Source organism: Quercus lobata, chromosome 5, assembly GCF_001633185.2.
Source record: "Quercus lobata isolate SW786 chromosome 5, ValleyOak3.0 Primary Assembly, whole genome shotgun sequence".
Taxonomy (NCBI): domain Eukaryota; kingdom Viridiplantae; phylum Streptophyta; class Magnoliopsida; order Fagales; family Fagaceae; genus Quercus; species Quercus lobata.
Window position 1 is genome coordinate 82696151 of NC_044908.1, and position 72089 is coordinate 82768239.

At 33.9% G+C, this 72089-nt stretch overlaps 2 protein-coding genes and 1 non-coding gene across 3 annotated transcripts; all 3 read right to left on the reverse strand.

Moving 5' to 3' along the window:
• Window positions 1–12708: 12708 nt before the first annotated feature.
• LOC115988404 (LOB domain-containing protein 24-like) lies at window positions 12709–14634 on the reverse strand. The gene is made up of 2 exons (XM_031111955.1): window positions 14479–14634; window positions 12709–13383 (listed from the first exon to the last, which is right to left on the reverse strand). Exons 1-2 carry the CDS (start codon window positions 14632–14634, stop codon window positions 13027–13029), a joined length of 513 nt encoding a protein of 170 aa, XP_030967815.1. The 3' UTR covers window positions 12709–13026.
• A 3301-nt stretch (window positions 14635–17935) lies between these two features.
• On the reverse strand, window positions 17936–18007 carry TRNAK-UUU. Its single transcript has one exon. It is a non-coding gene; the product is annotated as a tRNA-Lys (tRNA).
• A 35773-nt stretch (window positions 18008–53780) lies between these two features.
• Window positions 53781–54959, reverse strand: LOC115991302. The gene is made up of 2 exons (XM_031115010.1): window positions 54440–54959; window positions 53781–54334 (listed from the first exon to the last, which is right to left on the reverse strand). The coding sequence occupies exons 1-2, from the start codon at window positions 54957–54959 to the stop codon at window positions 53781–53783; spliced, it is 1074 nt and encodes a 357-aa protein (XP_030970870.1).
• Between the last annotated feature and the right edge of the window lie 17130 nt (window positions 54960–72089).

A 72089-nucleotide genomic window follows, 5' to 3' on the forward strand; every position in this document is an offset into this window, starting at 1 on the left:
TTTGTGTCTGATAATTTCCTTTGTTCATTCCATGTAGGTTGTCCGCTGGGGGCGTTCTATCTATGCAAATATTCAAAAATTCATCCAGTTCCAGCTTACAGTTAATGGTGCAGCTCTTACAATTAATGTTGTAGCAGTAGTGTCCTCTGGTGAAGTTCCTTTAAATGCAGTGCAGGTTTCGCTTCTCTCTCTCTCTCTCTCTCTCTCTCTCTCCAGAAGATGGGCGAATTTAAAATAATTTGTTATGACCTTGTTTTGTAGTAGACCTTATGTCACATATGTTGGAACGTTCTCAAATTTGATACATGTGGGTAGGACTAAGAATCATGCAATAGAAGGTCCAAAATATCCACAATTGTCAATATTTTGGGTGTGGGCTTTTAAGAAAATGTTTCTCATGAATTATTTTCTATAAACTGACAAAACATTCATGAATTTTCTACTACTGCATTATTGGTGCATAATCATGGGGTTTTAACGCTCAATCGGTCCCTTCATTGGGAAAAATTATCTTATGAGATTGTGTTATAAGACATTCCTCTCACAACATATGTGGGTCAGAGAGATGTCTTATGAGACCATCTCATGAGATACCTTCTCCTTCATTACTGCATTTTCTCTACTCTAAGATGATTTCTTAATCTTATTGCATTGATGTAAAAGGGATGGAACAGTTGACATTTTAAATTTATTTTAAATTTGTTTATGTTACCCAAACCCTTCCTAGATGAAGGCAAATGTTTCTGGATCTTTCTAGGTAAAACTGATAAAGTTTTGTGAAAATTATTTGAGCATCAAGAATTTTTTTTCTTCTCTGGGAGAAGTTTTGAACCATCACTCAAATATTTGAAAAGATCAGGACTCAGTATTTTGTGGGTTGTCTATGCCATCAAGGCATTGGATTAATTATTTGCTAGCAGTTGGGAAATTTTAGGAATATAGCATTTAACTGTCCCTTATTGTTAGTGAATGTGAAGTTGATGTTTATGTCTTCTTGGTACAGATTCTATGGGTTAACCTTATCATGGACACTCTTGGAGCACTTGCTTTGGCTACAGAACCACCAACAGACCACTCTACGCATAGAACACCAGTTGGCCGAAGGTTTGCACCACTGATCCCTGTTGATTAAGCAGTATCATATTTGCATTCAATGCTCTTCAAGTTTTGTAGTATGCTTTCACTCAATGGTACACTTTATGGCCATTAGCTTTATTTTTTATAGATGTAGGTTGCTCTTATACCCATCAAGGTGAACCTAGTGGCTGAAGGCTTGGGATGAGCTGTAAACCCAGACATCTTGGGTTCAATCCCCACTAAGAGTACTCTTGGATTACTTGATACACGGTTCTATTGGGTGGGGTCGTGTATCCGTGGTTTACTCTTCAAGGGTGGATCCAAAGGGTTTTGCCTTGGTGAGGTTCCATGTCATCAAAAAAGAAAAAGAAAAATGTAGGATGCTCTTATTGCGTCTTGTTTGTTGTTGTTTATACTCTATTAAATACTATGTATTGATACTTTTCGGGGCTCAACTCACCTCCCATTCTCTCCATTTTGTGGTCCAAAATATGCATATTATCATAGCTTGGTAAGTAGAGAAGCACATCTTCTTTCTTGACCAAATATGTTAGGCTCCAGTTCTTTCAAATTTCCCCATGAAAATATTGTACCCATTGATCCTCTACAACCTTTTTGAACCTAAAAAACTCTCATATTGACCAAAATGTTTCTTCCCTTTACAGTAGTGCCATTTTCTACTTCAAAATTTTCTTTGTCAAACCCTTGTTCTGTTAGGTCTAAAAGAGCAATATGCTCTATAATCTCTATTACTCTTTACAATTCCTTCCATTTTGGGTTAATGGAAGCCATTATTAGACATTGTCTATGTTGAATCTCTTCCTCCTGGTTGCAGAAATAATGCTTGACTAACTTTTGGGAAATTGAAAATTGGTTATTTTGGGTGCAATTTACAAACCAATGAACCACAACATGCTTTAGTTTTTTTTTTAATTGTTTTTTTAGGGTTGGGGGGGGGGGGGGGGGGGCAGTGGAGGTCATGTGAAGTGCATGAGGGGTGGACAATGTGGAGGGGCATGAGAAAGAGAGGGTTATGCAGAGTAGTCAGCATGCAGTACGTTCTTGTGGCAGCAGAGATGGTGATTGGGTTGGAGGAGGTGGGAGAGACCAAGTTTAAAGAGAAAGGGAAGCTCAAAATTAATTTTCATTTTCTAATTTGAATAGTTGTTATTTTGTACTATGGGTGGGAGAGAATGAGGATAAAGTGAAAAAGAGTGAGCCAAGCTCTATGTTTCTTACAAATATTTTCAATTATTGTGATTTCTTTTGCCATCTTGGTTTATATTATGTTTGTTTTGAACTATGTGATAATCGAAGGTCATACTCAGTACACAAACCTCCCATTTTGCGGGCTCTAAAAGCAGTCATGATAAGTAGTCTTATCTCCAATTTATTGGAGAGGTTAATTCTTGGAATCAAACCTACGACTTATCACTTGACAAGACCATTCCTCTAAATTCAGTTTCAGTTGGTACCTAGAGGAAAAAGGAAGTTATAGTTGATTTTTCTTTAGGAATGTGTTATGACCTAGGTGTTGGATAAATTATTTGAATTTAGTTTAGTAATGGAATAAGGCTTCTTAGATAGATCAGTATTGTTATTTACTTGTATTCAAATTAATTCCTATGTTTTAAGATTGTTCCTATATTTAAGAATTAGTTCCTATGTTGTACGATTTGTTGATGAGGTTATATCATCTTAGCTATTTATGTACGTTAAATGCATTAATGATAATTAAACAGAAAATTAACTCAAAAAGTCTATTCTCTCTCAAGTTCAAAAGATTAGTCATCTCAAATTAACTATTTGCATATTCAATAAACTATCCCAGTTCACAACAGAAAGACATTGTAGTCGAATCATCCTGCAAAATGTTTGGCTTTACAAATAGCCAAGAAGGGTTCCTCTCCAACGAGAGGGGTGATGAGTAGCTATCTATATAAAAGCTTTGAAAGCCTCATTCTGTTTTTATTTATTTTTTTACTTTGCTTTTCTTGACCCATTTTAAGTAATGCTTATTTTTCATCATTCCCTGCTTAATGTTCTTCCCTTTTATGTTTGTCCATTTTTTAGCTTCACATATCAATAATATATTCAATATTAAGGGTTGTGTGTGTGATTGAATCACTTTTTGACTGATATGATATGACTTGGATTTATGATCTCATGTCTGTTCTCTTATAGCTCTAGGAATTAGGATTATAAAAAGTACATATTTTAAATCCTTAAATATTACTTTATCTATTTTACCATTTTATTTTACAATTAACTAAATATCTTTCTATTTTATATACAAATCAATAAAATAATATAAATTATACAACTAATTAATATAAAAAAATTTATTACTCTCTTCTCTCCCATCTCTCTGTTCTACCCTGGAACTCTTGACCCACTGCTACACGCCAACATCACCCACAAGTAGAAAAAGTCTGGGAGGTTTTAACATATGAAAAAAGAAGAAATATTACAAGAGATCCATACCAGAAATTTATTAAATTTTCTTCTACTTTAATTTTTTCTTTCTTTCTTTCTTTTATGACGAAATGCGTAATGTATCAGACTCCAGTATACACTGATGTCATTGAGTTTCTATTACAAATCAAGTTTCTGGAATTCTATTACCAAGATTACAGTGGTTTGCCTCATCAAAGTTATTCTCTTTCAAAAAACAAACAGCTATATTTGAGAAGACAAAATTGAACAACTGAACCACAAAAAAAAAAAAAAAAAAAAACCCAACTGAACCACAACCACGCCATCACCGTGCTGCCTGATCCGGCCAACCAACAGCCATCCAAACACAAGAAGAGAGGAGAGAACAGAGGAGATAGAGAGCAGAAAGAAGGAGTCAGAGAAATAGGAGAGAGGGACAGAGAAAGAGAGAGTACCGAGATTGTTGAGAGAGAGAGAAAGATGATTTTTTTATTAAAATAATATATATATATTTTCCATCCCACGCTACAGTGGGTTCTATATTTGAGAATCAACTGTTTACGGGTTGTAAAAAAATATGGATTCCCACTCCGTATGCGAGGGATATTTAACTTCTTGGTGGCTAAAATAGCAACCGGAGTATTTTTATACCCCTAATGCTAATGCTCTTAGGGAGCCTCTTATAACAAATATAATGTGGAGGAACTTCCTCATAAGGTACCTCTTCTGTTCGAAGTAGTTTTTGTTGCTTGTTGGAATGTATAATTAAAGCAAATGGGCATCTAGCTTTATGGATTGTTGCCATATTATTCATAAACTTGTTTTTGCAGGCTGTTTATCAATTAGCTGTCCTCTGCCAAGTAAGTAGGCGATTTAATGAAGCTAGTAAATACCAACTTTATGAGTCTGCTTTTAAGTAAAACCATCAGCTTCAATATTTGTCATTTCAATTTCATAAGAGATTATACTTATCAAAATAAAAAAAAGTCATAAGAGATTAGGATAAAATAGGATATGCATCATATTGGTTATGGTTTCGTGTGTGAGAAATGCCAGTTGAAGCTTGAAACACCCATTACCATTGAATAAAAAATCTTCAAATAACTTTAAGCTGATTTTCACTGTCTCTTTTAAAAAAAAAGATTTTAGGAGTAGGTGTTTCATTTATTTCAATTCCTACAGAACATTAGATTTGTTTGAACATGGCCAATGAACTTCACCTAGAATGGTACTTCTTCTTTCCATATTAATAGGATGAAGGGTGAGGTGGGTTCAAGATCCATGGGTGCATGTGTAACTTACCAATAAAAAAATAAAAAAAAGAACTTCTAGACCAAGAATTGAGTTCTGGAATCACATAGAATTCATACTACAATTGAATGGCCGATCTTTATAACTAGAATTTTTTAAGAAAATAATTTTGAACTTGAAAAATGACCCAAAAATTAGGGTAGGAAAATAGAAAGTTGTCAGCCAGTCTAATTACTGAGTAAACAAAGAAAAATGTTCATCGCAAATTAGTGTCGAGTTCCATCTGAAATATTATAGTACTATTGATTGTTAAATATGGGTTTCAATGATGTGAAGAAAACTAAACTTTCCCTATGCCAAAGTGTGCAGTTTCAGTGAACCAATGAGTTTCAATGCTCGTAAACCAGATGAAATAAATGTCTTCAGTGCAGTAACCAAAAACCGCCTTTCCATGTCAATAGTTGGAATTACCTTCGTACTTCAGCTGATTAGCCATTACGATTGTTTAACATGCTTTTATTTTTTGTACATGCATGTCTACTAGGTATTAATAATGCTAGTCCTTACTATTTTGTAGATACTCATCATGGAATTCCTTGGAAAATTTACATCAACAGTGAAAAGATTTGTATAATGGATTGAAATTATTTGAACTGTCTTTAACCTTTGGTATTATTTTGCGAGATTGAGCCATTGATATACTCAGAAAAGCATTGCAAAACCTGCACTTAATTTGACTAAAATTTAATAAAAATTAGGCATAAATGCACTTTTGGTCCCTATATTTTAGGTCAATTTCTATTTTGGTCTCTACTTATTTATTTTACCGCTTTTAGTCTCTAAAATGAAAAACACATTTCATTTTGGTCCCTAACGTCATCTTACTAACGGAAATTGCTAATATAGCAAATGGAGTGTACTGTTGGCATAGTAAATGCTGACGTGACCATTAAAATATTATTAAAAAAATTATTTGGTATTTAAAATATGCCACTTTAGCATTTTAATTTAAAATTAAAAAAAAAAATTTCTAATTTATCAATTTTAATATAAATTGAAAAAAAAAAATTGCTTTTTGAATTTTAAAGATGGAGATTTTTTTGAGTAACTTTCTCAATTTCTATTAAACTTTCTTGGCAACCAAACACAACATAAAAGTCAAATCTTAAAAACTCAAACAAAATCTCCAAGCTCTCTCTCTATGAAAATCTCAAGCTCTCTCTCCAAGCTATCCCTCTCTACAAAAAGTCTCCAAGCACAGGGTGAAGGTGGAGGTGACTGAAAGTGGGTTTCGGGTGAAGGTGGGTTTCAACTAAAGGTGGGTTTTGGCTAAAGGGATTAATTGAAGGCAAGCTCTCTCTCTCTTTCTAAATCCATGGTTGAAATCCCAACTCTCTCTCTCTCTTTCTAAATTCATGGCCAAAAATCCAACTTTCTCTCTCTCTAGCCCTTGGCCAAAAACCCAACTCTCTTTCTCTCTCTCTCTCTCGACCTTGGCCGAAAACCTAGCTCTCTCTCTAATTGTTGAAAAAAACTAGCTTTAGGTCCGAAAAATATGGGTTTGTGTTTGGAGCCGAAAATTCTGGGTTTGAATTTTGTCTTTGTGTAATTGTTGTATGTCTTTGGGTTTTATCTCTATGTAATTATTGAAAAGAACTGGGTTAAGTTTTAGGTTTTGGTTTCAAAATTCTGTCTATGTAATTGTGGGCATGTCTTTGTGTTTATGGGTTATGATTTTTGTTGATTTGGGTTTTCACCTTGTTCAAATCTGGGTTGGTAAGGAGGGTTAAGGTTCAGTCAAGGGGTTTTTCTGACAGAAAGAGTAAAGTGTGTTGGGTTAATGGTTTTGTGGGTATTTTGTTCAAATTTGGGTGAGAGTTGTGTTTGTTGTTGTTGGTATGCATGAGGGATTGAGTTGGGTTTGTTAGAATTTGTGGGTATTTTGTACATGATTGTATTGATTAAATTTACGGATTTAAATCTATTTTTTCTTTTGGATAATTTGGTTTATGTATATATGTGGATTGATTTTGTTTTGTATGATGTTCATTTATGATTTTTTTTGGGGTTTGATTTTCTTGTGTTCTTGTGTTTGATTTTCTATGTTTGTGCTCGTGTGTTCTTGATGAAGAGGATGTCAAATTTGAATTCATGTGTTGTTGATTTTTAATTTTGTTTTTCCTTTTTTTTTTTGTTAAAATTGATAAATTAATTTTTAAAATTCTAAGTTAATGTGGATTTGACGTGGCATTTATTAATTGCCAAATAATTTTTTATTATTTTAATGGTCACGTCAGTATTTATTATTTCAGTACTTTATTCTGTTTGCCACGTATGATATTTCCGTTACGTAAATAATGATAGGAACTAAAGTGGAATGCATTTGGGTTCTAAAAGCGATAAAATAAAAAAGTAAGGACCAAAATAGAAATAGGAGCAAAATATAAGGGGCCAAAAGTGCATTTACGCTTACAAATTAATCAAATTCTGGTTTTGTTTCAATTTGAATGGCTTTGCTGCCAAAATTAAATGAAAAATGAACCATCTGTACATAGGCAGCCTTTGAAATTTGACCAGGGTGGTAGCGTTACTTCATCATCAAGAAATGATTGTAAGATTCCACATTCCAATGTGCATTGAAAACCCTGGCAGCACTCACAATTTCGATGAACGTTATAAATATAAATGTCTTGGTAGCATGGGACCTATTCGAGGCAGTTATTTATTAAAATGAAAAATGTTTCATATTTTTTTGGTGTGAAAAATGCAAGTCAACAGAAACAATGGAATTTCTCAAAAAAAGAAAAAAAAAGAAAAAAAAAAAAAAAGAAACAATGGAAAACATGTTCTACATTCAACAGAAAAGTAGAACTAAATGAATAGGAATTTGTTTTCCATTTTTAATGTGCTTTTAAACAACAGAATATGTTTTCCCTAATGTTACATTGTAAGCCGATATCATAAATAATTGAGATAGTCTAAGAATACAATTGTTTAGCTACAATTTTTTTACAATTCTAAAGTTGTTAAATGTGAGTGATAAGGAAAAATTGTGGGTCAATGTGAAAATGATTATTCATCACTCATAGTTGATCACATCATTAAGTTATAGCATATGGCATGGCTTAAAAAGAATTGCGGATAAATTTCCGATTTTGGTCAAACTAGTCACTTAATTATACACTCTACAAATTTACAAATCATAAAGGGAAATTATATTATATCATATTAAACTATACTACTTATTACACCTTGCACCTTAAACTTTAGATTTTCATCCAAGTTAATGCATGACAAACTTGATGTTAGGGTGCAAAGTATAACAAAGATCATAGATTAGGGTGCAAAACGTGCATTCGAAAAGTTTAGGATGTAAAGAATAATCTAGGGTGTAATTTAGGACAGTAAAGTTTTATTTTTCCTATTATTTGTAATATTAAAATACTCTTGTGGAAATAAACTAAAATAAAATAATTTGCAAAAAAAAAAAAAAAAAAAAAGAGGAAAAGAACCACTTGTTGTTGTCGTTACTTGTTACTCACTCTAAAGGAAAGGGACCGCTTGTTCTAGGGGAACAAAACTTTGAATGGGGCTCCAATATTATGGAGTATTTTTTATTTTCTTTTGAAATCACATAAACCTTCCCTGATTTTTTTTTTTTTTTTAATTTTTTTTTTTGATAATTTGATAGATAGGAGAGGGGGGGATTCAAACTCGAAATGTCTTTGTTAGAAAAACTAGGAGATACTAACTAGCTAGTTGAAGCAAAGCTCTTGGCAATCTTTATTATCAATAGTCTTAGAAAATTCAAATACCAGTTTGAATACTAGGATCTTCATAATTTTATTAACTCTATGTAAAACTTAAACTCTCTAACTATATCTTATTTATTTATTCTCTTTTATCTATAAGGAAAGGGGATTTAAACCAAAAATATCAGCCATCACTTGAGCACCCTCTTTTGTATTACTAGTCTCACACTTTCTTTTTCAAAATGAGTTCATCATTACCTCTCCTCCAATCATAATTTAGGTCATTGTTTTCAATCACATCTTTTTCACTTGTATCATCCTCCTCATCGACATCTATACAAACAACATCCCACCATAATTTTATTCACATTTGTTCATTCCCCTAAAACCCTTCTTGAAGTGAAAGAGGCAAAGAAAGTGAAAGAGAAGTGAAATATTTTCGGTTTGAGATTATCGCCAGTTTTCAGTAGGTGTGTGTGAGAGAGAACAGAGAGAGGTGGTTTGGTGGGAAGATTTTAGCTTCTTAGATGTACAATATAGGTGAGGAAGAGAGAGAGAAAGAGATCACAAATAATTGTGAGAAGAATTGAAAGTGAGAAACCAAAGTAAAATGAAATGAACCAAAAAGAATGGCTAAATAGAGAATTTGCTGCAGGATGTCAGCCCCTTACTAGATCCAGACTACCAGTACAAGATGAGATGAGAATAAATATGTACAATCCAAATGTGACTTCTTTTATAAAAATGTGTAGATTATCTTTGTTAAACCAAGAAATTAAGTGACTTTTTTATGAAAATGTGTTTCTTAGAGTTAAAGCTCTTTTCTTGCTTGATGAGCCACAAGAATGGACAATTTTGATTTAACGGCACATCACATAATGATATATATGGTTGTATTTGTTTCCATTGGTCAAATGTCATTTTGTTTTTTGATGCTTGTTTCATGTTCAAAGTGTATTGATATAAAATACTTGTTTGTTAAAAAAAAAAAGTGATTGAGGCACATATATTGGAGTCCAAATCTTCTATCCCACACTTTCTGCTCCATTATATACTCCACAAATAAAAATATGCCACATGTCTATCTAATTTATTAAATGCTAGATGGACATGTGGCATGTTTTTATTTGTGGAGTATATAGTGAAGCAGAAAGTATGAGATAGAAGATTTGGACTTCATATATTGAGCCAATTTTCACAGAAAAGCATTATTAAATTTGTGCAATCAAATTCATTAATATAGCTATATTAAATTTAATTCAAAAAATGTTAAGGATACTATAAATTTTATTGAAATTGCTTTTAGAATAGATAATTTGATGTGAGTATTGAAATTGATTGTGTAAAATAAAAAGAGACATCACCAACACCATTGGATCTGTGTGTTTTAATACACAAATGGATGTTGCTTTTCTAGGTTATTTGTTGTTTGTATAAGAAGGGTGTGTTTAGTGTTGTGTTTGGTTACCAAGAAAGCTCACAAAGAGAAAAGAAAATGAATTAGAGATTAATTTGTTTTAGATGTATTGTGTGATTGGTTAGCAAGAAAGTGAAAAAACCAAATGAATGAAAAAAATCCAGACAATCATTTTTATTTTTTTAGTTTAAATGAGGAATATTTTTTTTTTTTGTTTTGTAATTTTTAATTTTTAATTCTAATTTTTTTAATGAGTTAATGGTAGGAACAAAAAACGTAGAGACATATAGTAATTTTTGTCAATAAAAAAATAGAGTCTTATATGATTATATAGATAAATTTTTTTGCACAAGGGTGAAAAAAAGAAGAAGTAAAATTGATTGTGGACACGCAGCATCCAGAAAGATTGAGTGTCATTACTCATTACTCATTAATATTGTACAAAATGAAATAAAGTCCAAATTTAATTCCTTTTTTTTTTTGTTATTCCATCTAGCGTTCAATTGTTTTGATAACATATCTTTATGATTTAGATTTTATTTAATCACAGTCTTGGACTGATTTGTTGTCAAAAAACTATTGAAAAAGAGTTTGATATAATTTTCACGTGGCTTACTAATCATTGTGCACATTTTTTTTTAGAAGAAATCATAGTGCACATGATATGTGATTTGATATTAATGTAGTCATATTTATATTTTTTTACCTATAAAAAAAATATAAAAACGAGAACATAAAATATAAGAAGAATTATTTAAATATAATGATGTAATTTTTTTTTTAGCTTACATAATATATATATTCATGGGAAATTCATTGGTTTAAAGTTCGGTGAATTTCAATGATACACTAGGCAACTCAGCACTGCAATAGCATTGTTGCCAATGCCATCTGAACCTTGGTTTGAGAAAATTGCTCCTTCAAAATTCGCTTGATAGAGAGTACAAAGGAAAGAATTATGAAGACAATGAACTGTAAATATAATTGATATAAACTAAAAAGGAAAGAAAAGATATTATCTTATTTAGAAAAGAAAAATTATTAATACTATTATTAGAGTGATTTCTAATTTGAAAAGGAAGTTTTATTCTAAAAAGTGTATCTCTTGTTCAACCATTAGAAATTTTAGTAGTTGAACTAATTTGAACTCACATAATTAGTAATTGAATACAACCTATAACACCCCAAGTTAAAATAAAAAAAAAAAAAAGAAAAAAGGTCAGGTTTTCACCCACCCATGGGCCCCACCTACCCCTTAATTCCCACCCACACAAATCTCACAAAATATCTCTCCTTTCCCTTGGCCGGCCATGCCCCTCTTTCTCTTCTCTTTTCTTTCTTTTCAAAAGAACACAAACATGCCCCTCTTTCTCTTCTCTTTTCTTTCTTTTCAAAAGAACACAAACACACTTATATCTCCCTCTCTTACATTTCCACTAGTGCATCACTCCACCACCTCCACACTTATTTTTCTGGCGAGTTTTAAGAAAAAAAAAAAAAAAAAAAAAAAAAAAAAAAAAAAAAAAAAAACTCTCCATCAAAACCTCTTAAACTCCTACATCTCATCTTGTTTAAGGTAAGAGCTCTTATACTTTTTGTGGGTTTTCATATTTTGCTAGAGGTTCTTGTAATATAAGTTTTGGAAGTGGTATTCTTGTGATTATGTTTATGGGTTTTGTTTTAGTGGACCTATTGTGGACGTGTTTGGGTTTATGTTTATGGGTTTTGATTTGTTGGACCTATTTGGGTGAATGGTTGTGGATTTTGTACAACGGTAGCCATTTGAGATTTACCCATGGTAAAGATTTGAGGGTTTTGACTTTCTAATGTGAAACAGTTGATGAATCTAATTTTTATTATTTATTTGGAGATAGTGGAGGATTTACATTTGGGGTTTGTGATGGTGGATATTGTTATATATGTTGTTTCATGGGTCTCTTGAAAATGGTATGCATAAATGGTGGAAAAAATTCATAAAGTGCTAGGATCACTTATGGTAAAGGAGAAGCTTTGAATGACATGATTATAAATTGGAGTCAAAGCCTTGTAAATGAAATTGTTGAGAAACTTTGGAAGTGAAATACATTATTTGTGAGGTTAAGTACTTAGGCTTGCCTAATTAATTTCTTATCTAGCGATTTATAATTCATTGCTAGATACAATGTCAAGTCTTATGCTTATCATGATTGGTTTGTTTGGTATTTTTTAGGTTCTAGTTAATCTCCTTTTGGAGCTTTGGAACTAGGCTTTTTGCAAGTTGCAAGGTAAGCAACTTTTTAATGAGATTTTTGGAAAATAACCATGTCGTATAAAATATTGTTTTTGGGTTATACACATTTTTGGAAATTGTTTATGGAAACTATATTTTCTTAGAAAGCTTTATGTTGCAACTTTAATGTATGTGATTATTCGTGAAAATGGCATCATATTTGGTAATGCGTATGGGGAATGCATGATTTGTTAGTATGAAAAAGATAAGCATCTTTTATAAAATTCTTGGGAATGAATTTTATGGATGTATTATATTATTTGCAAATTCTAAAGATGATTTATCTTAGCTTGTATTATTTGGGAAATTTATGCAAAATATTTATGACAAGAAATGGTTTTGAGGACTTTGAGAATATTGTGGATATTTGGTTATTGAAATATTTTATGACACTACTTTGAAGTGAATTGTGTGTTTCTAAAACATAAACTTGTGAGCTTTTGATGTCATTTCACCATTGTGCCATGATATTAGTGATTACCTTGTTTGTGTGACGACTCGTCTGTGTGACGACCTTGTCATGTGGCCTTGGGTGAGGTTTCTGGTTTTGAAATGGTATTGGATATTTTAATGGCTCACAATGGATAATATGTAGTTTCATAGTTACTTTGGGAAGCTTGGTGCTACAATATGTCTATCATTTTTGTCATGATGTTAAGGAAATTTATTTTCAAATACCTCAAAAGCTAAGAAGAAAACAAATAATACAAATGAGAGAGTTCAAGTGATTAATTACTACCACCTCAATGATATAATATACGAATATCTAAATTGTTTGTAGTATTCTTAACATCACTCGTCGATAAACTAAATTTATAATTTGCTCAAAATTCAAAGCCACAAAAAGTATTGGAATAGTTGTAGTCTTCAAATAGCTGTTGATTAACGTTGGGGAAAGGATCTTGTTGACTTGAACTGAACGATGAGGGCCAATCTTCACCTTCTTGGGCAATAGCATTAATCATTTGCAGCTGCTGCATTTGTTGTTGCTGTAGTTGTTGTTGTGCATTATGAAAGGCTATTTCACTCTTTGTCTTCACTAGCTCAGACTGAGCCTCAATTATTTGTTCTTGGAGTTGAGAGATTATCCCAACAGTTCCATAGACTGGGTCTTCGACACGTGAACTTGCTTCGAAAGACATGCAATCCGCTGCCACAGCTCGTAAATGCAGTGGAAGTTGCTGCAATGCCAAATGATGAAAAAAAATTGAAACCAGCTTTCTTGTTTTGTTTTGTTTTTTGTTTTTGGGTAAATAAGCTAGAGAGATGAACAGCTATAAGGGACTAAATTTTGAAGTAAAATATATAAGTAGCTTTGTTAAAAATGCACTACTAATCAATTTCAAAGTAAAATAATTTTGGGATTCTTTTTTGTCAAATGAAAATCATTAATTACTCAGGGAATTTAATTTGACAAAGAATCTATTTCAAGTGATGGTGCTCTCATACTTTGTTGTGACAGGTATTAAAATTACACTTGTTAAAAGGTTGACAAAGAGTATATATATGGAAAATGTCAAACGGCTGCATGAATAATAAAAAAGAAAAAATTCCATTAGGAGTAGAGTCAAATATTATTATTATTTTGATAAAAGAGTCAAATATTAAATTAATTGCTCAAATAACTTAATTCCAAAATAATAATGAAGATTTGGTTAAAAATGGAAATTGAGATGAATTTAAACATATATTTTTGATCTAGTCCACTTCATTAGGTAGTAATATTCACTTATTCAAAACACTTACAAAATTTTTGTCAAGTGTTGTTTCAAGAAAATTTAGGAGGAAATGGTATTAAACAAATTTGATATTAACATAAAATGATGAACTCAAACCTTACAATGATAGGGAAAAAGAGGAAAGTAAAACATGTTCAACATTCATATTGATTATAGAAATGATTGTTTTACTTATGTGTATGTGTTGAAAGAATCCATTAAGAAACATCTTAAGGATATCATTAACACCATCTATGTGATTATTTCTATAAGATAGAAAGCTTTTCAGTCAATGATAAACAGGCTGAAATATTAATCCCTCCTCTATATATGCATATGAAATAATATGTATATAACACCTTTGTATTAGAGAGAGAGTTTTAACTTATGACGTCCGCTCCTGATGATAACTCTTTATTATCAGATCAAGACACCAATCAGTTTTTGGTATATGCTGAGCTAACTGGAACCCACCCTTTGTATTAACTAATTGATAAATGAAAAATGTATTACTAGTAACATGTATGTATATATGTATTTATTTATATTTGGTCATACCTCTAGCATTTTGGTAGTGTTGCTAGCACCAAAGATTTTGTGAACACAAGCGAATCTTTGTGGATTGGTGGGAGGAAAATATGGTGCAAGAACACAATCTTTAGGGCATCTCCTTCTCAAAGATTTGCAAGCTGCACATCTAGTTGAATGGGACATTGTCAGATTTTCGAGAATCTACTCAAAGATTTTCTTTCAAAACTTCTAATTATTCTCAAGAAGAGATTTGGTTTCTATGTATTTATATAATGGTGACATGTTTATATAATGGTGAAATCCAGAGATATATATATTCTTATGGTTTTTTCTTGGGAAGCTACCAACGGCTACTTTTTTTCTAAAATAGCTTCCACAAATAAGGAAACTACGTGACGCTTTAGATTTCTTCTTTATCAAAGAAAAAAAAGAAAAAAAAGAAAAGAAAAGGAAAGGTGGCCGGTGACCAGTAAAAAAAAATTATAATAAATTACAGAACCAATAAAAGAACACTACTCCAAAAAGAAAAAAAATTATATTCCACATAATTTCCTTATGAAACAAAAGGTAAAAGAAGAATAAAATAGTTTTTCTTAAAGAAGGCCGGCGCAATACAATTTGAGGTCTTATACGAAAACCTTAAATGGGCATTTGTGTATTTCAATATTGCTTAAAATTAAATTTATTTATTATCCATCAATTTAGTATGAGTTTGGATACTGTTTTATTTTGTTAAAAACTAAAAGCTGAAAATAATAAAAAAATAATTTTCAGATTACTATTCACACCAAAAATACTGTTCATTTGCTTATTTGCACTATTCATGTTGCATGAATAGTGCAAATTTCAACTACTTAATAAATGAATTGACGTTTGAAATGTGTTTTAGAAATTGGTGACACATTATTTTGTAAGCTCTATATAGTAAAATTTGCAATTTCCTTAACAGTACTTATTTTTTAAAAGTGGAGGGGGGAAATTGAAAATCACTTATTGGCCCCCACATTATGGGGGCATTTCTCTCATGGCCGGAGCTAGAGGGGGCGAGGGCCAAGGGGCTTGCCCTCGAGCCTTCTCTTAAAATTTCATTGTAATGTGCCATGAGGGTCTAGCAGCCCATGTTTTTAAAAGATGTGTTTTTATAACAATGCTGTAGATAAATATGCTTATGCTTATTTTTCAAAGGAATGATGCATATTTTATGTGAAGTTCACTAAAGTAAATGACTCTGACACATGAAAAAGAAAGGTAAAAAAAAGGTCATCTCAAACACCAAACCACATCACCTTTTCATCCATTTCATTATTGATATAATTAGCTTTTGTCTTGTCTCAGTTTTTTCACCTTTTTAACTATTTATTTTCTTTTTTATCATTATTTTCACAAATTTCATTATTCTTGATACTTTTCCGAGTACTTTATTATTAAGTGATATTACAAATTTTACTATTTATGTCTAATAAATTGGCATGCTATCAATCACAAAAATTAATTTCAAACATTTATTCATTATATTGATTAATTAACACTAATCACATTTTTATCACATTAGTTTGTAAGCTTTTTGTTGTAAATTTTTGTAGCTATGGATTGGTTATTTTTGTATAGTTATTTTAATGATATGAAATATATTCATATTTTCTTACAACTATTTAATTTATTTGTTATTATAATCGATTAATAGTTTTTAAGATTAATTTCATTTTTAATATTGTCTTTTAATTTTGCTCCCCGGACTAAAATTCTGGTTTTAACACTGATTTTCTCTAAGAGGTGAGGTGATTATATATATATATATATATATATATATATATATATATATATATAAACCCTTCACATGAAGGTGAACCCCACTTTTATGAAACCTCCCTCATGTGAGGAAGTGAATACTTGCAAGAAATACATGATAAATTTTATCATAGTAAGGGGGCCCTAGATCATAGCCTAGGCCTACGCAACTTTATTTTGCATGTGGCGGCTGATTGTGTGCATTCTTAAGCTAAAATAAAAGAAGGGCTGCGGGGCTGATCAATTGGCTTTATACAGGTGAAGAGATTTTTGAACAAAAATCATTCAGTCAAACACTTCATGTGCATGGCGACCACTTCTTGGCCGTACTTTACATCTAATTTTGTCATATCCTATCTATCTTTATCACTTTAAGTAAAGTATATAATATAAATGATTGCTTTGTTGAAACTTAAGTAGTTTAATCTTTTATTGCATCTTTACTTAATTAATGAGCATTACAAGTTAACTTCTTTTAAAAAATTAAAAAAATTGGGTGCATGATCTTTTATTAAAAGTATATATCACAATTTAACTTAAAAAAAAAAAAAAAAAAAATTCGGGTGCCTGATGTTTTAGTTCAAAATACATTGATTTAGTTGGTTATAGTTAACTCAATTGCTAATTTCGGCATATCTATTCTTTTCACTTTAAGAAAAGTATATAAATAACTACTTTGTTGAGTGATCTAATCTTTCATCATGCTTACTTAATGAGAATTATAAATTAACTCTGTTTTTGGGGGGTACTTGATCTTCTAGTTCAAATTACATAAAGTTTGGTTGGTTCAAGTTAACTCAAGTTACTCAATTGCTAAAGTATTTTGGCGTCAGATAAGAGATATGTGTTTAAATATCGCTTATGCCAAAAAGAAAGTAATTCATATCTTGATCTGACAGTGAAACATGATTATGGAGTAAATCATTATAGATTTTCAATCCTAGCTACCTAATTTATCCATAAATATATATATATATAATTTTTTTTTTTAAATAAAAACTTTTACTTTACAAATTTATGTGACTACAAATCGTTCATGTTCGAACTATGTTTGGGTCTTACTTAGAACATTAATTAGGAAAAATAATTAAAATGATTGTGTTTTATAACATGGTTGAGATGCATTTTGAGATTCATTGTATTATTGTTTTATGTGAAAATAAAAATATGGGCGTGTCTCATCTTATGAACAATTTATTGTTTATTAACTTAATTTTCAAAACTTTTTAATGGTTTACACTTTAGAAACAAACTTTTAAGAGGTTAAGTTTTATTCTCAAAACTTAAGAGGGTTTTGTGGTTTACGGGGAAATTCTGTTCCTCAATACTTAGCTAGAAAAAAAAAAAATAAAAGAAAAGAAAAAGAGACCAATAGGAAAAATTGCTGCTGTCTCTAGGTCTTATATTTAGTTGTGCCCACTGAACTGAACCGTTGAAATGGAATAGTGAAAAGACTAAAGCTTTATTCTTGCCATTGAATATTTTGTTTTTGTTTTGACTACTCTTTTTGATGGTGATGCATAGACAATATTTGGATAGGTAGGTGTGAAGGACGAAGGGATTGTTGCTAATTTGCAATGCAAGAAACATTATTAATTTTTACATAGCCAATTGATTATTTATTATAGAATACTAATTTTAAATTTTAAAAACCAAAAAGAAATTACTATATCCAAAAGAAAAGATAGAGAGGAAACGCCGTCTGTGGGGATCGAACCCACGACCACGTGGTTAAAAGCCACGCGCTCTACCACTGAGCTAAGACGGCTTTTTTTCTCTTAGTACTCTATGAATTGGATTGCACTGTTGTTTGTTTGCTGAATGAATTGAATTGCACTTATAAACTCACTTCCCGTCTCTATGATCACTCACAAGTCACAAGTAGATTTAGTAGTTTCATGATCCTTTGTGTATTATCAATATGCATCACTCCTCCATGGTGGTTCTAAAAATTTTAGTTTTTAATAACTCAAAAAGTTATTTTATCTATTTTAACATCACGCTTTACAATACACCTAACATCAATGATTATTTTTTTTACCACTTCATTTAAATATTATTTCTTTATTCTTTTTTTATTATTCATATATGTCTCTTTCTATCTCTTCCTCTGTTTCTCTCTCTCCTTTGAAGTTATACCAACTAGCAAGCCAAGAACAACCATCCACAACCACCATGCACAACCCACTGCTAGCAAATCCAACCACCATAAACTCACCAACCATACCACAACCACAACCACACTACCACCAACCACCACATCACAACCCAACAACACAAATCAGCCAAAAACCACCACACAAACCACATGGCATGACCCACCCACCACACACCTTCCACAAGTCGATCAATGACCCACCACCACCACAACAACCCACAACCCAATCAACACCGATGAACCCAATCCACCAATGAACCCATTGGCAAAATTTGCTGAAGAAAAGATGGAGCAAACCCATTGAGATCCAAGAAAAAGAGTGTGAGAGGATTAGTTTCAGTTGAGAGAAAAGAGGGAGGCATTGGCGTGAGAGGAAAAAAAAAAAAAAAAAAAAAAAAAAGAGAGAAGAAGAGACCCTCACACAGCAGAGAAAAAAGAGAGGGGAGAGAGAAAAAATAGAAACTTTTTTATAATGAGAAATGGAGACAGAAATGTAGTAAAGTAATATATATATATATATATATATATATTATCCCTTCTTGCCACAATTTGTTGGTGTGAGTGTGTGTTCCAAATACTTTTATTATTATTTATTTTCTAGCTGTTGATAATTTATGAGTAAAATAGTCGTTGGGCAATAATGGATAATATAGTTGTTGGGGTTTTATGGGTTATTAGTAACCAATAACAATAGACCATTATTGTTATGACTCATGAATAGCCAAAATTATATCCATCATCACACCCTTTCTTATAAGTCATATTTTACTACTTTATATTTAACTATACACAATTCTATTATATTTCTCTTCTACATATTTTTCTACAATTTATTTATTTTTTTCTAAGGAAAGATAATAGAGGGTTGTTCTTGAACCTTCATGAGTGAAAGTGCATCTATCACGAAAGTTGATGCTATATTCTAATCTTGGGAGGTTGTTTGGCCTAGAGAACTAATCGTATTGAGTTTTACTCCGAGTGGAACAAATCAACCTTTAAGAACAATGTTTTCACTGCATTATTCTATAGCATTGTAAGATTGTTCTAAACTATCTTTATTTTATATTCTTACTAATTATTTAGGATTTTTTTTTAATCAAAATTTGTTTATTCACTAAAATATTTCCAACACAATGAACTTCTTGTCTTCGCATTTCACTGTAGCAAGTTGTGCAAAAAAAATTTTGACTTTGGGCACTATTGATTTTGGGCATTTTTTGGAGTTTGAAGTGCTAAAAATAGCTTTATAATTTTTTTAAAAATAGTATTGGAATTGTTAAAACTGTCAATAGACCATTTTTAACAACCCAAACACCAAAATGGGTCAACATTTTTATATTATATTATATTATAATAGGGGGAGGATTCCTCTGCCAATGAGTTAGTGACAATAGGGTAACTAGGTGAGAACAAAGAATGAGAATGCATAAGAAAAAGAAAAAGAAAAAGGTATCTCTTAAAACATGTGTAATCCTATATGTTGTGAGAAAGATGATTAATGGCATTGGATTAAGTTTGTCAAGTGAGATTTTCTTATGCCCAACATGTGCCGAAGAACCCAAGTGTCAACAAAAAAAAATAAAAAATCAAACACTTCACGTAACCTCATAAAATGATATTCAATGTCATTCGACTAAGTTTGTCAAGTGAGATTTTCTTATGCCCAACACGTGCCAAGAACACAAGTTTCACAAAAAATCAAAAACTTCACATGACCACCACTCACGCTTTGTTTATAAAGGAGTAAAATCATTGAGCATACCTAATATTCACACCAGGACATGTCGTGACATTACTGGTTAAAGTGAGTCAGTTGGGTAAGATCAACACTTTTTAAAAAGAAGGAAATACACCTTTAGACCATTAACCCCACTTTTAAACGTGCATGGAATTTTGATTGGTTTGTTTTTCCAAATTATTGTTTAATGTGTTCACATCACGCAGAATGATAACAAAATAGTTCATCAGCAATTTATATTCGGGGTTCAAAAATTTTTCCTTCACAATGTTCACGTGAGCTGAACAGAAGAAGTTTTCATAAAAGGATAATTTTACCATTTTTTAAGCAATGGCGGCTGCAGGAACTTTTTTTCAGTGTTGGAATTAAAAAAACTTAAATTGTGGGTTTGGGTGTTTGGCAACAGATACGGCTATTTGTGAGCTTTTTTGTGGTTGTTGGATGGTGTTTGTGGGTGTACGTGGGTAGAAATTGGTTGTATTATTTTAATGTATTGTAAGATTGTTTACCTATATCTATACTACTATTTAAGGGGTTTTCCCTGTTTGGATTCCTTATTTTTTTATGCCTAAAATACCATCATCATACCCACTTACAAGTTTTCAACTAACGGGGATAAATATGTAAATTAAAACTCTTACACTTTAAGACCCACAAACTCACGTACGCTTTGCAGTTTCTATCTCACTTTCTATCTCTCATTCTTCTTCAGATTGAAGACATTTAGTTTAGCTCTACATCCTTCTTTCTTTTTCTTTAGATTAAAGACATTTATTGTCATAGGCTTCAACAAATTTTCAGGTTCTATCTTTTGCAAGTTCCTTTTTGTTTTCTTTTCTTTTGTTTATGATTGACTTTTTTTGAGTTATACTTTTTTTTATTTTTTATGTGTATCACGTTAACTTTTTTTTTAAATGTAATTTTGAAATGAATGGTTCCTTCATATACTCTACCACTATACTTCTTAATGAATTGTCATTTCATGTTGTAGGTATTGTGATCTAAAGATAAGACTGCTTTATGCTACAAAAGAAGCATTCAAAATCATTTGTGAATAGTTAAACAGTATGACTTCCCTTACCTCCTTTAGTAGCCTTTGTTTACATTTTATTTAAAAATTTGGAATTGAAATAAAAATAGTTGCCACAATATGATGTGCATGAAATATATACAATAAAGTACTCACATATCTACATATTTAGCCTTACTTTTATGTTATTTTGTGACTGATTATATAATATCTTTGTGTTGTAGGTAACAAGGGCTTTACATGCAAAGTGGGGCTAGGCCAATTGATTCAAGCCAACTTACATCCAGCCAGGCATGAATTCAAGAAAAGACCAACCCAATTAAATTTAAGTCCAATTGGAGTAAGGAATCAAACGAAATTTGCACCAAATCCAAGTCCAATTCGGATTAGGATTCCAGACTGCATATCAGTTAGTATTTTTAGCATAACTTTCGACTCAGATGTCCAACCCAGATGATTCAAGTTGGGCTGGAACGTTAACTTAAAGGGCCACAACTTTGTAGTATAGCAAAAGTCCAAATTCTGATGTTAAATGGGCCAAAACTGTCGGTTAAATGAAGCCTAAAAATCTGGGATTTTCTCCAAACGGGAATTCAACTTGTAATAGGATTCCTTGACCTATTTAAAGACTCTTTAGGGCAAAATTCAGGAGGCTGAGGCTAGTGCTAGGGCTGGGGGCTGTACAAAGAGAGTGCGGCTACTTCTTTGGTTTTCTTCCATGACAGTTAGTTTTATTTTATTTGTCTAGTTTAATGTTTAGTATTTTATTTTTGTGTTTTCTTTCAATTACTATGAGTAGCTAAATTTATAATTAGAGTTGAGGATGAAACCTTATTAAGGATTATCGGTAATATTTATGTGAATGATTTTTCTCACATTAGTTATTCTTTAATGATTTAAATTGTTCTTACTTCGTATCAATTGACTAAGATGGGATTCTAGATATGAGTTTAATCATGTTTTTCTCATGATTTAGGATTTGTCTTAATTAATTGAATGCTTGGTTTATTAATTCTTGATTATAAAATTGGATATCACTTGTGATTTGTCTGTCAATGGATACAATTTATGATTTGATTTTTAGAATTGGATATATCTTGTGATTTGTTTGGCTACGGATACAATTGATGATTTGATTTTATACTTAAGAAGCGAAGAAAAACATGCTTTATATTTTTAAACATAAGTTTTAATGATGATATTTTCCATGATAGCAAGATTGATTTCTAGATTATCATATAGTGAGTTGGGAAAAATTAATGATCATAAATATATGCTGATATGACTTACAAGGCGGATTCCAAAACCTTAATTCCTTTCCCTTGATTGTTTACATCTTTTTATTACTTTTATATCTTTTCCTTAGTTTAACTATTTGCTTAATTTTATTATTTGCTTAGTTTATTTAATCTCAAAACAACTAATTTTTATTAAACTAGATTAGGATTAATTTGGTTAAGGTTTAATTAATTTTCCTACATTTATACAAGTCCCTGTGGGTTCGATCTCGTTCTTGTCCAATTATACTTCGATACGGTTCGTACACTTGTGAGTATTTTAAAATTTCACAACACAATACTCCCTGATTAATGATCAAAATATAAATGATCAAATACTATTTCCTTCTCCTTCCTCACTTTTTTTTTTCCTTCTTCGTATTTTTTTTTTTCTTTTTAAGGAAATTTTTTTTTTGCCATCATTGTATATGTTTTTGGAGTTAAATTATTTTATTTTATTTTTACCATCATTGTATATGTTTTTGGTGTTAAATTTTTTATTTTATTTTATTTAGGTATATAGCAACCTTGAGTTCTACTTTTTTCTTTTTCTTTTTTTCTTTTTATATGTATCACGTTAACTCTTTTTTTTTTTTAAATGTAATTTTGAAATGTTAACTCCCCTTTTTTTCTTTTTCTTTTTTTTTGAAATGTAATTTTGACACGTTAACTCCTCTTTTTTTTTTTTTTTTTTTTTTTTTTTTTTTTTTTTTTTTTTTTTTTTTTTTTTTTTTTTTCCTTTTTTTAAGATCTCCATTAGTTATTTATTTAAATAGTTGATGATGTGGTGATAAGATTTTAAAGAGTCCATGATAGAGTTAAATTCTAAAAAATCTTTATCTTTATTCTGAACAATTTTAATAGGATTTTTAGGAAAAATGATCTCATCAAAATTTAAATCAAACACAAACTCTAACAAACTTATGCTATTATCTTTAATAACGCGCATGCTAACTTTGGTTTGTTGATTAAATTTTTTATTTTTTTTATTTAGGTATGTAGCAACGTTGAGTTCTACTTCTTCTTCTTTTTTATTTATTTATTTTTATATGTATCACGTTAACTCTTTTTTTTTTCTTTTCTTTTTTAAATGTAATTTTGAAATGAATGGTTCCTTCATATACTCTACCACTGTACTTCATAATGAATTGTCATTTCATGTTGTAGGTATTGTGATCTAAAGATAGGGATACTTTATGCTACAAAAGAAGCATTTAAAATCATTCGTGAACAATTAAACAATATAACTTCCCTTACCTCCTTTAGTAGCCTTTATTTACATTTTATTTAAAAATTTGGAATTGAAATAAAAATAGTTACCACAATACTCCCTGATTAATGATCAAATACTATTTCCTTCTCCTTCCTCACTTTTATTTTTATTTTTATTTTACCATCATTGTATATGTTTTTGGCGTTAAATTTTTTTATTTAGGTATATAGCAACCTTGAGTTCTACTTTTTTTTATATATTTTATTTTTATTTTTATTATATGTATCACATTAACTCTTTTTTTTTTTTCTTTTTCTTTTTTTTTTTAAAATGTAATTTTGAAATGTTAACTCCTTTTTTTTTTTTAAAATGTAATTTTGACACGTTAACTCCCTTTTTTTTTCTTTTTTTCTTTTTTTAAGATCTCCATTAGTTATTTATTTAAATAGTTGATGATGTGGTGATAAGATTTTAAAGAATCCATAATAGAGTTAAATTCTAAAAAATATTTATCTTTATTCTGAACAATTTTAATAAGATTTTCAGGAAAAATGATCTCATCAAAATTTAAATCAAACACAAACTCTAACAAACTTATGCTATTATCTTTAATAACACGCACGCTAACTTTGGTTTGTTGATTAAATTTTTTTATTTAGGTATGTAGAAACCTTGAGTTCTACATTTTTTTTTTTTTTTATATGTATCACGTTAACTCCTTTTTTTTTTTTTTTTCTTTTTTTTTTTAAAATGTAATTTTGAAATGTTAACTCCCTTTTTTTTTCTTTTTCCTTTTTTTTAATGTAATTTTGAAATGTTAACTCCTTTTTTTTACTTTTTCTTTTTAAAAAAAATGTAATTTTGACATGTTAACTCTTTTTTTTTTTTTTAGATCTCCATTAGTTATTTATTTAAATAGTTGATGATGTGGTGATAAGATTTTAAAGAGTCCATGATAGAGTTAAATTCTAAAAAATCTTTATCTTTATTCTGAATAATTTTAATAGGATTTTCAGGAAAAATGATCTCATCAATATTTAAATCAAACACAAACTCTAACAAACTTATGCTATTATCTTTAATAACATGCACGCTAACTTTGGTTTGTTGATTAAAGTTTTGTTATTATTATTTTTTAATGCTTGGTTTAACCCTAATTCTTTTATCTCTCTAAGGTTCACATACGCACAAATTTTTTGGATTGCATTGAGGAGTCATTGGAATGGAATATTAGATAAGTTCGGGTGAGAGATTTTACAAGAATTATTATATGTATTAAACCTCACATAAAGTGGTTGTTATCTAAGAAATTGTTGTAAACAAATTTCTTTTGTAATAGAAACTATATTTATCATTTGTATAATTCTATTTTAAATTCAATTTAATTTTTTTTTTTGATTATGAAATAAGTTTTTTTCTTGGATTTTTTTTTTCTATACATTTACTTCCTCAAAATCTTCACATTTTTTTTCCAACCATATTTTCTTTAGAAAAGAATAAAATACATATAGCCAAGCTCAATAGGATTAAAACTTGATTGTCGTTGTTGTATGTTCTTTAAAAAGCTTTCTAAAGTAAAACGCCTTCTAGAATTAGCAAAGAGAGAGCATCTTGTTATGCACCCGAATGAGTTTCAACAATGGAGAACAAGACCCTTCCTAACAAAAGGTCAAAGTTAAGAGACTGGTAGCATTCTTTTGGAAAACCATTTCCCCGGGTTTCTTATAAATTATTGTCCATATGAGCAAATATATTGGTAAAACTTAGGTGCAGTTCCTTGGTACAACATATTAGATTGTCTAGTTAATCCGAACACATTTTTGCATTAACCAATAAAGCACAATCATTTTATATTTTCCAAGAATGATTAACTTCAATGTAATGATATGTTTAAACCAAATGTATTATACCTAAGAAACTGTACATATGTTTTATCCACGTTTTGATAACAGAACTACTACTTAAAGACAAGATACATGCACCAATACAGCATCTCCAATGACTAAAAACAATCCTTTCGTTCAAACAAATACAAAAGAAAGTTACACCAATTTTACAAATGTTTGGGAGACTATGACTCCCTACAATCATTCTAAAAACAGGCCTGTGTGGTGTGATGTTGAAGGCCATAAAAGATTTGAGTGTGTCTTCCTCATCACATTGGTTTTGAGGTGGAAAGGCACAACTCACGGTCCGACAACAAAGAACATAAATAGGATTAAGTCTTGTGAACATATCATATCAAACAACATATCAACTATGACAGCTTGAAAACTTCCTATCTATCAAAAAGAAAAATAAATGAAGACATTTTAAAAAATGGCCTTAAACAGGAAAAAAAAAAAAAAAATCAAGGTAGTTCAAACCTAAAGTGCAAATAAATAACATAATTGACCTGTCCAGTCTGCTTACTTGAAAAAATTGATTAAGGTAACGGTAAAGCAATACCTTCTTTGAAGGATTCAATGCATCTGTCCTGCACTTTCTTTGGGTTTCTTAGCATGGTGAATAGCAATAACATGAATAAACCAAATGATTCTTCTTAGTCACTTAAGGAGTGATGAAATTTGAGGCAGAAGCAGAAGACCCTCTTAGATTGGCTGGATCAAGTGTTTGAATCCTACTGGCAGCAATTCTCTTACCGACCACATTGGAATAGAACAGGCCAGAGATGGCTGGTACAAAAATATCACTCTGAGAACATACATAGAAGTCAATAACCTTTCCTGCAATATTCTATATAAGAAAAAAATGTCAGACTTCAAGTCAAATTAAGGATTATGATGTTAATGATATCGATGTCTACTTGGAAGCAGAAGGGCATTTGAGTGTATTATACATAATGATTAGGTGTAAGCAATTAAACAAAATTGAAGTGAATAAACAAGCAGAAGATTGAGTAAGAAAAAAAAGAAAAAGAAAAAGAGATCCCTCACCTTTGTATACGTTTTAAGGAAGAGATCCTTTAGAGCATCAAGGCTGCTTTGCCAGCTTGATTCAGTTAAATAGACTGGGGTATCCTTGTCAAACCCGATCTTCTTCAAAAATTCAGGAAAGAGAGGTTAAAGCCAAGTCAAGATTCCAAGCCTTCTTCAACAGCAACTTCCAAAGTTTAGATCTTTTAGACTAGGCTTCTTTTTCTTTTCTTTTTTTGGTAAATTTGAGTAGAATGTATTCTAGGACATTCAATGTACTCTTGTGGTTTTTTCACAGATTCCAAAGGGAGAGATTATTAGGTTCATATTATTATGTGATTGGTATATTCTATGACAAAACATATTTTACTTGTATTTGGGTAAATCTAAGTAAATTCAAAATGATCATTACAAGTGGTTACATTAAAGACATGAAGAATACTAAAGAAAAGCTGAATTTGTAGGTCCCAACACCTCCTCGATACTTGTCGATCTATCGGGATTTAATAAAGCTCGATATCTGGCTCAATACCTCTCAATCTATCAAGCTACGGGATTTCTAATATAGCCTACAACGTTTTATTCAAATTGGCTATTTGTTTATTGGTTTGTGAAAACCTAATAAGACTAGGAGAGCAAACCAAATTGGAATTGGAGAGCCCATTCAAAAGGCCCATTAAACTCCTATTTAAATAAAGAGGTGGAGAAAGAAAACCCTAACACTAAAAAGCTTCATAAGGTTTTTTTTAAAACCCTAGCCTCCTTTTATAGAAGAAAGAGAATTGCAACGTTTCTTGTATGCCTTTGGGTTCTGTAACCAAGCAAAATTTCTAGCACCAACATTGAAGATCTTATTGGTATTTCTATGTGAAGTTATTGCAAATCAACAACAACCAAAAGGTTGTTGTGGACTTAGTCACGAACTAGGATTCGTGTAAAGAAACTAGTCACGTACTGGTATTCGTGTAAAGAAACTAATCACGTACTAGGATCCGCACAAAGAAATAAGTCTTCTACAAAATCAAGTCCAATTAGGGATTGGAGTAAAGGTTTAACCGACTCATTTTGTGATAGAGCTGGACTGTCTTGATCATATCACTATGGTTTGCTATCTCAACCCAAATGTCAGCCTAGCAAGTCTTGTCTGCTCTTAGATGGTTTTGGGTGTATTGACCAATATAAACTCCAATGGTTTTTTTTTTATCCATAATTTGATAAACGCACATGCTATTATTCCAATTAAATTGAAAGGAGGGTGATTGTCTGAGCTTAAAATGGTAACAGCAGCAATCTAAAGAAACCATAGAAACCCTTGGCCTTATGCTTATGATTCATTTAAAGATTCCATTTGAAAATAGTGAACATTAAAAACTTTTTGTGATAAAAGCATGTTGTAGTTGGAAATTTAGCTTTCCTCAATCGATCAATTCATGATTAAGATTTATCAAGGCACATGCTTTCTACTTATATCATACGTAGGTATTTTCCCGTATTAGCTTATAAAATATAAAGGGATAATTACAGTAAACCCACCTGTGGTTAGGCCTGTTTTCACTTTACTCACCTGAACTTCAATCCGTTACCCATCCGTTACCCACCTCTCCCTTTGCTGTTAGAAAAACATATTTTTAGGGAAAAACAAACATAACAAAGATCAAAAAGTTAGGGGTTTTTAATGCTTAAGAACTTCTATGAGAACAAATTTTCTCAATGCAAAATGAATTTTTAACCAAGCCCCATGTTAAACAAAAGATATATCGAAGCAAATAACAACAAAAACAAAGACAACAAGGACAAGGACAATGTTGTCAAAACTGGTCTTCCTTTGTTTCTTCCCCAACCTAGTTTCTCAATCCCATAATCTTCACCATCACTCCCAGACCCAAAAGTCGAACTTGAATTCAAATTCAAATCTGCACCACTTTCCCAAACCCCACTTCCTTCCAATCCCATCAAACGCACCTCACGTCATTTCTTATACTCAATGATCACACACCTCATATGAAACAAACATTGCACCATGTATCCAACAACCCACACCCTCAATGGCGCAATCGGCCTCTCCTCCATGCTCAACCCCAACACCACTAACCCAACCCTAATAAACGCAAAGTTCCAAAGCATATCCAAAACCAAATTGACTTTGAGTACGCCCAATCGCTCTGCCTCTTCTCCAACTACTCTGCTGCGTTCTCCCTCACCCGAATCGATGGCTCCTGGAGTGGCACCGCGCAGAGGCGGCAGCGTGCGCATGATGCTCGACCCACAAGCGAATTTACCCAATTTCTTTGAAGATTTTTTTGGGTATTTTTTGCCTTTAGGTTCTGAGGTTATTCTTTTCTGGGATTTACTCGTGGGTTGCTGTGGTTTTGGTGTGTTCTTATTGTTAAGATCTCATCGAGATAGTGCTTGTGATAAAGACTAAGCTGAATCTTCTCTTGAACACTTCGATACTTTAGGAGCTCTGTGCATGTGTTGGTCATTAGCTTGTGGGTTTTGAGTATATGGGTGTTGTTTTAATAAAAAGGAGGTTGCTTTTTAGGCAAAGAAACAACTAAGAGTACAGATCCAAACCAATACATGTTTGAATAACCCATTCGACAAGAGAATAGCAATACTGTTGATTTGTGGGCTATTCCTCCACTTTGTTCTCATAGAAGTTCTTAAAGCAATACAAAACCCTAACTTTTTGATCTTTGTTATGTTTTTTTTCCCTAAAAATATGTTTTTCTAACGGCAAAGGTAAGGTGGGTAACAGATGGGTAACGAATTGAAGTTTAGGTGGGCGAAGTGTAAAGTTTTAAACCACAGGTAGGCAAAGTGAAAATGGACCTAACCATAGGTGGGTTTACTGTAATTATCCCAAAATTAAAAATTAAAAATAAAAGAAAGAAAATATTTTCCCTCATTATAATTTTACTCCCTCTTAATTTTATGGAACATCTTTCTGTAATGTCTAATAAATTTTGAAGGTTACTATTAGTGAAACTCCTCAATTTGTGCTTTTAAACCTTTTTGTTTTTGGGTGAAACTACTGCCATGTTTTTTAAAATGTTACCCTAATTTTTTTATTCTTTCTTATGGTGGTGATATAACCTTGATGTCTACAAATTACACTCGAACAACTAGGATGCTGAGTGGAATATAAAAACTTATATGAGGGGCATATGAAAGCGGTGTTTTATACTGATTGATTGGTTTTATATGTGATAAAGGAGTGGGGAGACTGTTAATCACTTAATGCTCCATTGTCCTACAGCTAGGGAGTTGTGAGATGAGGTTTTGGGCCTATTCGGGGTTCAGTGGGTTATTCTGAATAAGGGAGTCTTTGACTAAAACGGAATGCTCAAAGTTTTGAAGGGTGTCAATGGACTATTATAAAGTTAAAATTATTGTTCCTTCAATCTTTGTATGAGTGGATGCATGCATTAGGCTCTATTTCTTTTTCATCTCTTCTAGACTTGATTGTTTTTTGGGACTTTATGGCCTTGGTTTTGCTGTACTCATGGTATACTTCCTGTGTACTTGCATTATACAATTTCGATCTTAATCAAATCTGTTATTTATCACACAAAAAAAAAAGAAAAAAAAAAGAAAAAAAATTACTTAGCAAGGGATCTTTTGTATGCTTGAATATATGCATGTGGAGATACGTAGAGATGCACATCCCTAGAGCCATACATGTCACGCCCCAAACCCAAAAGAGCCCAAAGCATGAAAAATCGAGCCTTAGAGAGATATTGTAGGGGATTTTTTTTATTATTATTATTATTTTTTATTTTTTTTATAAAGATAAATTGTAAGGTTGAATTTTATCAACCATCTTGTTGACTTTATTCCATGCCAAATTTTGCTTGTATTTTAGCAATTAGTAACCCTGTATTTAGGTGGGAATCATGTAAGGGTAGAGAGTGAGAGAGTGTGAAGAAATGTTCAAGATTGTGCAAGGATGCAAAGACTCACGGCTGGACTCGCAAGTGACTTGCGACTGGCAAGCCGCCAAAGTTGGCACACGTGTGGAGCATGCAGGGGAGTTGAAGAGTCATACCAGCTGTTGCACTATAGGACAAAAGTCCCAAGCTAGCCAGGTCGTTAGCTCGCGGCTTGAACTCGCAACTCAGCCCAGTCGCGAGGTCAAGTCACTAGACCACCCTGTTTGGGAAAAACTGACTTTTCACATTCCTTCTCACCCTACTATATATATACCCTTATACCCACAATATTCAGAGAGCTTCCAGAGATAATTTTGAGAGAGAAACCCTAGAGAAAAATAAGATTGATTCATCAACAATCTTCACATAGAGACTCTTCAAATTCCTCTACTCTTTTCCTCTCCGTTGTCAAATCCTTAAGAGGTACATTACCAAAATCTTTTCTCACCATACCCATATCTGTGAGAAGGCCATTTCGTGTTTGGGAAGCAATTAACAATTTCATATTGGTTGATGTTATGGTCAAGTAACGGAATCCGGTAAGCTAAAGAAGAAATAAGTCCGGCGTAACCTCATTGGAGTAGGAGCTTGAAGGGTTTAGGTACATTGGGTAGATTAAGCTAGGAAGGTCTACTGCTGTTCATGTATCCCAACTACATTCTTTAGTAGATTGTTTACCACTTGGAGGGTGGCGGAGAGGTTTTATGCCGAGGGCTTCGGTTTCCTCTTCGATAACACATCGAGTGTTGTCCTTGTGTTTGCATCTCTCTTCCCTTAATCTTTTCCATTTAATTTTTGCTGTGAATGTGATTTTATTTGGTTTAGATTGTTTATCAATTCTGTATTAAGCTTATGTTCATATTCCGCACATTAATTGTTTGATATTAAGCTGGAATTGGTAATTTGTAAATTGGGGGTCTAAACGTTCAAGGTGTTTTATACACTTATTGAACTTTTATAAATAAACATTGTGAACTCTTCACAATATAAGTCAGAGCTCTATAAGACATTTACAAACAATACAACTAACAAATGATGCCTCCAAATATGAATGAAATTTCAAAACTCCAAATGGATCAACATATAGTGTATGTTTGTATTCAGCTTTTTCTGCTTTGCGTTTTCTGTTTTGCGTTTTTGTCCTTTTTTTTTTTTTTTTTTTTTGGTTTTCACGCGTGTTGGAGTTTTGCGGTTACTGTTCAATGAACAGTAACCGCAAATGTTGACTTTGCGGTTACTTTCTGCAGTGAACAGTGCATATATGCACTGTTCACGGACCCACAAATTTCATTTTTTATCAATTTTTTCATTAAAAATGGGTCCCACAGCACTATTCACACATTTAAAAATTATTTTGCTACAGTGTTTTCAGTTTTCAGTTTTCAGTTTCAGCAAAATAAGTTCTATCCAAACACACCCATAATCACAATTCTTCCTAGGATAGGCAAGCTCAACGATAGAATCCTACTATGCCTAAGGTTGACAAATCTCAAGAGCCCAACCTCCAATAGAATTAGCTATGGCCTTGATAAATTTAATAAGTTGAGTCACCAACCAATCATAGCATAAATCTCTCAATTATAGCATAATGCTCCAGTCACCACCAATAAAACAAGCTCCATACCAGATTTATAGCAAATTTATCTGAAAAGCTGTTGGAGTGTGGGATGAGCTAAAGCCTAGTAAGTAGCATAATTAATGGTGGTGGGAGAAATGCAAGTTTCATTTTTTATAATAATAATATGATATGAAAAGAATGATTAAATAATGAAACACAAAGTTTCTCAAAGTAAATATCTTGAAACTATACACTAGAATCTGTGAGCACTAACAATATAAGTTCCAAAGCCATAATATCTAATATAAGGTAAATTATCACAAATATACCACACTACCACATAGACTGGTCAAGGGATCCATCCATTCACAATTGGCATGATACTGTTCTCTCTGGTATGCAAACTCTTGGCCCCATGGACAACAGCCTCACCCATACCCTCAAGGTTTTTCTCTTTCCCCATGGGCAACAAGAGGAGCGCGTCAAATATTACCTCTTTTGCATGTGGTCTTTTAGCCCTATGGGCAGCAACCTGACTCACACACAATCAAGGAACCTCTTCCCCTCATGGGCAGCAAGGAAGAACGCGTTATCCAAAGTGAAAGGGCACTAACCTAGATTTGATTTTGTTGTCACAAAGACTACAAAAACCAAATCAGGTGATCACCGAGAAATCACACATGGCATGGTGTCACAACCACATAAAGCTCACAGGTTAAATGTACTTTGAAACACATAGTTATGTTCAGATAGTTTCAGAAAAACCTTAAATAATCTAACTTCCACAAAGTTTGTAAGGTTTTAAACCTCATTCTTGTTAAAAAGATTTTCTATCAATTTCCCACATAACAAGACAAGATAAGCATCTTTAAATTTTCTAATATACCATGAAATCCATGATTTCTTTATCAAAGATTAAATAAAAGATGCTTATTTTTCCATATCAACAATTCATGCATTTCCCCATATGCAATACCAAATATGATGCATTTTCGTATATAATCATATATATATATATATATATATATATGTATATATTAAGGTTACAACACAATAGTTTTTAGGAAAATATAGTTTCCATAGGTAGTTTCCAAAAGCATGTCTAACCCAAAAACAACATTTATGCAACATAGTTATTTTTCAAAAATCCCATTAAAAAGCTACTTACCTCAGCAATCCATTCCAAATTTACCTAAACTGGGCACCACATTCAACCAATCAAGTTACTAGTTCCATCACCAAGTACCTTGAAACCTAGAAACACAAGTATCAAGCCTATTAATAACAAGGCCTACTACAAAATTACGCTATCAAATTTGTCTTCATAAATCGGAAAGGGTTCCCTCAAAAATCAAACCTAAGGCCTTAAAGCCTAGCTTGACCAGCCCAAGATAAGTACCCCTATCCAAATGGGAACCAAACAAGCATACAAGAAACTCATAGGACTACAACACAACCAAAGCCTTTAATTTCCCTTTAGCAAACAATATGCATTTACCAACTTGACACAACATATGTCACTACTAAACCATGATAAAATTAGCCAAAGTAAAACACTTGTCAAAGAAAGCACATATGAACTTACAAGCTAAACCACACAACAAAAGTTTGGAGTAAATTCCTTAAAATTCTCAGCATCCTAATCACACTTTCAGATAACTTCCAACAAGTTTTATAAAATTCATTTGGTCCACTTAGTGTTATAAAAAAATATTGAAATTAAATAGGGAGAAGCCTTTATATGTCTAGTATGTACCACCAAAAATTCAGCTCAAAATTATTTTTCTATAATTTATTAAAAATCACGTAATTCAGCTTACTCAAATTTTCCAGGGACAGATTGACAGTCCCAAAAGAAAAATCATTATAATTATTATACTAGCCAAAATGCTTTGAGTCTCAAATCAGGTAAAAGATACGTGTATTAGCTTTCATTATAGCCATCTTAGGCTTCCAGATTCAATCTATGGTAGTTATTATGGACTTTTGACTACAATGTGTGCAGAGTTTCTACAGAAAACAAATTGAGTATTAAGTATGGTCAAATGGTCTTTTTGAACACCAAACTTCATATCCTCTTTCGAGAAATATCATATGTTCATCCTCAACAAACCATTTTATCATTGGTACTATACATAAACACCAAAATTTTAAGAAATTAACAGAACAAGCGACCACAAAACAAAGTTTAGCAAAACTCATACAAAACCATAAATCGTACAAAACTAAAAGAAACATCTCACACGACCCATATTTGAAGCTTGCATTACCCACTTTTTAAACATCCTCAAAAAGAAATACCCATATCAAAATATTATCCTCACCCAAGAGATTGACTCTACACAAGCTTTAGACCATAACCAAAACAATAAGGAAGTGGATCCAATAAAATTTCACCTTTACAACACTGTTTCAGCAACTCAAGGAGAACACTTGCTGTCTCCATTAAAATGGAGTGATGCTGGTGTGGTTTAGGTTGCTTTAAGTGGTAATAATGGGTGGTTGTGAGTAGAGGAAGCTTGCAATGGGTTGGCCGTGGGGTGGAGAAAACAAGAAAAAAAGAATGTAAGGTTGAATTTATTCAATCATTTTGTTGGCTTTATTCCGTGCCAAATTTGCTTGTAATTTAGCATTTGGAAACCCTGTATTTAGGTGGGAATCATGTAAGGGTAGTGTGTGAGAGAGTGTGAAGAAAAGCTCAAGAGTGTGCAATCAAGAAAAGCCTCGCGACTAGATCTCTCAACTAGCTCGCGACTGGCAAGTCACCAGAATGGCACACATGTGAAGCATGCAGGGGGAGCTGAAGGGTCACGCCAGTTGTTGCACTACAAGATAAAACCTCTAGTCTGGCAAGGCAGTTAGCTCGTGACTCAAACTTGTGATTTGTTCTAGTTGCGAGCTTGAGTTGCCAGAACACCTTGTTTAGTTGTAACTGACTCTTCGCATTCCATACACACCCTACTATAAATACCCTTATACCCACGAAATGTAGAGAGCTTCCAGAGAGAATTTTGAGAGAAAAACCCTAGAGAAAAAACAAGATTAACTCATCTACAATCTTCATCATTTGATTCTCCAAATTCCTCTACTCTCACCCTCTCCATTGTTACATCCTTGAGAGGTACATTTAGCCAAATCCTTATCTCACCATACCCATATCTGTGAGAAAGTATTTTGGTGCTTGGGAAACAGTTCAGAAGGGACCAATTCATTTTGGTTGATGCAATGGCTATTGTGGGATCTAGTAAGCTAGAGAAGACAAGGTTCGATGTAACCTTGTTGGAGCAAGAAGCTTGGAGGGCTTAGGTGCACTGGGTAGATTTGGCTTGGAGGGTCTTTTGCTATTCATGTATCCCAACTTTATTCTTTAGTGAATTATTAACCGCTTGGAGGGCAGCAAAGAGGTTTTACACCGAGGACTTTGATTTCCTCTTCAATAACACATCATTGTGTTGTCTTTGTGTTTGCATCTCTCTTCCCTTAATCTTTGCCTTTTAATTACTGTTGTGGTTGTGATTAATTTCGGTTTAGATTGTTTTACCAATTCTGTTCTAGCTTATTATCATATTCTGCACATATATTGTTTGATTATAAGCTTGTGTTGGTAATTTGTAAATTGGGGGTCTAAACATTCATAGGTGTTTTACACACTAATAGGCCACAAACTGAATGACCCCTTGTGATAGAAATTAATTAATTAATTAGCGAAGTTATTAATTAATCAATTTATCATGCAAACGCGTGGTAGCACAAACAAATCACCAATAAACTAATAATGCAACAAAAAATAAATAACACGGTGATTTGTTTACGAATGGGGAAAACCTAATGGCAAAAACCCCACCGGGTGATTTTTAGGTCACCACTCTCGAAACTCCACTATTATCACAACAAGCGGTTACAAGTAGAGGAATCCAAGTATCTTACCAACCTACAGTTGAACCCTTACCCCAATACCCAATTGGACTTGTTTTGTAGTGATAGTTCCCCTTTCAGATGCACGACTCCTAATACGTGACTAACCAATTGTGCGGATCCCAGTACGCGACTTCAATCACCAACTAAGAAGGTTGTTGGTTGCAAAGTTTTTCAGTTCATCCACACGATGAAGATCAAGAAGATGCTTGGTCACAAAATCCTATGGTGCACATACACAGCAACTTCTTCAAGAGAAAGAGATGAACTAGGGCAAGAACTTCGACTTCGGTCACAATTTGCTTGAACAGAATTTGCTCAACGCTTGTGTAACTTGTGAACACTTTGACGGCGCTTAAACTGGTCCTTTTATATGTCTAGGGTTAGGAGAAAAGAAAGCCCAAAGACACATTCACGGATCCCAAGAAAATCATATTGGAATTCTGACAATCTTAAATCTCGACAGATAGAAGGTGTCGAGCAGCTATTGAGTAGGTGTCGAGCACACCGAATGAAGAATAGCTTCCTTAAGCTCGATAGATGTAGCTATCAAGCCAGCTGTCAAGCTTTAATGATTTTGCACTCTGAACTTGTTTTCTTGAATAGACTTGAAAGTTTCAATACTTGATCTTGAAACAAAGTTTCTTGAAGCATTTAAAACATCCTAAATCTACCCAAATACAATTAAAGTGCGTTTTGTCAAAGGATAAGCCAATTACATAAAATCATGACATATGTTCTTAACATATGAAACACATATGTCCTAACACACACTAATTGAACATTCAAAGAAGAAGCTAGAGAAGAACACAAGAAGAGGGAGAGAACCGTGTGGATCCAAGGAGGGGCTGTGCTGATTGTGGACCATTAACTACAAATATCTTGAGGAAACATTTACCCCTCTACCCTTAGGTTTCTTCACTTCGTTAATTTTCACCAAGCTCATTACCACAAATCACATAAATGCCATTATATGCTTTAGATTTTCAAAAGACCTCTGTAAAAATAATTAACCACCTTAAAGAAAAATAAAATTCACTTGAGATATTATTCACAACTAAAATTTTCTTAAGAAAAATGCTTGGGGTGTTACAATAGAAGGCTTCAAAAAGATACCATTTACTTTCAAGCCTCCTCATTTTAGTAGAGACTACATAAAACATATGATTACATGTTAATTGTGATGGAATTAATGTAAATCACAACTCAAGCCTCCAAATGTGAAAATAAACTTTTCAAAAATTCATACTTGAAAATTTTCATAGGTCTCCAGTGTGAGGTGAATAGAGATTACCACTTAAGCCAATTGGTATCTTTGATTCTACATTTAATTTTGACTGAAACTTGGATAACTCCAGAAGTGTGGTAAAGTTCAGAAGTTTATGTAAGATTGGAGAATATTTCAAGTCATATTTCTAACTAGGATTATTTCATGTTGAACTTATGGTAATTGTTATTTGTAAGCATGCCATAGACTGCCTTTAACTTATATAGGCTCAGCATCTCTCTCCTTTCGTATAAATCACCTATTACTAATGAGATTCCACTACTTATGTTTTATGGCAGAATGACTTGGAAGTTCATATACATTGGAAGGGAGCAGCTAAGATAGTTCTATTTGCATGTACGGGGTATCTTGACTCAAATGGTTGCTTACAGTCCATTGAAGAAGAGAAGGTAAGGACCAGTGGTTTGTTGCTGACAATATTACTTCTTTAGAAAGCTTCTAAGAGGAAAAAAAAATAAGGGGACTCTATGTTATAAGTGATGTAAATTTAAGTAAATTTAAGTTATATGTACATGAACCATGGTTTTTCATGTTGGTATGAGTCAAAGAATTGATGAGCCTTTATAATCTGGGCACAACTTGGACTTAATAGGCAGGTGTGATCTTTATCTAGGTCATAAGATAATATAAGATATTGCTACAGAAGATTGTCATGGTAATGTGAAATAATATTAAAATTTTGACTTCTATTCTAAATAAATCTTTTAACATCTTGTTGGGTAGAAATGCTTTAGGGTTTTGGTATGAATTGGTTTATTATGCGTATGCATTAGGTATGTGACAATCGATACAAATGTTCTTCTCCATGGGATGCTATGAATTATTTTCTAGTCATCGAGATAGCTCATGTGGGACATTACCTTTATGTCATGTGTCTCTTGGACCATGTTAGTGTATAGCTTAGACTAGATTAGCCCATTGGGCTTAGCCCAGTATACTGCACTTGTAGTTTACTCATATTACTTGTATTGCACACATACCTAGCCTATATAAGGCTCTGTATTGTACATTATTATTTACATAGAATATACAAACTATTTAGTCTTTCTCTCTCACTTTATATTCTTAATATGGTATCAAAGCCAATGCTCTGGCTTTCTGGCACTTGTGGTCTTCTCCGACATCTTTTCGCTGCCCTTACCTTCGTCCAGTACCTACTGTCAAAAGCAAGTTACTACCGTCAGACCCACAGCACCAAAAACTCTCAAATCCAATCTTTCTATCCATCACCTTGCCAAAACTGAGTGCACAAATTGATAAATCGCACAATTTCGAGAAAAAAACCCAACCCAAATCAACTCCATCTGGCATTGCTCGCGCTCCCACGCACCACAGAAGGTTCGATCTCGCAGTGGCACGCGCCCACATGCCTACATGCGCCACTACCCAATCTCACGTGCTCTCACATGCCATCACGCACCCCACACGCCTACGTGTGATTCACTACCACGTCAGCACTGCGATGTCAACCCTAGTGACATCAGCATTTGTTAACCTTAACCGCCGCCGTTGATCACTGTCGCCGCTGTTGATTGCTGTCGCCGCCATTGATCGAGGTCAAAATTTTTCAAAGGGGCCTATCTTGCTCAGTTTTTCTCATAGATTTCATTTTTGGGTTTAGTTTCTTCGTTTAAGGTCCTTAAATCCCTCTTTTTGATTATTTTCTTCATTATGGCTTAACAAAACAAACGAGATATCATACGTCCTATCACCATTATGTTGGATGGTCCTACTAGCTATCATGCATGATCTTAGAATATGATTGTCTTTCTCAAGGGTCGTAAACTATGGAGATATGTGACTAGTTCAATTCCTAAGCCAGTACCAAAACCTACATCTAAGGCCACAGTTGCTGAAGATGCCTCTAAGACTACTGTTACAGCGAATGATTATGAAGAATGCCTAGAGGAATGAGAGAGTATTCAGAGTATGATTTTGTCTTGGTTTATCAATACCTCTATTCCCTCCATTCATAATCTTCTTCCTCGTCTTGAGACTACTGAGGCTGCTTGGAAATTTCTGGCTAATCGCTATAATTGCACTAATGATTCAAGCTTGGAGTTCCACATTGAATCAAAGCTTTATCAAATGTGTCAAGAAACAGGTTAGTCTATTTTTGATTTTTATTCTCAGACTTCTACTATGTGGGAACAACTCTTTGTTGCAAATCCTCCACTAGTGTGTTCTAAGGACATTGAGCTCTTTGTCAAATATCGGGATCGCCGTAAATTCATGCACTTCGTGATGGGTTTACAAGAGGATTTTGAGCCTACTAGGGCTTCTCTGCTTAGTCGGTATCCTACTCCTTCTCTTGATGCTGTAGTTAAGGAGCTCATTTCTGAGGAGAATCATCGGCCTACTCATCACATGTCATCATCTGATCATGTATTGGCTACACCATCTCCACAGCCTCCCATTGCTGCATTCACTGCTCCTCCATGAATAAACTTTGGGCATCCCACCTTTTAGTCTTCCAAAGGTACTCGCTGTGAGTTTTGCCATGCCAAAGGCCATGATATCTCAGTTTGTCGTAAACTGCAGAAATTTATGCAAGAGCAGAATAAAGCTTTTCTTCCTCAGGCAGTTGCTATATGTCCTTCAAATCCATCGGTTCCTACAAGTCCATCTTTGGCTTTCTCACTTACTATGGCTGATATTGAGGCAATAATTCAATAGGTTTTATCCCGAACTTCCACTGCCCTTTATGTCACCTCAACTAAACAACCTTTGTTTTTTGATACTGCATGTTGTAACCATATGACTCCAGATGAATCCCAATTTTCTAATAAGGCACCCTTAGAACACCCCATCACCATTTACACTGTTAATGGAACTCCTATGCCTGTTAGTCATAAAGGAACAATCTATTCACCTTGTTTATCCCTTAGTGACACTTTTCATATCCCAAAGTTATCCCTCAATTTGCTCACCAGCATCTCAAGAAAGGCAATCTCAAGTTGTTCTCCATCTCCTCTGCTGACCAGCTTGTTGATATCTTCACCAAGCCTCACCCGCTTGGTCGTCTTCGAGATCTTATATCCAAACTCCACTTAGCTTCCTCCTTGCCACCTTGAGTTTGAGGGGGGATGTTAGTGTATAGCTTAGACTAGATTAGCCCATTAGGCTTAGCCCAATATACTGTACTTGTAGTTTACTCATATTACTTGTACTGCACATATACCTAGCCTATATAAGGCTCTCTATTGTACATTATTATCTACATAGAATATATAGACTATTTAGTCTTTCTCTCTCACTTTATATTCTTAACAGACCATAAATCTGAGTGAGACCTTTGAATATGATGTGTTGCATGAAATGACTACTATTAGCCAATGTATTGAACCATGATTTGAAAGATATCATCCTCGTTGAAGGTGAAAATGGTTTAACATTGTGTGCACAATTGTAAGTAAAATTTTGGTATTATGTCTTCAATTTCTTTTTTGTAGGAATTTTTCAAGGCAGATGGCAGTGAGAAGCTTGTGATGTGTTGCCATTGCATACCAATTATATGGATTAGACAAAGTTCCTACAAATGAGGAGGATTTAACTTAATGGGCTTTACTTGAAGATGACCTTGTCTTACTTGAGTAGTGTTAACAGCTGGAATGTTCAGTTTAGCTGGCCACCTTATGATTGGGAGTTGTGGTTACTCCTGTGTCTGTTCTTTGTATGGTGGTTGAGGGGTTCTATGGGGGTTAATTTTCCTTGGAGTAGTATATGGTGTGTTAAGGTGCCTCACAAGGTTTCATTCTTCACTTGGGCACTAGCGTTTGATAAAATATTAAAATGGATTATCTTCAAAACCAAAATATACGATTGTAGACTGGTGTTGTATGCGTAAGAATGGTGGGGAATATGTTAAGAGCGTTGTAACTCAACTAGCACTTCCTGGTGTTTCTAATGAAGACATTCAAGATTCAAATTCCCCATTTTCAATTGTAAATATCAAATTAAAAAAAAAAAAAAAAAAACAGTGGGGAATTTGTTGATCATCTTCTGCTTCATTGCAAGATGGCAAGAGATATAAGGTGACTTTTATTTTTCATTTTTGAAGTATGTTGGGTTATGTTAAAGATAGCAGTTATTAAGCTTTTTTTTTTTTTTGGATAAGTAAGAAAGATGTATATTTAAAATGCTACTTTATGCAAAAAGGGCATAAAGCAAACCAAAAATTACAAACGAAAACAAAAAGAAAAGAAAGCAGAGAATAAAACTAATTACAAAAGAGGAGAGAACAAAGGAAAGAAGGAAGAGAATCACTAGATGTGAGTCCCCGAGCCCGAGACCAGTTGAATAGAGAACCACTAAAGAAAGAAAACAACTGATCAACAGAACTATCCAAGTTCTCAAAAGTTCGCTGATTACGTTCCTTCCACAGAGACTATAATAAGCACAATGGAACTAAATTCCAAATGTTAGGCGAGTGATTTCCCAACCAATTCCACCATCCAAAAAGTAGACCCAAAATGGTTTTTGGTTGGACCCACAAAATTCTAAAAGGTTTAAAAACAAAACTCCACAACCGATGAGCCTTCTCATAATAAAGTAATAAGTAGTCCACAGTCTCCCCACAACTATGACACATAATGCATTAATTAACAAAATCAAAACTCCTAAGTCTCAAATTGTCACTCGTAAGAATCTTATTCTAAGCTGCAGTCCAAACTAAGAATGAAACAAGCTGAGGAGCTTTAAGCTATTGGCAATGGGTGTTTCAATTTCATCATAGTTTCAAAGCTTGGAAGGCTATCCCTTGTGCATTTTGTGGCAATTTGTACTTTTGATGGTTTTGAGTGTCCAATTCATGTTATCAAGCAATCCTTGCTAATATGTTTGTTTGAGTGGATGGTTGTCTTAGGCAACATCACTCCTGTTCTTTCCTAGAGTTCTTTGTTTGCAATTGACTGTGATTTCTGTTTATGGGAAAGTCTTGTATTGAGCATTTTTTTTTTGAATGAAATCATTTTTAAATCTAAGAGAGAGAGTGTGTGTGACAAACATGTATTTGACTATTTGATTTTGTTGCATGAATTGTCAATTTTACTTATCTCATTTTGGATGAACTTATTATAAGAAGATTGTGAATGGTGGTTAGGTTGAAGATTCCCAAACATTTCTGATGTATAATTAATGCTATTGCTCTTTGTAATCATGGTAGGAAAATGTTAAGACTGTAAGAATGTTTTTCAATCATTTCCCCTGATCTTGAAAAATTAATTTACCTTATTTTCCTTCCCTTTGTTCTGGCTTGCTAAAAGACACTTATTAAGAATCCAACTTTTTGGTAATAACTATAAATTGTTGTTTTATTTGGAAGTATGGTTCATCAATTATATTTTGTAGCTAAATAGTTTATTTGTATATACTTTTATATAACAGTGCCTGATTTATGTGATCTAAATTCTGTTATTGCTATTGCAGTAAGGCATGGCCTGACTCTTCTTTTGGTCTGAACAATCAATTTGTTCTTTTTGACTGCATGTTGTAGTATTACCATATTCTTGGGGCTTTCTATTTTCATCCAATGGCAAACTCTGACCTTGTTACCATCAGCACCTGAGGCAAAGAACCCAATGTGAAACAATTGAGAGGTAAACCTCTCAAACCAGGCCCTAGGGGCTTGCTTAAGACCATAGAGAGCCTTATGGAGGAGGCAGACATGCTTAGGAAATTTAGAATCAACATACCCTTGAGGTTGAGCCATATACACTTCCTTCTTTAAAAAACCATGTAGGGAAGCATTACTCACATCAAGCTGCCTGACTTCCCAATTTTGATTCACAGCCAAAGCCAAAAGCAACCTGATAATGGCAGGCTTCACAACAGGAATGAAAGTCTCGTCATAGTCCAACCCAAACTGTTGAAGATAACCCCGAGCAACCATCCTAGCCTTGTACCTAGCAATGGAATGGACCCATCACTGTACCTTTTCAATTTGTACACCCATTTACCTATAACAATGTTCTTATTAGCTAGCCTAGGAACCAAAGACCAAGTCTTTTGCTACTGAAGAAAGTGAAATTCAGAATCCATGGCTACAACCTATTGAGGATGTTTAGCAGCAATGGCAAAAGATGGTGGTTCTGTCACAATGTAGTCATGAGTAACCTACAAAGCTTTAGGCTTATATATACCATGTTTTGATCTTGTAATCATAGGATGAGTATTATGAGTGATAGATTATAAAGAAGAAGCAGAAGGAATAGAAGATGAATCAGTTAGAGGGACATCAGGTATAGGTGGTGGTAAATTAGGTAGAGGGGCAGTAGGTATAGGTGGTGGATCAAGTGGAGAGGGAACAACAAGTACAGGCAATGATGAAGCTAGAGTAGAGGGTATTAGAGAAGTAGTGAGGTCTAAAGGAAAGGAAGAATCATAAGAAGAGGGAACATCAGTAGGATCAGAAATGGAAGGAGATAAGGAAGGAAACCAATGAGAAAAATCATATGTGGAAGGGATATTAGGATTAGTGTTGGTAGAATTATGAGTAAAAGGAAAAAGGGATTCATTGAACAGAACAAAACAAGCAATGTAAATTCTATTTGAAGAAGGATCAATGCAGATATAACCCTTGGATAATGGAGGATATCCAAGAAAGATGCACTCTTTGGACTTGGGTTGAAGCTTATTTTTATTATAAGGGGTCAGATATGGATAGCAAGCACAACCAAATGATGTAAGAGCATGAAGAGGAGGTGGTTTGGAATAAAGGGACTGCCAGGGAGACTTGAAGTTCAAAACAGAAAAAGGCAACCTATTGATAAGATACACAACAGTGGAAAAAGCATAGGACCAGTAGTTATAGGGAAGATTGGATATGTAGAGGAGAGAGACCAGTTTCAACTATATGCCTATGTTTTCTCTCAGAAACACCATTTTGCTGTGGAGTATGGGGACAGGAGGTCTGATGAAGAATGCCATTGGAAGAACAAAATGCTTGAAAAGCAGTGTTAGTGTACTCAATACCATTATCTATCCTAAGAACCATAATCTTGGTAAAGTATTGAGTTTCAACAAGAGCTTTAAAATATTTGAACACAGAAAGAACTTTATGCTTATGTTTCAACAGAAATAACCGTGTAAATCTTGTACAATCATCAACAAAAATCACATAGTAGTTGAAAAAAAAAACAGATGTGAGAGGGGCAGGAACCCAAACATCACTATCAACAATATCCAATACAGAATTAGACATAATGGAAGTTTTATTCAAAGATGACTTGTGCATTTTAGCACTTCTATAATATGTACAGGAAGAGAAAAGCGTATCAATCTGAGACAAAGACACATTATTTATTACATTTTACAAGGCAGAATATAAAATTCTAGAACTTGGATGTCCAAGTCTATGATGCCAAAGCATGATCAGATTAGGTTTGATAGAAGCAAAAGCAGACACACTAGACTTAGAGTTGAAATCAGCAAAAGATGAAAGTGTAGAAGCAGTGGGAATGGGATATACTCCATCCTTACTCAACCCTTTGTAGAGGATCCTCCCTAAAGACAAATCCTAAATTGAGAACTTCTCAGCATCAAAATAACAAAATGCATTATTTTGAAGACATAATTTATGAACAGAAGAGAGATTGGATGCAAGATTAGGAACTCTAAGTATATTATTAATCCTAAAATTATGAGTAGAAGTTTGAAGCTCACCATGACCCACATGAGTGATAGGAAGCTCTTGTCCATTGCCTACAGTAATTGCCTCATTGCCCTGAACTGGTTGTTGATGCAGTGACAACTGAGATAGATTGGGAGTAACATGATCTGAGCATCCAATATCAGTAAGCCAACCATCATATGATTGCACTTGTGAGGAGTTAGCTACCATTGAGGCTAACTTGGAAAGAGCATGTTTTCCCGGATATGAGAAGTCCATCCTGTGATAGCAATCAACTGCTATATGACCAGTTTTACCACAAATTTGGCAAATTGGCCTATTGGATTGACCTTGTCCTCCTTGAGACTTAGATTGATTATTCTATGGACCTAAATGAGGATTGTAACCCGAATTTCCATATCCTCCAAAATTAGGATTATAACTTGAATTACCATATCCACTAGAATTGTGACCACCATTTAGATTATATCCATGACCACCTCTGCCTCTCTGATTATTGTTTCTACCACCTCTTCCTCGAGGGAAACCCTGATTCTAAGGTTGAAAATTCATTGCCATGGCCACTAAATTAGGATCAACAGCATTAGCTTTAGATCTCTTCTTAATCACTCTCTCTTCAGAATTGAGCAAAGTGTTCAGTTCCTCAACATAAAAAACATCACTACGAGTCTTGATTGCAGAACTGAAAGAATCATATTCAGATGATAATCCATCAAGAGCTATATGAAGAAGCTCTTCATCATCAAGAAAAACTGAAACAGTAGCTAGCTTATCATGAGTCTACTTGATTTTTTGAAAATAATTGTCAATTGAATTAGAACCTTTCTTGATTGCATTCAATTCATTTCGAAGACTCATCACATGAGATCTTGAAATTGAAGCAAACCCCTTTTCCAATACTTTCCAAACTCCCTTGGTAGATTTTTGCCCAACAGTAAGAGCAAGAATTGAAGGAGACAAAGTTGAATTGATAAAAGTAAACATAGCATGCTCACAGTTTTTCCAGGAAATGAAACTAGGGTTAATCTCGGTAGTGAAATTACTAGAAGAATCTTTGAGAAACCGATCTGGAGCTATAACAGAATCATCAATCACATCAATCATTGAGTAAGTTTCAAGAATTACCTCAATTTGATGCTTCCAAACGATGTAATTTCCATAATCAAGCTTGACAGTCATCATCAAAGACATATTGGATAGCAAAAGCAGTGAAGTATTAGTAGGTGAAGTTGTATTAGCTATAGAAGGTGTTGAATTTGAAGTAGTAGACGAAGAAGTTGCATTTGTGGAAGCCATTGTTGTGGATTCAAGCTCTGATACCATGAAAGAACACAGAGGAAAACCAGAGAAAACAGAGAGAGAGAGAAAGAGAGAGAGAGAGTTTCTGGTATTGAAAAAATACTGAGATTGATGAATGAATACTTAATTACGATGGAGTTTGTTATCTACAATATATATACCACCAAGAAAGCGTACAAAAATATCTAAGTAAATATCTCCCAAATTGAGACTCACTCTAACAACCTGTAACTAACCCTCACACATGCACACATATAAACACTAAACCAAGTCTGATTAACATAACATAAACGACATGCGTTTTCATTTACTATTCTTAGACGACACTGGTTTTACTGTTGAATTTGTAGTTGCTTCATCTGTGTCATGAAGCTCTTCAATTTTACAGCTTGAGCTTTCATTTTGTTGTTGCTGTAGTTGTTGTGCATTATGAAAGGCTATTTCACTCTTTGTCTTCGCTAACTCAGACTCAGCCTTAATTATTTGTTCTTGGAGTTGAGAGATTATCCCAACACTTCCATAGACTGGGTCTTCAACACGTGAACTTGCTTCGAAAGACATGCAATCCGCTGCCACAGCTCGTAAATGCAGTGGAAGTTGCTGCAATGCCAAATGACGAAAAAAAATTGAAATCAGCTTTCGTGTTTTGTTTTGTTTATTGTTTTTGGGTAAATAAACTAGAGAGATGAACAGCTATAATGGACTAAATTTTGAAGTAATAAATATGAGTAGCTTAGTTAAAAATGCACTACTAATCAATTTCAAAGTAAAATAATTTTGGGATTCTTTTTTGTCAAATGAAAATCTTCAATTACTCGGAATTTAATTTGACAAATAATCTATTTCAAATGATGGTGCTTTCATGCTTTGTTGTGACAGGTATTAAAATTAAACTTGTTAATGGTTGACAAAGAGTATATATATCGAAAATGTCAAACGGCTACATGAATAATAATAAAAATTCCATTAGGAGGAGAGTCAAATATTAATTTTTTTTTTTTTTTGAAAAAAAAGTCAAATATTAAATTAGTTGCTCAAATAACTTAATTCCAAAATAATAATGAAGATTTGGTTAAAAATGGAAATTGACATGAATTTAAATATATATTTTTGATCTAGTCCACTCCATTAGATAGTAATATTCACTTGTTCAAAACACTTACAAAATTTTTCTCTAGTGTTGTTTCAAGAAAATTTAGGAGGAAATGGTATTAAACAAATTTGATATTAACATAAAATGATGAACTCAAAGCTTACAATGATAGGGAAAAAGAGGAAAGTAAAACATGTTCAACATTCATATTGATTATAGAAGTGATTGTTTTATTTATGTGTATGTGTTGAAAGAATCCTTTAAGAAACATCTTAAAGATATCATTAACACCATCTATGTGATTATTTCTATAAGGTAGAAAGCTTTTCAGTGAACAACAAACAAGCTGAAATATTAATCCCTCGTCTATATATGCATATGAAATAATATCTACATAATACCTTTGTATTAACTAATTAATAAATGAAAAATTGTTACTAGTAACATGTACGTGTGTGTCTATCTATATATATATATATATATATATATTTGGTCATACCTCTAGCATTTTGGTAATGTTACTGGCACCAAAGACTTTGTGAACACGAGAAAATCTTTGTGGATTGGTTGGAGGAAAATATGGTGCAAGAACACAATCTTTACAGCATCTCCTTCTCAAAGATTTGCAAGCTGCACATTTAGTTGAATGGGACATTGTCAGATTTTCGAGAATTTACTCAAAGATTTTCTTTCAAAACTTCTAATTTATTCTCAAGAGGAGTTCTATATATTTATATAATGGTGACACGAGAGAGAGAGAGAGAGAGAGAGAGAGAGAGAGAGAGAGATATGCTTATGGTCAAACACTACTCCCAAAAAAAAATTCTATTCCATATAATTTCCTTATGAAACAAAAGGTAAAATAGTTTTACTCAACGAAGGCCCGCTCAATACAATTTGAGCCTTTATACAAAAACCTTAAATGGGCATTTGTGTATTTCAATATTGCTTAAAATTAAATTTTTTTATTATCCATCAATTTAGTTAATGTTTTGTACTATAAATTTTTATTTATTCAAAATTCATTACTTTTACTTTTTTATATCAACAAAAGTATTTGATTGATACTAGAGATATTACAAATTTTATTATATAGAACTTATAATTTGACGTGTCACGAATTAGAATAAATTGATTTAAACATTAATTTATTATGTTGTTTTAGTGGCACTAGTCTATTCTTGCCGAATAAATTGTAAGTGTTATGTAGTAAAATTTGTAATAATTTTAAAATTTTCCATTTACTTAATGGTGATGTGGTTTGATTTTTATTATTTTATTACATATATATTTTTTTGGGAAAATGTTTAAGCTGCAATAAATTTTACTACAGAAAGCTTTAAAAATGATGTGAAAAAGAATGTCATTGGTGGCCCTTCAATAAGATAATAATTGAATATTTGAATTACTTCCTATTATTGGTGATGCAACAATTTGTAAGACTCATGTAATAAAATTTGCAATAATTCAAGCATCAATCAATTCTTTTGGTCTTTTTAAAGGAAAATGCTAAAGTTATTTATTACATAAAACTTATAAATTGATGTGACAATAAATGTGATTATTTCAACTACTTAATAAAGGAATTGATATTTGAAATGTGTTTTGAAAGTTCGTGACACATCATTTATTAAGCTTTATATGGTAAAATTTTAAAAGTGGAGGGGGAAAATTGAAAATCACTTATTGGCCACCACATTATGGGGCCATTTCTCTCGTGACTCCTAAAATTTCACTATAATGTGCCATGAGGGTGTAGCAGCCCATGTTTTTATAACAATTCTTTAGATAAATATGCTTATGCTTATATTTCAAAGGCATGATGCATATTTTTCATCCATTTCACTATTGTTATAAGTAGCTTTTTTCTTGTCCCAGTTTTTTCACCTTTTTCACTATTTATTTTCTTTTTTATCATTATTTTCAAAAATTTCACTATTCAAGATACTTTTTAGAGTACTTTATTATTGAGTGATATTACAAATTTTACTACTTACATCTTATAAATTGGCATGTCGCCAATCACAAAAATTAATTTCAAACATTTATTCATTATATTGATTAATTAACACTAATCACATTTTTACCACATCAATTTGTAAGCTTTTTGTTGTCAATTTTTATAGCTATGGATTGGTTATTTTTGTATAGCTATTTTAATGATATGAAATATATTCATATTTTCTTACAACTATTTATTTAATTTTTTATTATAATCGATTGATAGTGTTTAAGATTAATTTCACTTTTAATATTATCTTTTAATTTTTCTCCCCTTGGACTAAAATTATGGTTTTGACACTGATTTTCTCTAATAAGTGAGGTGATATTACATGTATATGATATATATATATATATATATATATAACATAGATACCACAAAGGGGTAAGTTACAGGTTACAGACCAACTGAGGTCAACTGATTACAGAAGTAAAAACCGACTAAGGTATTACTAGTGTAAAGGAGAAAAGCCATCTGAGTACTAGGTTAAGAGAAAAGCATATGCCGAGTATTTTTCAATTGGGACTCCAATTGGACCTACTTCAAAATGGAGCCTCAGCTTCCTTAAATAGGCTGTAGGGAGCTTAGGATCCTCTGAAAAGATGCGGAAAATCCGGAAGGTGAAATGCTTTTACTCCAGGTGAAAAACCTTTTCCACTGAAAGCAATCAGTGACTTTTGGAGAGTAGTGTCGTACTGTTCATGAATAGTTACTGTTCATAAACCCGTGACTGCGGACTGTTCATGAACAGTGTTCTATCGGACTTTGTCTTCTAGTGTCGGTTGAGCTCTGGTACTGTTCATCAATAGTGACTGGTACTGTAGATGAATATTGAACTATTTGAAAATCTGAATAGTGACTAGGGCTATTCAGGATGGCTTAATCTTCATCCAGATTGTAGCCATCGTAAGGATCTTGGGAGTCTTGAAACAACGAATCATCATTAATGGAGGCTTCTAAAGAGGAAGGAGAGACCTTTTCTTGGGACTCTAATTGTTCTGATTGAAGTAGCAATTGGTTAGCAAGGTCTTTTAATTCTTGGCTAGATTTTCCAACGACCTGGATGGAGTCTAAGCTAGACTGAGATCGTGATGGTTGAGCTAAGGCCTTCTGTACTGGAGGAGGGAAATCCTTATTGATTTGATTGATGACCTGATCAATCTTAAAGCTATCCCACTGTTTAACTGAGAATTCCTTGTTCAGTAGATTATTACAAATAGTATAGGACCACATGCTAATCCAATGGATCCTGTACCTGATAGTCAAGTGCAATATTGATGGAAACTAGGAATTGTGCTGGGAGGACCGAAATCTGGAACTGAAATACCTGAGGGCTTCTTGAAGGGGTTTGGGGAAAATCTGAGGAACTGATCCAAACATTTCCCACCATTTAAGAAACCAGGTAGGTATTGTGCTAGAGAACTTCTTATCAAATATCAGGAACCATGAATGCTTAAAGTTTTTGTTATGGTAAAAAAGGACTTTCTTAAAGGCATCTATATAGTCATAATAACTATAAAAGAGTTCTGAGCCTACGAGGGGTTTGAGTAAGGAGGGGTGTCTTCCCCATTCTTTATAGCTGATAAAACCTGTGATAATGAATTTATGGTAAAGAACAATCATTGGGTCTGCTCTGTTCATGATATTTTCTACCCGAGCAAACTTTTCTTGAATGAGGATGTTCTTATAAAACTTGATACTCTTCTCTGGATGTTTTGGAAGGTAATGCCATTTTGGGGGCAACATTTCCATAGCCATAGCCAACAGATTCTTAATATGAACTAGATGAGGTACAATGTAAGAGATATGCTGGACATACGGTTTCTTAACATAAGGAGATCTTCCCTTTCTTGTTGGGGGCAAAGAAGGCCGTTGGAGCTGTATGGGACCCAGAGGTTCATCAACTGTGTATGGGGTGAGTGCCCTAGTTGCTGGAGTGGCTAAAGCTGAACTATAACTAGGTTGGCTGATGAAAGGCCTTTCATAATTTGACCTCAGTATTGTGGAAACCACGTAACGATTGGCTACTGATGATGGGGAGACTGGTACTAATTGGTTTTGGCTAGGGTTCTTTGCCTGACTAGTATAGGAAGGGGTTTGCTGTTTAGGTAGCTTTGGGGGTTGGGTTTGAACTGGCTTTTTCTCGGACATCTTGGTTTGGACTCTGCAAAAATTCATGGGTGAGGAAATCAGGGATATTGTTCTGGGTTCCTTCAATGAATTCTATGTCAAAGTAAAAAACTAAAAGGCTGGCTTGCCATCGTGCAAAAATTTGTTTTGATGCAATGTTTTGAACATCTTTTTCTAAAACATGTTTTGCAGATTAACAATCAATCCGTATTAAAAACTTTTGATTCAAAAGATCACTTTGAAATTTTGAAATGCATAGTACTATAGATAAAATTTCCTTTTTAATAGTACTATAATTAATTTGAGTGGGAGTCTGAATTCCGAAATGGAAACAGACAATTTGCTCAGGGGAAGTAGAAGTGACTCGTTGGAGGAGAATGCCACCACAACCTATGTTTGAGGCATTTGTCTAGACAATCTTGAAGGAATTGACTGAGGAAATTCCTAGGCAAGGGAGAGTCTTAACATATTTCTTGATTTCTTGGACAATTGCTGTATGAGCTGGAGTCCAAGGGGATGGATTGGTGTGAAGTCTATCAAAAAGAGGTTTGCATTGTTGCCTGAGATTTTGATAGAAGTCTGAAATGTAATTAAAAGATCCTAGAAATCTCTAAAGCTGGGTTTTATCTAGGATTTGATCTGGGAATTTTTCAGCAAACTGGATAGCTCAATCTATGGGTTTGATGACACCATGATGAATATCAAATCCTAAGAATCGAACCTCAGTTTGAAAAAGTTTGATTTTTGGGGCTAAAACAACAAGACCATTGAGCTTGATGGTATGGAGAAATGTTCTTAGGTGTTTTCAATGTTGTTCTAGGGATTCTGAAAAAATTAGTACATCATTAATGTACACAATGGCATGACTAGAGAATGAATTGAAAATTTCATTCATGATATTCTGGAATTCAAATGGTACATTTTTTAGACCAAAAGGCATTACGTTCCATTCGTAATGATCGAAAGGCACGGTGAAGGCTGTCTTGTACTGATCAGACTCTCTGATTTGTATTTGCCAAAAACCACTCTTCATATCAAACTTACTACATACCGTAGCTCTACTAAGCCTATTGACTAAGTCTTTTTTGTTGGGGATTGGGTACCTTACCCATTATAAGACTTTGTTAAAGGGCTTGTAGTTGATAACTAGTCTAGGGACACCTCTTTCTATCTCAGCATTTTTCTGGACATAAAAGGCTGGGCAAGACCATGGAGATCTAGACTTTCTGATGATTCCTTTTCTAAGGAGAGCCTCTATTTCTGCTTTGCAAATATCCATGAGTTCTTGATTCATTTGGATAGGTCGAGCTTTAGTAGGGATATCTTTTTCTTGAAAATCTTTGACATAGGGAAGAGTTACTTCATGTCTCTTTCTATGCCAAAAGGCTGTTGGTAGATTAGAACAGACTTCTTGCTTAAGTTTTTCTTCAAATTTTTTCTGATCTCTATTTGGATGTTTTTGCAGGTTAATTGTTCCTCAATTTTCTTGTATCTTAGATCATCTCTTAAGTACTTGAGGTGTTGGGTTTTGGCATTGAGTAAGTTTATGGTTTTGGAAACACAGACATCCTGGAAGGTGATAATTTCTCTTGGTTCAAGTCTCCTTATAAACTTAAACTTGACAGGTTGGCCAAAAGGATGAGTAGTGATTCCTTTACTATCAGTGACAAAAGGATACAATAGACACATGAATGGGTTTCCCAAGATGACCCTATCTGTCATGTTTTTAACGAGGACGAATGTGGTTTTAAAACATGTGTTGTCCTGACACACATGGGTTTTGAGGATTTTGAATTCAATCTGCATTTTTTTGCCGCTTGCATATGTCAATCTCTCTTTAGTCTTCTTGAAGTACTTAGAGGGAATGATACCTTCTTGTATGCAATTGAGATCCGCACCTGAATCTATTAAGGCTATGACTTCAAATTCAAAATCTTTGCTAATGAAAATCCTGACCTTGGAATGCCATTTCTGGAAATTAATTCTGCTAATGGTTTCTAAGAATTTTTGGCTTCTTGGTTCATCTAAGGTCATTTCGGCTGTGGGGTTAATGGTTTCATCTTCATCATCAAAAAGGTTTTGAAATGAGGGACCTTCCTCATCTTTTTGATGTGAGATGTTTTCAAGGTATTTGACCCTTGGTCAAGGAGGTTGTGATCAACCTTAAGTATAGTTAGTTCTTGCTTAAGGTTTTGAATTTCACTCTTGGTTTCCTTGATTTCATGGTGGAGGTCGTTGACTGTAACTTCCTTTGCAGATTTGGTGAACCTATTATAGATTTTCTTAAGATCAACTTTGGGTTCTTGAATCCTAGGTCCAGTTTTACTGGTTTCCCTTAAGGTTTCTCAGAATTTGCTAAGTTTTTAAGCCTTGATAATAGGGTCTTCTGTGTCATCTATTATGTCAAGGAGGAGTTCTTCTTGTTTGGTAAGGACATTGATAGTGTTGCTTCTACAACAACTATCTTTACATGCTATAGTGGTATCCGGGCCACTAGAGGAGCTGGGTGAGATCCTAGAGGAGGAGGAGAGTTGGTCAAGTTGGTGGATTTCATTGTCACTAGAACTACTGGATAGGTCACTCTCGGTGTTGAGTTCTAGAAGCTTGAGAATCTCTTCTTTACCAGTTTGGTCACTAACTAGGCTGTTAATGAGGGTTTTGGCCTTAGACCTACCCTCATTTCGAAAATGACCCTTCTTTCCACAGTTAAAACACGTTCCTTTGTTAGATGCTTTGCATGTGGATTCATCTCGTTTACCATTGTCTTTGTGGTGTCTTTTAGACTTGTTTCCTTTCTTGTAGAAATCATTGCTCTTAAAGTGACCATACTTTTGATTTCTATAATAGTTGGAGGTTGATCTTTTTCTAAAAAATTTCCCAGAATGGTCTTTTTTTCTGGATTTTCTCTTGGATGGGGCTATGGAAGGTAAGCCATACTGAGTACAAAAGTTTCCTATTTTGTACTTAGCTTTGCTTTTGCTGGCTTGGCTCTAGATTTTCATATCTCTACACATTTTTATGCCTTCACTTCTTATCGTGCTTGATATGTCTCCATAGGTGAGGTTATCATAATCTATGACACCTAAAGGGGAACAAAGGGTTTCTTTGATTTTCTCACCAAAGAGTGTTGGTAAGCCATTACTGAACTTCTCCTTCCAGAAAGGAGAGTTACAACCACTTCTGTGCATGACTTTGGTGGTAAAGACATCTTCATACCACTGATAATCTCCAAGGGTTTTACACCTAAGATTGCTGAGCTGGTCATAAATCCTAGATGTAATGTTGCTAGGTTTTCCCATGAAATGTTTCATGATCATATAGATCAATGTGTTTACTCCGTCAGGGATTCGTCTACCTATGTTTTCGTCAAAAATGGGGATTCCCTCCTCATTCTTTTGGATAGCACTTTTGATATCTTCCTTAAACTCTTTTGTCAGGCAGTTACTCCACCATTGCAGAAGTTTGCCTGTGAATCCTAGGGTTATGAGTTCTATGACTTCTATGTGGGGACGACCTTCATTTAGGTAGTTATTGGCTACCATGGTCATATGATGGATTTTGTTAGGATTTCTTGTTCCAATAATCCATCTATGTTCCACTCATAGAGTTTACCGGAGGATACAGAGAATTGGTTGCTAACATTTCTTTCTTCGAACTGGAGGTCAAGGGGTGTAGGCTTGGGGTACCAATTCTTAGTTAGGCTGGTCGAAGTTGGGTGGTGAAGCTTTTTTACTTCTTAGCCTCAAAACTGGTTTTCTAGTTTTTCTATCTCCTTTTTATTTTCAGAGGAGGTTCTGCTAGAACTACTAGAGGCTGTGTGGACGTCTAAGACAACAAGCCGGGGATCCACAACAGGGGGGGAGTAAGAGGTTCCTTTTTCACTAATTCCTCTAGCTTCTGAGTAACAATTTCTAAGGCTGTCTTATCTCTAGATTTGAGACTGGCTTGCCTTGTTATTGGTAGCTTGACTAAAGGTTTCTCCAGTTGTGTAGGTTTGCTGGTATTTCTTGGCGGGAGAATTACTTTGTTCTCAACCTGCTCTTCTATTCTATCTAGTTGTTTTCCTATGACATGTAGACACTGGTTGGTGTAGTTATTTTGTGTTATAACCTTTTTAACTATGGTTTCCTCATTGGTGTGGACCTGGAAGGGGGAAGCAATTATTTTAGCATTTTTGTGCCTAAAGGTTATTTTTTCCAAAGGTGGGTGACTAGATCGCACAACTTCCTTGGTTTCGTCTTTTTTCCAATTTGTTTTTGTGATGACACAGGACTTTTTGTGCCATTCAAAATGGTTCTCAAAGTATTCAAAGAAAGGGACATTGCTGGATATCTCTTTCATGAATTCTTTCCATTTTTGTAATACTTCGACTTTTTGTTCCTTGGTGTGGTTGGCTCTATATGCCTTTCTTTTGACTCTGTTTTCTTCGAAATCAAATTCCTTTCCTAAGGCCACTAAGTCAAGGATGAAGTCTCTTTTGATAACCATGATTTCGTGGTCAATAGGAGGCTCAGGGGTTTAGTAGAAATTTTCTTCTCCTTGTTGGTGTGCCATATCAATATGGGATGGAGAGGGAGTAGACTTACTATCGTTGTCTTCTTCATTGACAACTGAGTCTTGCCTAGCGGTATAGCAAGGAGTGCTAACCTGGGAGGCATTCTTTACTCTGTGGATGTCTAGACCTAAGTCTCTTCTAGACCTTAGGAATGGTGTAAGAGGCCTAGTTGAGTTGTACTAAGATGTAGGTTGGGAGGTGCTACATTGGGATGCAGATGTTTTTCTAAGAAGAATAGGGGGTTGTCTACTAGTTTGGTGGAGGTCGAGTGGGGGTTTGACTTTGGATTCATCATAGTCTAAAGGTGTTCTAAACCTAGATTGGTCAAAGCTCAATCTAACCATGCCATCAGCTAGCTGTTGGATAAAGTCTAAATCTGGATTCTGGGCCAGATTTTGGATCTGAAGAGGATAATTTTCATTCTCCAAAGTCCAATTTGGAGGAAATGTAACTTCAAACCATTTCAAGGTTCTAGGAACCTGAATCTTGGACTTGAGGTCCTTGGTTTGGATGAGAGTAGTTTCTCCCATCTTTCTTTTGTCAAGTGCTTGAACATTTAAGTTCGTTCTGGTGCATTTATAGTAAACTTTGTATATCAAGGCTATTTGCTGGACTCCTTGTAACATGAGGGTACCATGGATCTTGATATTGAGTGTAAAGGCTTTCATGATATGCGGGTCATGAAGGCTGATTGTGAAATTGGGGAAGTAGTCAAAGTGAACTGGTCCACAACTGAGACTGGTTTCAATGGTTCCTAAGAGGCTGTCATTAAACCTAATATGACGGGTGTCTCTAAGGGCCATAAGAATAGAACAATTCAACCCTTCTCTGATTAAAGGCTTAACTCCAACCTGGACTAAACCTATGTGAAGGTAATTGTGTCCTTCTTTCGTGTGTGCTAACAAGGCAGAAGAAGGTAACAAGTAGCATGTTTCATAATCCTTATTGATGCTGTAGACTTGCTCTATAGTACGAACATGGTAATCAGTCTTGAAAGCCTTTTTCAAGGACCATGAGGATTTATAGATCTGATGGGTAAGGACCTTAGGGATGTTCCATTCTCCTAGTTTCAAATCTACATCTAATAATCCATAAGATTCAGAATTGAGAATTCCATCTTCTTGTGGTATCTTGGGGAGAGATGATCTTATGCTAGTAGAAGAGTTACTTCTTAGCAACCTATTCATCATACTGGAAAAAAAGCTTAGGTTAAACAATTAAAACCTTTGTACCTTAATCTACAGGTGATTGGACCTATCCTTAAGATTTGTAACAGGGATACTTTCCATGACAACTTTCCGTCTCGCACATTCCAAGACCTATTGCTAATCCTATTTCACCTAAACACCAAACACCGGCTTAAACGGCTACTTCCAAGGATATCCAAGGCTTACAAGGTGAAAATTTACACTGATCTGGTCTTACAGTTCACAACGATATGCAATTGTAACAGAATTAGGGATAGAAACAGAAACTGGAGATACAGATAACAGGAAATAACTGGTTAACAGAAACTAAGAACACAGGGAATGAATAGTAAGGATAAGAGTAACAGTTTACCAACAGTAGAGATAGAAGAAGATGATGAAATAATAACAAACAAAGAAATAAATGAACGGAAATGGAAGAGTTATCATAAAGTAGATGTAAAACAAATATTGGGAATGGGGGAATTCAACATAATTAATGAAATGAAAATAATAATATGTTGATGTTGAAAATAAGGTGGTATAACCAGCCAACTTATAATTGAAAATAAAATGTAACTTACAACAACTATGATCTGCCAACTTGGCTCTTATATCACAAAGGGGTAACTAATTGGTTTTGGCTAGGGTTCTTTGCTTGACTGGTACAGGAAGGGGTTTGCTGCTTAGGTAGCTTTGGGGGTTGGGTTTGAACTGGCTTTGGTATCAATATATATATATATATATATATATATATATATATATATAAACCCTTCACATGGAGGTCAATCCCACTTTTATGAGACCTACCTCATGTAAGGGAGTGAATACTTGCAAGAGACACACAATAAATTTTATCATAGTAAGGGGGCCCTAGATCATAGCCTAGGCCTACACAACTTTATTTTGCATGTGATGCCTGATTGGTTCCCCACAGATGGCACCAAAATGATGAAGCACGATTTCACCTCGTCAGTATATTCCTCGTAAGTACGATGGACAACCTAATATCCTGCATAAGAGAAAGAACCAAATAGATAATGGCACCATTTTGGGGCTTGCCAAGGACCCTTCGATGCTCAAGTTAACTTCTACTATTTAGGAATCTCAATTCTGTAACGTGTAAATCTTGTCCCTTTTATCTGTCTTTCTTGGCTTTATATAGCCTTATGCTGAGTTAATGCTTAGTCTAACGTTACACTGTAGCTGGAAGATTTAATGCTTAATGATGGCCATTTAATCCCCAAGTTTGCTATTTGTAACCAACCTTTAACTGCACATTATTGGATGGAGATAATGGTTTCGTGCTCATTTATCACTCAATCATTGAATGCTATTTGGAATTAATGTACTTACACTCGTTCGCACTTTTACTCGTCATTGTTATAGACGGTTTACAAGTTATAGATGACCATTCATGCGCTACTCGTCAATTGTCAAAAGGAATTATTTTAAAATCTTGCTTTCATGATGTCATTGTTTTGTCAATCAAAATTAGTTATTTTCTTTGAACACTAAAACAATTCCAAGTAGAAGATAAAAATCAAAATTAACAATTATAATTAAATGGTGAATGTAACCTCTATATATATATATATATATATATATATATATAAATCCCCTAGTTATCTTGCATTAGGAATTTTCAACCCTGTAACCAAATGGCATTTATATTTTGTAAGAGGGAGTTGTGCTGAATCGAGCCTGCTTTCAAATGGAACTCGAGCCCCTTTATATAGACTAGGAGAGGAGCTTAGCATCCTCTGGGAGAGCTTAGGATCCTCTAAAGATTCCTCTCCTATACCTATTTACCAAAACATTATATTTGACCGTTTTATCCTCGCATTATGCAGTTCCAACATCACATATGACAGTTCTTTTGTCATATTTGGTGGTTCCCTTATTTTTTTTTTCTCACATTTGATGGTTTCATCCTCTCATTGTGCAGTTTCAACATTACATTTTATAGTACTTTTGTCACATTTGGTGATTCCTTTTTTTTTTCCTCATATTTTATGGTTCCATCCTCATATTATGCAGTACCAACATCAAATGTGCCTATATTTTTGCCACATTGGTGGTTCCTTTATTTTTTTCTCACATTTGACAGTTCCATCCTCACATTGTACAATTCCAACATCACATGTGATTATTCTTTTGTCACATTTGGTGGTTTTCTTATTTTTGTCACATTAGTGGTACCCTATTTTTTTTTTTCACATTTGACATAAGCACTTGGAATTTGGCAATAGAGGAGAGACTCTAATTTATGTAGTCAAACATAATCAAATTAGGTGTATAATTGTCACTTAAAAAAAAATCTCATGCTATGGGAATGTGGATACCCATCTCTCTCTTTTTTTTTTCTTTTTTTTTTTAAGAGGGAATCTACATTTCCATAAAAGTGAGGTTTGGTGGGAATCCACATTCCCTAGGCATGTGGATCACTTGTGCTACTTGTAACCAAACATGGGAATGCTTAGGAACTGTTGCTATGCATTAAATCACACCATCAATTTGTATTCATTTGAACTATTGGAATTGGATGGAAAATTATTGAATACTCTGAGAGTATCATAAATGCATACTCTCCTCTCTCACATGAATTGGGACCCACAGTTAACAGTTATGTGAGAGGGGAGAATACGTATTTATGGTACTCCGAGAGTATCTAATAATTATTTGACTTGGATGCATATGTTCCTGTAATAAGTAATAATATCCGCCTTCCACAATCTAATGCTCTAAAAGATTTAAAGGTATATGCTAAGCTGTCAAATTAGATAAACGTTTGCATCATGCATTATTCAACTTAAAATTAATTTTAAATAAACTTTGATTCATCTAGAAGGGGTCCAATGTTTTCAGTCACATCTTTTGCATTACTAGTCTCACGCTTTCTTTTCAAAATGAAACAAGTTCATCATTATCCCTCCTCCAATCAGAATTCAGGCCATTGTTTTCAGTCACATCTTTTTCACTTTTATCATCCTCCTCATTGACATCTATACAAACAACATCCACTACCACTCCTTTTCTGTCACCCAAAAGAACCATCTAATCCTTGCTATCATCCACCATAATTTCATTCACATTGTTCACTCCCCAAAAACCCTTTTTAGAAGTGAAAGAGACAAAGAAAGTGAAAGAGAAGTGAAATATATATTTTCGGTTTAAGATTATCGCCAGGTGTGTGTGAGAGAGAATAGAGAGAGATGGTTTGGTGGGAATGAACTTAGCTTCTTGAGGTTTCTTGGATGTGCAATATAGGTGAGGAAGAAAGATAGATAGAGAGAGATCAGAAATAAGTGGCTGGGTTGGGTGAGAAGAATTGAGAGTGAGAAACCAAAGTAAAATGAAATGAACCAAAAAGAATGGCTAAATAGAGAATTTGTTGCAGGATGTCAGCCCCTTACTAGATCAGACTACAAGTACAAGATGAGATGAGAATAAATACGTACAATCCATATGTGACTTTCTTTAGAAAAATGTGTAGATTATCTTCGTTAAACCAAGAAATTATGTGACTTCTTCAAAAAAAATGTGTTTCTTAGAGTTAAAGCTCTTTTCTTGCTTGACGAGCGAGCCACAAGAATGAAAATTTTTTGATTTAATGGCATGTCTCATAATGATATGTAAGGTTGTGTTTGTTTCCTTTGGCCGAATATCTTTTTTTTGTTTTTATAATGCTTGTTTCGCGTTCAAAGTGTATTGATATAAAATACTTATTTTTTTAAATGAATGTGTTTTGGCACATATATTGAACTAGTTTTCCTAGAAAAGCATTATTAAATTAAATTTAAAAAAAAATGTTAAGGATACCATAAATTTTATTGAAATTTCTTTTAGAATAGATAATTTGATGTGAGTATTGAAAAGTGATTGTGTAAAATAGAAAGAGACATCACCAATACCATTGGATATGTGTTTCAATACACAGATGGATGTTGCATGTAGGGATGGACCCAGGATTTTAAGCTAGCGAGGGTTGGAGTAAAAAAAAAAAAAAAGCTCCAACTAGACATCTATATAGTATTAAAAAATTATAAATACACAAAATTTTTGTTTTTAATTACATTAAAATGCAATCATCTACCAATAAAGACAAAAACAAAAACAAAATAATGTTTTCTTTTTTTAATACTACGCTAGTTAGGATTTTTTTTTTTTTTTAAAGTTAGAGCAGCATTCATAGTGGTGGTGCTAAAAATTTAATTTTTAGTACCTCAAAAAGCTACTTTATCTATTTTACTACCTCACTTTACAATACATCCAATTTCAAATGTTCTATTTTTTTATCACTTCATTTAAAATAATATACAACTCATTAAAATAATATGGAAGAAAGAGAACTTGAATTTTTTAATTGAAAAGAGATATAATATTAATACAATATCTTATATTTTTTTTAACAACTTACTACAGTCAATCGGTATTTATACCAATTTACTGTAGTAACAAAAAATTTAGCTTTAACTTCTGCAATAACACATGATTTTTTTTGTTCTTTGGTGTTATTTTTTTATTATTTTTTTATTTTTTTTTGTGGCTAAAATATAATTACCATTGTAAATGTTTATATTGTTTTTGTTAAGTTGAATAGTTGAATAGTTGCTATTTAGTTTAATCTAGCTAGGCTGATTAGGGAGAAGAGGGCACAAGGGTTTGGAAGGGGACCAACTACAAAAATGAAATATATTATAACTCAAAAAAAAAAAGGACCCACTAGGGGGGGGGGGGGAGCCCACCTAGGTCCGTCCCTGGTTGCACGCTTTTCTGGGTTATTTGTTGTCTATATAAGAAGGGTATGTTGTGTTTGGTTACCAAGAAAGTTCACAAAAAGAAAAGAAAATGAATTGGAAATTAATTTGTATTGGATGTATTGTGTGATTGGTTAGCAAGAAAGTGAAAAAACCAAACAAACAAAAATCCAAACAATCAAAATTTTTTTTTTTGTTTAAATGAGGATTTATTTATTTATTTATTTCTAATTTCTAATTTTAATTTCTAATTTTTTTTTTGATGAGTTAATGGTAGGAACAAAAAATTTAGAGACCAAAATAGTATTTTTGTCAATAATTAGAAAAATAGATTCTTATATGATTATATAGATAAATTTTTTTGCACAAGGGTGAAAAAAAATGTAAAATTGATTGTGGACACGCAGCATCCAAAGAGATTGAGTGTCATTACTCATTACTATTGTACAAAATGTAATAAAGACTAAATTTAATTCCTTTCTTTCCATTGTTTTGATAACATATCTCTGTGATTTAGATTTTATTTAATCACAGTCTTGGACTAATTTGTTGTCAACAAATTGTTGAAAAAGTGTTTTATATAATATTCACGTGTCTTACTAATCATTGTACACATTTTTTTAGAAGAAATCATTGTGCACATGATATGTAATTTAAGATAATTATAGTCATATTTAAATTTTTTTTACCTATGAAAAAATCTAAAAATGAGAATAAAATATAAGAAGAATTCATTAAATGATTCTAAATATAAAAATATAGATGTAAATTTTTTTTTTTAGCTTACATAATATATTCATGGGAAATTCATTGGTTTATAAGTTCAGTGAATGTCAATGATACACTAGGCAACTCAGCACTGCAATAGCATTGTTGTTGCCAATACCTTCTGAACCTTGGTTTGAGAAAACTGCACCTTCAAAATTCGCTTGATAGGGAGTACAAAGGAAAGAATTATGAAGACAATAAACTGTAAATACAATTGATAGAAAGGAAAGAAAATATATTATCTAATTTAGAAAAAGAAAAATTATTAATACTATTAGTAGAGTGATTTCTAATTTTATGCCAACTGCTACTGATTGGCATGGCATTTTCAGATAATAATCCAATTTTCAAAATCATCTCCCAAATAGGCTCTAGCTCAAGAACACCATGAGGGTACGGTAGTGCAAATAATATTAGAACCAACCTATTACTCAAGTAGTTAATTTTCCAGACTTTATCTGATTCCAGTTTTATTTTGAATAGGAAAACCCTATTTACATGCTTCAAACCCCAATTTGAAATGCAAAGAATAACTTTGAAGAAAAAGACCACAGTTTTACCTGAAACAACTGAGCCATAAGATTATAATCACTTCGAATATGCTGCTGGAAAGCTCCGGGGTTCACAGCAGACCCATCTGGATTGAAGCTCAAATTATTGGTAGGTGCACTAAAATAATTTCAAATAATAAGAGTCAGAAAAAAGCTTTAGATTCCTGTTTAGTACATAACAATTATTGAGATTAAATTACAAAAGTTATCTTAGTGTGCTTCATCATGAGACAGTGATTTGCTTTTACATGGGATCTAAAATGTGCACAGGGAATAAGTGGAACATTTTCAGAAAAAAACTCAATCTAACATCTCAAGCCACCATACTGTAATTTGCAGACTGGATTGCCGAGTATTAGCTCTACATAGTCTTGGCATCCCTTAAATTCCTCATAATCATGGAAATTAAAAATAACTTTTTAGAGCACAAAAGATTGTGTCTGAAGTTATTCTATCAACCCATCCTACAAGCATCAATTCCATTACTTCATTAATATGTAAAACCAAAATATCTCGTCATATAATCAAGGACAACTGACTTCAAACTGAAAAAGAAAATGCAAGAGGAAAATCGGCTGTGTTTCTCAATGACATAGACAAGACATAGGACATCAGCCACCAAGATTGTTAAAACCAGCAGCATATGACATTTTAATCCTCTATCTGCCTCTAGGACATATGCTCATGCATATTTTGTGGTGGAATTTAATGACAGGATCATACTTATTTGTAACAGGAGGCCAGATCTCTAGGCCAACAACTGATTGCGAAGGAGTTCATGGGATCAAAATTTGTTTTTCTTTTTCCCTTTCCAATTGGCTAGGCAGTTTTAAACTTTAACATAAACAGCTCTAGGACAGACAAATTGAAAGAACAGAATACACACTATGAGAACAAAAATTATTAAATTTATGTACAAGTTTAATAAAGCATTTGTAATGATTCTGAAGAGAACTAACTTGATTGACATAATAAATAAGCATTCAGCACATTTGTTTGAACCATGTATGTGCATATTGGTACTTGAAATCTGTTCCCATGGTCCACATAATATGATTTGAGCGAGTAATGTTAGCCTGAAAAACTCAAAAGATGTATTATCAATAAGCCACAACAGATTTGAATTCTTTCTTGTACAAAATTATTGGCAGCAATGGCACAAAGGAAAAGAATACAAAATCTTACATAATGTGTTCCTCCTTCAAATTCAAATTTCAACACACTCACACCAACAATCTGATATGTTAACTTAGGTTGCATTGAAGAGAATCTATTGCAAATTAAAAAAAAGTTAGAGAATGTCTAGAAACTGATGGCATCTTAAAGCACCTTCGTTTATATCATAAAAAGACATATGTAGAAGAGATTTGTCTTAAATACTAGTATATCAAGTCATAAGCCACGTTCATAAGTAGCCAGTTGGAGAATATCAAGTCCGATGATTCATCAGAAATTTACCTCTTTAACAAACCTCTTCTTCAAGGTTCACCAATTTTACGTTTTTTAACCCTCGTGTAACGTTTGGGCGGGGGAGGAGGTTACGAGGCATCATCCTTAGGCTCATCATCATGCTGCAAATTCCATTAGATGGATGCAATCAATATTCGGTGTAATGATAAGAATAAAGTGAACTACAAAATAGGTGTAATGATAAGAATAAAGTGAACTACAAAATATATCATTACATTGTAATTAATGTTATCATATCATAGAGTTGCCTCGGTGTCCTATTTTGTGTCCACCTGTCCCACAAGTGGGCGCTCTTCTAGTGCGTTGCAGTCTACCTCGTGGGGGTGAAGGCTGATGAGGGGGATGCTCGTCCGGTACATCAGTATGTGGCTATAGAGTGTCAATCCCAACCGGAGGTCCTAGAGGGTCGGAAGAGGATGAGGTAGGTGGGTAATGATGCTCTGTGTAGAGGCCAGGAGTGGGTGCACTGGAGCCGGTGGGTGGGTACGAGGGTGTCTCGGGGAGTATAGGAGGGGTCAAATTTTGATCAATACCGAGATCAAAATTGGGTTGCAAAGGTGGGGTGGGTGAAGGGACCTCGAGCTAAGGAGATGCATCTACCATGGGTGCAAGGACCTCGGACTGAGGAGATGCATCTGGGATGGGTGGAGGGACCTCGGGCTGAGGAGATGCATACGGGATGGGTGCAGGCATCTCAGGACTAGTTACAACCCGAGGGGTTGTTGCACGCCGACCATGGCTCCTGGCTACACTTGTGCTTAGGCTTACTGTAGTAGGCCAACCACGGCCCCTGGCTGCACTTGTGCTTGGGCTTGCTGTAGCAAGCCGACCACGGCCCCTAGCTGCACTTGTGCTTGCTGTAGCAAGCCGACCACGGCCCCTAGCTGCACTTGTGCTTGGGCTTGCTGTAACAGGCCGACCACAGCCCCTAGCTGCGCTTGTGCTTAGGCTTGCAATAGCACGCTGACCATGGGTTAGTGTACTTACGGGTGTTGCGCTTGTGCTTGGGGTTGTAGTCACTGCTAGTTTAGTCTAATGCCCATTGTTTGCCTGCCCACTTGCTGCAGGACCACCACCAAGCCCAGGCACATTATTTAGGACGCGTCAGACATGGTTGTGAGCTCGGCTGCATTCAGGAAGCATCTCCAACAGCGCTAAATGGCTTTCAATCTGAAATGGAGAAAGAACCAGTACAATTAGATTTGAGATATTTATGTATCAATTAATGAATGGATAATATAGTACTTATTAATTTACTCAAATACTCAACTAAAAACTAACAATTTTATTAGAATACTATATGTAATAGAAAGTCTTTAATTGGATGTCAGTCAAATCAAACTAGATTTGCTAAAAAAGAAATCAGTTGATTCTACATTCATACATGTACTAAAGAAATCGAAGCAGGCAATAAAATCTAATTAGAACACATTACCATTATATCTAATTTAGCGCTGTTGCAGTCGACATACTTTCGAGTGACCGGATGGTACCAGCGGTAATAGGCATGATCACGGGGCATCTCACCAGTCTGAGGAGGTGCATGACAAAGTTGTTGTTGTCTCATATCCCATGAAAGGATATACGGTCCATGCTCCTCCCTCCAATTCTTTTCCACCTTCCCACGTAAGTCAATTCTATGCAGTCTATCATCGTACACAACATCGTTAGGCGACTCCTACGCCAACCCAAACTGTTGAAGGACAAGGTCCAGGTGGTGTCTCTCTACTATGCAGAAACACACAAGCGGAACCCTTGCTGACCACGTATCCCTCCTTGCAACGCAGAACTCAGGAAGATGGCCGAAGTCTGCCTCGTATGGCTGCCACACAATCTACAATAGAAACAAAAAACAATTATCATAGCATCTTAAAATGTGAAACAAGGGAGAATACATAGATAAAGGAAAAAACAAAAATTAAAACAGAAGATATGTTAAAGGATGAAGCAATCATATTCTTAAGGAAAATTAACATAACCAAACAGAATTTTTGAATATTATTACCTAGTTTGGCTGCATTCTAACTAATTGCTCGCGATAGTGGATTAAGGCCGTGTTGGATGGCCTACTCTTCGGGCTTGGCACCCACACCCACCTACAGTTACGAGTGAATAACATAAGATAAGATAATACCACTTAGTTAGTAAGAAGAGTACATTGCATAACACACTAAATATCAAGAAAATACTTACTTAAATGCAAGTGGAGCATTTGGCCATGGGCCATAATCACATCCAGGTGGGGGCTCTATCCTCGGGCACAAGAATGGCAACCTTGCCCATGCCCAATACTGGACCAAGGTGCACACCCCACCAATCTGCGATGCCCCTTTCTCGCTTGCCCGACACAACTCTTTGTACAACCAGGCCAGGCAACCACTACCCCAACTATACTGTGGCGGATCACGAAAGTTCCGCAAGAACTCCAAAAACATTAGATGCACCTTATCTCCCGACTTGTCCATGAAAAGCTTATCCATTAGTAGCGCTAAAATATAGCACTGGGCATACTGGTGTATCTGAATCTCCATTGCGTCATGAGGCAGTGGCTCTGCAATGGTGTTAATAAGGCAACTGATGAGAATTCTTTGCCCCACCAAAGTTTTGTTGCCTTCGCCGGAATAAAACCAAGCAACTCCATGCGCAGTTAACTTCAATCCCCATCCACCACAGCAGTCGGACCAACCAAGACCTCACCGTCTATAGGAAGTCTAAAAATGACCTCCACATCTTGTAGGGTGATTGACATCTCACCATGTGGAAGATGGAACGTATGAGTCTCTGGCCACCATCGCTCAACTAGGGCCGATATTAGGCAATGATCTATCTCTCTGGAAGGGGCCCTAAACAATCCTTCCAGCCTTACCAACTTGATAATGTCAATCACCCGATTATCTTGCATCTGAATGTGTGCTATCTCCTTAGTGCGACCATGGCACGTAAGTGGGCTCGGATCCTGAAAAATCGATACAAAATTATTGCAATTGTTAGAACTAGATATACAACTTTGAAAGAACTTGCTAACTAAAAGTCAAAGACAACGTAAAAATTAAAGCGGTTGTTAGAAGATATTTCACCTCGCCATTCCAAATGTCCTCTAATCGATAATATCATTGTCGCGTCAACAATGACTGATTTTGGGTACCAGGGTGCACGATCTCTAGTTCCTCATCGATCCGAGGCTCCATACTGCAAAGAGTATAGAAAATTAAAAAGGTTATGAAAACCCCAATTTTTCTATGCCAATGTCTAATAAGACTACACATATTTTCATTCCATCACCTTCAAAATTATATATATACAAGATTAAAATGACAGTTAAACATTACAAGTGCATACAAACTAGATAAGAACATGTAGGTAAATAAAAGTTTACACTTGTTGAAACCATAAATTTGAAGTGAAAAGAAAGAGTTACTGAAACATTCAAGCTTCAAGAGCATCAGTGAAATGTGACCAACTGACCATGCAAGAGGATGGCCCTTAACAGAAAATTTTTAGGCCTTCTACATTCCTATTCTAAACTTATTTTTGTAAGTAAATAAGATTATATTTTTTAACATTATTCTTTCTTTTGTGCATTTCCTAACTCCTTTCAATCTCTACATTGGTTGCCACCAAACATTCATAGGCCACAAGACCATTTTTATATTCTTCCAAGTGCAGAAATTAGCTGCATAAGTAATTTTCAATCATATTTTAGATATCAACTTGCACGCAGATCAAATATTTAATTTTTCTAACAAGTAAACGTGATCAAATCTAAAGTTCTATTGGCCACCAAAGTTCCTCCATTAATCTTTCATGTACTCTGACTAAAATAAAGATGATTTTCACAGTAAATTTCATGGTAGTTTTCACTAAAGGAAACCACTATATTCAATATTCCAATTCAGATTATTGAGTAATTTGGTTTTACTCAAATAAACCATACAGCTTGATGTTATTTTTATTTTTATTTTTTTTGAAGGTAAAACAAATAAATAACAGCTTGATGTTAGTCCAAAGACACAAGTTTGTACAACCTAATTTTACTACCCCAAATAAAGTCACTAAACCCAATTAAAAGCCCAAATTATCCAAATATACACCCACATACCCACTAACAACTAAACCCATTCAAGGAATCAACAACAAGCTCTCTCTTCTTTTTTTTCTCACTTTTCTTCCTTTTCTGTGTACAATGTGCACTTGCTCAAACGCACAAGCATATCCCCATAAAATATTTTTGTGATTTTAAAAATCCCAACTATTGAACAAGAATCCAACATATTTTTGGACAGTCATCTTTAGTTCAGTTACTAAATCCAAGAACAAGAATCCAAATTCAGAAATCACAAACAAAAGCCAAGATCCAAAAGCCAAAATCAAAAACAAATTCAGCCATTAATACCCCCATATAGCAACCACCACAATTGAAGAAGCCCAAAAAGGAAATCACCAAGGCATATTCAGCTACTAAATTTAACAACCCAGAAAGCAACCCATCACCACAAATTCAATTCAGCCACTAATTCCCAGAACCCAAACAAAAACACAAAAGACAAAGTTCAGCCACTAAACTGAGCTACAAAAACCCAAAATTTCAAGAACCCAAAACAGAAAAGAACTCAAATTTACAATAACCCATCACACAAATCCAAAAAAAGCATAAAGAAAAAAAAAAGGAAAAAGAGAACCCAGAACCTGAAAAGAGAGAGTACGAACAGTGGGTTACAAACGGCTTGCGAGTGAGTGAGTGAGTGAGTGACTTTGAGAGTGAGTTTGAGAGGGCGGAGTTTGAGAGTGAGTTTGAAAGGGTTCATGTTTAGGTGTTTGAACTTTGAGGATTTTGTAATGAGCCGTTTGAAAGTGCTTTGGATTTGTGTTTTAATGGTGGGCAGAATTCGAGTCTTATAAACTCGATTTTACGTGGCTCCACATGGAAAATTTGTCCACGTAAGGGTATTACCAAAACAACGAACTTGAGCTTTAGAAACTCGAGTTCTAATTAAATCTCGAGTTTTAAAAATTCGAGATGCTAGTTTCACACATACTTTCAAAACCGGGCAACTAACGAAATTGTTAGAAATCCTTTGTTATTTGGAAAGGGTGTTCGAATGGGCATCGTGCATTGCGGTGATGTAATCTTTTTATGTTTTCTATGATGGAGTTCCTAGATTCTTTACGCTCCTGCCATGGATACAACAGCTTTGATGATCTTTTTACTTCTATGTTTCTTTATTTCCCTTTGTTGTCTTTTTCTCTTTGTGTACTACCTATTTTTTTAGCCATTTAAGGAATTACACTTATTTATAAAAATAAATAAACAAAACAGAACAAGAAGGAATATTTCCTAATGCTATCATCCAATCTTACATATCTTGTAACAAAGATTTTTCGATCTTATGGAATGACCACTCAATCCATCAAAAATTCTCCTAATTCACACATTCCAAAGAGTCCACAAGATGCACAAAGGAGTTGCATTTTTAGCTTTAAACACAATGACAATATTGATAATTTTTTAACTTACCATTTACTTTATTTAAAAAGTCAATAAAACATGAGGATTTGCACTTTGTTTAATGATATGTACTTCTCTTTTTTATAGTTGGTATGGGCAAGAGTCTTATATTGAATTCTTCCACAGAATTCATATTTGTAATTTGTGTCTGATAATTTCCTTTGTTCATTCCATGTAGGTTGTCCGTTGGGGGCGTTCTATTTATGCAAATATTCAAAAATTCATCCAGTTCCAGCTTATGGTTAATGGTGCAGCTCTTACAATTAATGTTGTAGCAGCAGTGTCCTCTGGTGAAGTTCCTTTAAATGCAGTGCAGGTTTTGCTTCTCTCTCTCTCTCTCCAGAAGATGGGCGAATTTAAAATAATTTGTTATGACCTTGTTTTGTAGTAGACTTTATGTCACATATGTTGGAACGTTCTCAAATTTGATACATGTGGGTAGGACTAAGAATCATGCAATAGAAGGTCCAAAATATCCACAATTGTCAATATTTTGGGTGTGGGCTTTTAAGAAAATGTTTCTCATGAATTATTTTCTATAAACTAACAAAACATTCAAGGATTTTCTACTACTGCATTATTGATGCATAATCATGGGGTTTTAACACTCAATCGGCCCCTTCATTGTGAAAAATTATCTTATGAGATTGTGTTATAAGACATTCCTCTCACAACATATGTGGGTCAGAGAGATGTCTTATGAGACCATCTCATGAGATACCTTCTCCTTCATTACTGCATTTTCTCTACTATAAGATGATTTCTTAATCTTATTGCATTGATGTAAAAGGGATGGAACAGTTGACATTTTAAATTTATTTTAAATTTGTTTATGTTACCCAAACCCTTCCTAGATGAAGGCAAATGTTTCTGGATCTTTCTAGGTGAAAATGATAAAGTTTTGTGAAAATTATTTGAGCATCAAGAATTTTTTTCTTCTCTAGGAGAAGTTTTGAACCATCACTCAAATATTTGAAAAGATCAGGACTCAGTATTTTGTGGGTTGTCTATGCCATCAAGGCATTGGATTAATTATTTGCTAGCAGTTGGGAAATTTTAGGAATATAGCATTTAACTGTCCCTTATTGTTAGCGAATGTAAAGTTGATGTTTATGTCTTCTTGGTACAAATTCTACGGGTTAACCTTATCATGGATACTCTTGGAGCACTTACTTTGGCTATAGAACCACCAACAGACCACTCTACGCATAGAACACTAGTTGGCTGAAGGTTTGCACCACTGATCCCTATTGATTGTGCAGTATCATATTTGCGTTCAATGCTCTTCAAGTTTTGTAGTATGCTTTCACTCAATGGTACACTTTATGGCCATTAGCTTTATTTTTTTATAGATGTAGGTTGCTCTTATACCCATTAGGGTGAGCCTAGTGGCTGAAGGTTTAGGATGAGCTGTAAACCTAGACATCTTGAGTTCAATCCCCACTAAGAGTACTCTTGGATTACTTGATACACGGTTCTGTTGGGTGGGGTCGTGTATCCGTGGTTTACTCTTCAAGGGTGGATCCAAAGGGTTTTACCTTGGTGAGGTTCCATGTCATCAAAAAAGAAAAAGAAAAATGTAGGATGCTCTTATTGTGTCTTGTTTGTTGTTGCTTATACTCTATTAAATACTATGTATTGATACTTTTCTGGGCTCAACTCACCTCCCATTCTCTCCATTGTGGTCCAAAATATGCATATTATCATAACTTGGTAAATAGAGAAGCACATCTTCTTTCCTGGCCAAATATGTTAGGCTCCAGTTCTTTCAAATTTCCCCATGAAAATATTGTACCCATTGATCCTCTACAACCTTTTTGAACCTAAACAACTCTCATATTGACCAAAATGTTTCTTCCCTTTACAGTAGTGCCA

What these genes read in the sequence shown, in the direction of transcription:
- LOC115991302 (XM_031115010.1), bottom strand. Translation starts at nt 54,959, where the DNA reads ATGGTAGCCAATAACTACCTAAATGAAGGTCGTCCCCACATAGAAGTC. An exon ending in AAGCACGATAAGAAGTGAAG is followed by an intron (nt 54,335 to 54,439) that starts GCATAAAAATGT and finishes TACCTTCCATAG; the next exon opens with CCCCATCCAAGAGAAAATCC.
- LOC115988404 (XM_031111955.1), bottom strand. Translation starts at nt 14,634, where the DNA reads ATGTCCCATTCAACTAGATGTGCAGCTTGCAAATCTTTGAGAAGGAGA. An exon ending in ACACTACCAAAATGCTAGAG is followed by an intron (nt 13,384 to 14,478) that starts GTATGACCAAAT and finishes TTGGCATTGCAG; the next exon opens with CAACTTCCACTGCATTTACG.